General features: G+C 42.6%; 4 protein-coding genes across 5 annotated transcripts in view; 3 read left to right on the top strand and 1 right to left on the bottom strand.

Annotated features, from left to right (window-relative positions):
• The first annotated feature begins 17203 nt into the window (after positions 1–17203).
• LOC141784292 (FERM domain-containing protein 7) lies at positions 17204–25386 on the top strand. Its single transcript, XM_074662075.1, has 12 exons — positions 17204–17432; positions 19683–19787; positions 19861–19903; positions 20279–20357; positions 20481–20578; positions 20652–20766; positions 20853–21000; positions 21103–21198; positions 21302–21465; positions 22346–22414; positions 22893–22968; positions 23055–25386. The coding sequence occupies exons 1-12, from the start codon at positions 17304–17306 to the stop codon at positions 24267–24269; spliced, it is 2337 nt and encodes a 778-aa protein (XP_074518176.1). The 5' UTR covers positions 17204–17303; the 3' UTR covers positions 24270–25386.
• Positions 25387–28589: 3203 nt separating this feature from the next.
• On the bottom strand, positions 28590–50083 carry LOC141784290 (serine/threonine-protein kinase 26-like). Of its 2 annotated transcripts, none has more exons than XM_074662072.1 (12): positions 49661–50083; positions 36477–36545; positions 36210–36371; positions 36044–36100; positions 35540–35648; positions 34920–35077; positions 31987–32172; positions 31383–31525; positions 31149–31245; positions 29725–29787; positions 29459–29595; positions 28590–29339 (listed from the first exon to the last, which is right to left on the bottom strand). In XM_074662072.1, exons 1-12 carry the CDS (start codon positions 49679–49681, stop codon positions 29324–29326), a joined length of 1218 nt encoding a protein of 405 aa, XP_074518173.1. In that variant the 5' UTR covers positions 49682–50083; the 3' UTR covers positions 28590–29323. The 2 variants fall into 2 exon arrangements, with proteins under 2 accessions (XP_074518173.1, XP_074518174.1); XM_074662073.1 differs by having other exon boundaries at positions 29468–29595; positions 49661–50081.
• A 1623-nt stretch (positions 50084–51706) lies between these two features.
• Positions 51707–60823, top strand: LOC141784347 (palmitoyltransferase ZDHHC3). The gene is made up of 9 exons (XM_074662166.1): positions 51707–51847; positions 52764–52852; positions 52949–53022; positions 54778–54890; positions 54977–55038; positions 55156–55276; positions 55366–55438; positions 55583–55778; positions 55859–60823. Exons 1-9 carry the CDS (start codon positions 51723–51725, stop codon positions 55948–55950), a joined length of 945 nt encoding a protein of 314 aa, XP_074518267.1. The 5' UTR covers positions 51707–51722; the 3' UTR covers positions 55951–60823.
• A 9431-nt stretch (positions 60824–70254) lies between these two features.
• Positions 70255–71468, top strand: part of LOC141784349 (type I phosphatidylinositol 4,5-bisphosphate 4-phosphatase-B-like) — a 7851-nt gene continuing 6637 nt past the window's right edge. The window contains exon 1 of the mRNA XM_074662167.1: positions 70255–70552. Within this exon, the coding sequence (XP_074518268.1) occupies positions 70450–70552 (103 nt within the window). The 5' untranslated portion in view covers positions 70255–70449. The remainder of the gene's footprint in view (positions 70553–71468) is intronic.

Raw genomic sequence — 71468 nt, 5'->3', positions numbered from 1 at the left:
GGTGGTAAGGATTTTGTGGGTTTGCTTGGTTTGGTCTCCTAAGGTTGGGGTGGTTGGGGTTTGATTAGAATTGTAAGGCTTGGTCTACTTAGGTTGGGGTGGTAAGGGTTTAATTGAGGTTTGTTGGGTGGGCCCTCCTTAGGTTGGGTTGGTAAAGGTTTTTGTGAGGTTTGTTGCATTTGGTCTCCTTAGGTTAGGGTGGTTAGGGTTTTGTGGGTTTGTTGGGATTGGTCTTGTTAGGTTAGGGTGGTTAGGGTTTATTAAGGTTTGTTGGGTTTGGTCTCCTTAGGTGGGGGTGGTTAGGGTTATGTGAGTTTGTTGGGTTTGGTCTCTTTAGGTCAGGGTGGTTAGGGTTTGATTTGGATTGTTTGGTTTGGTCTCTTTAGGTTAGGGTGGTTAGGGTTTTGTGAGTTTGTTGGGTTTGGTCTCTTTAGGTCAGGGTGGTTAGGGTTTGATTTGGATTGTTGGGTTTGGTCTCTTCAGGTCAGGGTGGTTAGGGTTTGATTTGGATTGTTTGGTTTGGTCTCTTTAGGTTAGGGTGGTTAGAGATGGATTAGGATTGTTGGGTTGGGTCTCCTTAGGTTGGGGTGGTTAGGGTTTGATTAGGTTGTTGGGTTGGGTCTGTTTAGATAAGGGTGGTAGGGCTTTTTATGAGGTGTGTTGGGTTGGGTCTCCTTGGGTCAGGGTGATTAGGGTTTGAAAAGGTTTGTCTGGTTCGGTCTGTTTACCTTAGGTTTTTTAGGGTTTCAGCAGGTTTGTTGGGTTGAGTATCAGCAGGTTTGAGTTCTGCTCCTCTGGTGAGGGTTGGTTTGGTTGGATTTGTTGTTTCTTTATTGTCAGTTACAGAAGCGTATAAACTGTGACAGAGTGTTCAACCTGTTTTTAACACATGAAAGAGACGGCTTCAGGTAAGGAACAGAGTCACACCTGCTTCATTCTAACCTCCCACCTTCACTGACAGAGTAACAGTAGCATTTACATCACTTCAATCAGAGCAATAACTACAACACAGGCGCACTGTACCTGCCAGTCAGGTAAAAATAAACCCTTTCTGAACTCATCATTCAAGTGTTGCTGGTTCAAATCACAGCAGGAGGACGCTTCACAACCTGCAAAATGTCAAAAACGCAGCATCAGATTAAAAATGTGTTTGAAGAAGCCACAATTGAAACGCACTCGAGCGAGCACCCGAGCTCTGCAGTGCAGCGAAACAGAGAGTTGGGAAAAGAGTCAATCGCAGCGCGGTTGAGAAGTGAACATGAAACAGGAAATCAGAGCGAGAAACACCTTCAATGGACGACATCAAAACCGGCGCCGGCTGCAGGCTGACGAGGTGGGCCGCTCAGGGTTCCCAGGTGGGGCTGAGGCGTTCGTTTCCTAAAGAAATAAATAAAAACCAAATCAACAGGGACGGGGAAATGGCACAGGAAGAGTGGGAGCGTTTGGACGAGGGCTGGCGTTTTAAATTTGACTCTGAAAACTTTATTGATCCGAGTGCCAAACGGAATTATGGAAACGACGCCGGAGCTTTGAAGAGAAGTTTCACTGTCGTTATCGTAAGCTCCTATAATCCATCATATCTGGGAATCAAATTAACATATATTTACACACACACACACACACACACACACACACACACACACACACACACACACACGCACGCTTGCTAGCACTCACATAATTTCTCTGTCTCTTCCGCGCGCTCACACTCACACAGAGGCCAAATCATTAGTTGTAGGTTAATTAGTGTTATAATTAATAACCCAGCAGACGTGTGTGTTTATGTGTGTGTGTGAGTGTGTGTGTGTGTGTGTAACGAGGGGTCGGGAGTTAAATCATATTAATTTCAACATTGATTAAGCAATAAAAAAGACTTTTAACCAGCGGGGGTGTATATCACTTCACCACACAGGCATCGCAATTTAAATCTATGTATTAATTAAAATGCATGTGTGTGTGAGTGTGTGTGAGTGTGTGTGTGTGAGTGTGTGTGAGTGTGTGTGCGTGCTGCTGTGGCTTCCAGAGCGAGGAAGGGATCAACACTCTTTAGCGGAGATAAAGAGGGAGGGAGCGATTTGAAGGAGAGTGATAGCGAAACATGGATGTAATTCAGAGAAAGCGGCGCCCTGACGGAGGAGGAGAAGAGGAGGAGAAGAGGAGGGGAGCGGGATCGAGGGAGCGCGTGAGAGGTGAAGATAAAATTAAAACACAGAGGGAAGGAGCGGGAGGAAGGAAGGGGAGAGACTGACTGCTGTGTGATTGGATAAGCGCCAGTGCCTCTTTGAAATTGCGATCTCTTCAGATATGAACTCAACGTATAGCTTAACTTTCCTCATATAGATAACAGCTTCGTTAGCCCAAAAACTTCGCCCCGCGCTGACTTGAAAGCAGAGGCGTGAGGCGTTTCCGCGCTCGTTTCTCACTCAGGCTTCAGTGATTGATCTGCTTTGAAGGAGTTTTCAAGCTGAGACGTTTTTCTGAGGAGCGCCGTTTTTTATGGGCGCCAAACTTAGACGGGTCCACGTGGCAACGACTCTCCAGGCGCAGGGCGCGGGACGCAACAAAGGTGGGGAATAATTGAGTCCTAACTGTTTTGTTGAAGTGTTGGAGTGAGTTAGTGTCTGCGCGACGCTGCCAAGGCTTCCCCCAAGACCCTGCAAGGCCTCGGCGAAGGTAAGCGCCATAAACCACGGCGAGAGGAAGGTGAAACCTGCAGCAGGTGAGGCTCCAGCAGCTGGGATCACAAATAACGTCTGCAGGAGGAGGGGGCGGCCCGTCAGGCTCAGGAAGATGGCTTCCTTTCCTGTTGAGGGAGTGAAAATCATTTTTTCTGAATTCCTCCAGAAACATGTGGTGACACATGAACAAAAACATGAAATGACAGAAACGCCTCGTTCTTTATCACTCGCCACGTCTGCAGCCTCTCTGGAAAAATTAAAGACAGATTTTAACATTTATCAGTTTGTTTTTGAGTAAAATGATCTTTTCTGTTTTATTCTACAAACTACAGACGGCGTTTAACGAGCTGAGATTCATGCCTCTAGAAATTAATATGAATTATGTCACTGAGTTTAAAAGTTTTATCCGACATAAAACTCTTCTTTGCTCTTACTCATAAATGTTGGTGCTAAACTGTCAGTGAATTATGATTTTTATTTTTCAGTTTAAGGAAAATTGAGAGTTGAATTTCAGGTAATTTCAAGACAGCTAATAGAAAGTAAGTTCAATTCCTTATCCCTGACTTTAATTTCAGATCATGTTTCTAGTGGCTCAAATCTCAATGTGTAACATTTCTCCAACATTTCAGATGATTGACCGAAGTTTTAGAAACATCTCCTCATAGATGTCACAATCACAATTCCCTAAAAATCTGAATATTTTCATAATAAATTTTGTCAGGAATCCATCCATGTCATTTTAAAGCTGTAACACTTTTACTTTTTTGTCTAGAGGCCTATCTGCTCCAGCTCCTCTCCCATTCATTCTAATGGGGGGAGCTGAAAGGGCTTCTTTGGTGTTCACCGACTTTGAGGGCTCGTCATTCAAAAACCGTTTGAGAAACAACAAATTCATGCATACCTTTTGTAAAGCAGGGTTCACTCTGTCATCTGAGCAAATTTCAAGCTGATACCATTCATGGCCTAGGAGAAGGTCATTTTTGAAAAAAGGCCAACAGGCGCACTATCAAACATCACAACCGTTTGATTTAGCCTGCGTTTGTGCAACACAAAATTAAACTTTGCTGTTCTTCTAAACACGCCTCAATCAGGATTCCAGGAACTGTGATAAAAATATATAAATACTCATAAAGTGTAATAAAAAAATATAAATACTCATAAAGTGTAATAGATATATCTCAAGATTCAGACGCTTCGTAAAAATCTTGAACCTGGAGTGTGTTCGTCCAGCTGTGGGGGTCACTGAACGTGTCGATGTTAGTGCGCAAAAAATTCACCAACACACACAAACCTACTCAAGATTTAAGACAGAAACTCTCCTGGTTTACACACACACACACACACGCACACACACACTCCCTCTTTCTCTCACACACACACCGCAGGGTGTTGGAGGGAGAAATGATGAGAAGATCAATCATCAGCTGTCAACAGTGGCTAATAGAGTATGAGAACAACATATTAACTATACTGGTTAGATTAACACTCATTCACACACACACACACACACACACACACACACACACACACACACACACACACACACACACACACACACACACAGCAAAACATTGTAGACTGCACTGATTATTCGAAGCGTTTTACTGCAGAAACAGAAACCATTCACACACACACACACACACACACACACACATACACACACACACCTGCAGAGAAACACTGAAGGTTTTTCAGTCTTTGGTGATAAACAGGTCGATCTCCATGGCGATAAACTGGCACAGCGGGCGTGTTTCCCCCTGAAAGCTGCCAGAGAAGAGAAACTATTCGTTTTTTAACGGGGAATCTCTCTTTTCCTCCAACACACACTCACACACACTCACACACACACTCACACACACACTCACACACACTCACACACACACACACACCTCCGTATGCCAGCCTGGAGCTTGACCTGGGTGTAAAGGGAAGAATTCGAGCCCTGTTATGAAATGAAGGATGGCAGCAGAGAAGTAGGTTGAAGTTTTGATGGGGTTGGACTCTGGAGGGGGTCAGGACCATGGAAACCTGGAGGAGCCGAGGATGATGGGAAAACGTCTTCACAGCTCCTGCTAACTGAACCAAAGGTGGATTTCATTCTCCTCTGGAAGCTGCTCCGTCTCAAGGTGAAGCTCACAAAGCAAAGTGAAGTCACCCTGGCACAAAAGCACCCATAGAGCTCTGAGCTCTGCAGGAGGAGAAGAAGAAGAAGAAGAAGAAGAAGAAGATGAAGAAGAAGAAGAAGAGTAAACCTCAGACATCCAGCGCCTGATCCTCAAAATACCATCAAAGTAAAACAACCTGACTCTTTTTTTTTTTTTTTTTTTAATTTACCCTGAGGTTAAGGGAGCGTATAAAAATATGCTTTAATAAAGAAACATGTAAAATTTAAGTTGGTTTTTTTTCTAATATACCCTGAGGTTAAGGGAGGGTATAAAAATATGATTTGATAAAGAAAAATGTAAAATTTAAGTTTTTTCTTTTCTTTTCTTTTTTTTTTTTTTTAATTTATCCTAAGGATTAGGGAGGGTATAAAAATATGATTTGATAAAGAAAAATGTAAAATTCAAGTTTTTTTTTGTGGTACTTATAAAATATGTACTGGTCCTTTGAATGAATGGTTCGAATCATTTTTGACAGAAAAAAATGAGAAAAATAAAAGTTTGTGAAAAGTACTGATTGAATCAGGCAACTAAACAACATATCAAAAGGAATCAGGCCAAAAAAAAATGAATTTCAACTTTTCCTTTTCAAAAATATCCAATTGTACAGTGTTTATGTTCACGTTAGCTTATGAAACTTTAGCGTTAAAACAAAAACTCTCTGCATTGAAATGCACAGGCTCTGTGTGAATGAGCTTAAGCACAGCTTTCTGTGGAGCAGGGAAGCTAGTTTAGCATGCTAATGCTAGCTTTTTTTTCATGTATAAGCATTTGCTCCATAAAAATGATGCACTTTTTATTCTGTTAACTTAACCGAATGAAACTTTAGCATTCATAAACCTTAATCAGACACTTAAAGACAGAAAATGTCCACCAGCTTTCTGTGACTTCAGTCTGAGAAAAGCAAACACGCCACGAAGGAGAAGAGACACAGCTTGGTGTGTGATTAGCCAGGAAGCTAATTTAGCATTCTGGAGTTAGCTTCTTATCTATTGGTGAAATTCATTATCTCACTTGGAACATGTGAAGTGACGTGCATGTAAGAAAAGAGCTTGTTATTGGATCCTTCAGGGAGCAGCCTCTGGTGGAGGGAAGCGGTAATGCATCCTTGAGCGCATCGGTTCATTTTTACAGATCAAAAAGTTTTTACGCCTGAAAATAAATAAATAAATAAACAGAATAAATTCTAGACTTTTCAGGTTTGTTGTAAGATTTAGGAACAATTAACACACCTGGGTTTAAAGCGTGTGTGTGTGTGTGTGTGTGTGTGTGTGTGTGTGTGTATGTGTGTGCCTGTGTGTGTGAAGCTGGAAATTTACATCAAATGGAGAAAAAACACTTTGACTCTTAAACTCCAGCAGCACTCTTTCTCTGACCTCCTTAATGATGCATTACAGCAGTGTGTGTGTGTGTGTGTGTGTGTGTGTGTGTGTGTGTGTGTGTGTGTGTGTGTGTGTGTGTGTGTGTGTGTGTGTGTGTGCTGACCTTTCCCCAGTGTTAGCCGGTCGGAGCCATCACAGGAGGTATTAATGGACTAATCACATTAAACAGAGAATCATTAATCATCTCCGCTCAGCGCTGTCACTGCCACGCAACGCCTAATCAACTCTATTGTTTACACACACACACACACACACACACACACACACACAGAGTCTGTCTGAAACACACACACACACACACACACACGTGCAGCGTATGAAAAACCCACACAGGCAGAAAAGGTGAAATTTAGCTGCAAACACCTCAGGATGAAAACAAAGGATGGTTTTTTCACCGTCATCCCTCCGTCTCTTCCTCTCCTCCTCTGACGCTCCTCATCCCTCTTTCCTCTCTCTATCCTCCTCTCTGCGTCCGTCTCTCCATCCTCCTCACTCCGTGGGCCGTTCTGCCGACTCAGCAGCGGCGTCATTAAGATGCTGGGGAAAAGATGAACACACACTCTGCATCTTTAATGACACACGGAGAAGTGAAAGTGACACCGTGCTGAACCAAGCTAAACCCAGAAAAGTTCATGTAACGTCTGATTTTCATTACATTTTAAAGACAGCTGCTGCGCGCTGTCAGGGCGGAGCCGCTTCCTCCTGTTTGGACCAGAAACCAGCAGAGACGGTTCAGTCTGCACCTCATCTGGACCTGAAGGCCCGGGCTGAACGGGCTGAACGGGCTGAACGGGCTGAACGGGCCGGTCCAGGTGAGACCGTGATGGATGAGAAACAGACAGACGGAAAGTTCTGTTGAGCTGCCACGGCTCATACATCCACCTCCACCCGCTGACGGGTTCCCCCTGCCCATCCACCCCACCCACCCCCAGAGGAAGCGTGTGTGTGTGTGTGTGTGTGTGTGTGTGCGTGTGTGTGTGTGTGTGTGTGTGTGTGTGTGTGTGAGGGAGTGTGTGAATGATTAGACATGGACAGAGGGAGGAACTGAAGGAAACATTGAGGGAATTCCTCCCTGATGATCCAGCTGGGTGCAGCAACCGACACCACCACAGACAGGTGGAGTCAGACAGGCAGAGGTGGAGGTATATATATCTATTCATGGTTTATATATAAGTTTATATTTTTATCTATTTCAGGGTTGAGTCCAGAGTTGTTGGTCCAGACAGAGGGAGTCAGGAGGAGAAAAGAAAAGAGGAGAAGAGAGACGTCAGTGGTTCCCAACTTTCCAAACCTGCGCCCACTTTTTAGTCTCAAACTTTTTCTTCTTTGTCGAGAAATAAATCGCACAGAGAGAGGCTAACATATTTGATTTTCCCTGAAAATGATCCTGGCTTTTGCTCTTGGTCACTGTAAGTCCCTCATCCAAGTATCTGTGTGGTGGCGTCCCCCAGGGTTCAGTGCTGGGTCCTCTTCTGTTTGCTCTGACAGCTCTGAACCCTGATTGTCCTTGGAAGGGGACAAATCCAAAAATTCTTTTTTGTTTCTTCTTTTCTCTGCGCTCTAACTGGACTCTGGGACTCTTTTGTTTTGTCTCTTGTTTTGTTTTTCAGGCGCTCTTTATTTGAAAACCTGTTGGTGGCGTTCTCCAAGGCCAAATGCTGGGTCCTGTTTTGTTTACGCCATCAATGCTGAATGTTTGTCCTGGACAAATCTAAATCTACCTTTTTCATTTGTCCTCAAAATGATCCTTGTTTGTTTTTCACTGGAGTTACTCCAGCCAGTTGAATGTTTGGTGTTCCCCAAGGTTCAATGCTGGGTCCTCTTCTGTTTCCTTCTTCAACACTAAATCTTAGTTCAGTTTAGTTCAGTTTAGTTTAGTCTTTATTCCATCCATGTTTTCGTAAAAATATATGTACAATATAAGAATAAAAATCTGAAACAAATAAAAAGGAGCAGAAAGAAGAAAAATTCTATATCTGCCTCTTTTCACACAAAATGTTAAACACATGACCAGAAAAAAAGCAAAAATATCGTCTTTAACTTTCCATTAATCCTTTCTGACAGAACGACAACAAGCAAAACAATCCACAAACATAAATGCTAATTTCCATCAATCAAAAGAAAAACAGAAAAAACAATTTCTTATTGTAAATGGGACCAATCAGAGCGTTCATATTTTGTTTCCTTTGGTCTCCAATAACTCGTCCAGAGTTGTTGGTCCAGACAGATGGAGTCAGAAGGAGAAAGAAAAGAGGAGAAGAAAGGAGTGATGTTTTTAGATCAGTGGTTCCTGACTTTTCCAAACCTGTGCCCACTTTTTAGTCTCAAACTTTTCCTTCTTTGTAAAGAAATAAATCACACAGAGAGGTTAACACAGCATCAGTAACGTGTTCAAACAGCGTCAGTATTACAGCTTTAAAACCAAACACAAAAACACTAAAGGAGAAAAAATCAAAGTGGTTTGGAAACGATCCGACACACGGGTTGGAAATCACTTCAAACAATTAACCAAATATTAACACAGCAAACAAGTCAGCTGACACACTGAAAATTCAGTTGATTAGAGAGAAAAAACATCAGCAAAACAAGAAAAGAAAGAAAGAAATGAGAGGATGGTTATAAATACAGAAAAGACAGGAAAAAAAGTTTTGAGCCAGAACTGAAAACCAAGAGGAAAAAAAGAAGAGAAGAAACAGTGAGGATGAAGAGAAAGAAGGAAAACAGACAGAAAAGAGAAAGACAAAAGAGTGATCAAATAATAAAACATGAGAGTAGAAATACGGAGAGTAGAAAGGTTAAATAAAAAACAGAACTTGGAGAGGTGAGAGCAGAGTATTAATCCATGGTTTTAATTTAAAGAGGGACTAAAGAGGGAGGGAATGAAATGAAGGAGAAGAAGAGAAAAGGTGATGAACAGATGAGAGCAGACGAGTGCGTGAAGAGCCGCCGTGTCTTTCAGCCAACGCCTCGTTTGGAAGATGAGCGACGGCGAGCTAACCAAGTGTAAAAACACCATCTCCACCTCTGATTAAAGCCTTCCAGGGTAATAATGAGATCTACTGCAATCCTTTAACACACACACACACACACACACACACACACACACACACACACACACACACACACACACACACACACTTATTCTAATCCAGGATTTCTTCATATTAATTTAAGGTCAGACGTTTAATTCAGAGTCTGCGTTTCTGTGTTTTAATCACTTTATGGACTCATCCCTCACTTCCATCATCACTTCAGTTTATTACGCTCCTCTCTGCTTTATCGTTCCATCCTTTTTCCGTTCGTTTGCTGAAGTTTGAGCAGAGACGGGACGGATTAGGAGTCACTGACGAGCTCCATCCTGCAGGAGGTGAGCGGACTCCACCTGAGGTTTCTGGTTTACCTGAGTTTTTCCTGAGCCGTTGGTGTTTCTCAGGCTCCACCCACTCAGACCTGTACCTTTAAATCCCTGGACCAGTCAGAGTCTTTGACGGCGCTCCACGGCCTCCTCCGTGTCCCGGGTGTGAAATGGGCTCTTCAGTCGTCCTAACGGGCTTACAGACGTCCTCTTCTGTTCCAAAGACAAATCCTATTTTCAGCTCTCATCAGTCCAGAACAGACGCGAGGAAGTCTCTGTTTCAGTATCTCATTTAAGCACACACACACTCACACACACACACACACACACACACACACACACACACACACACACACACACACACACACACACACTCACACACACTCAGAGCCTGTTGCCACAGCTGCATTTGGAGACAAATCCCTTTTTCTGCTTTGCCCTCTCAGACAAAAAGCCGAGGTCTCATTTCCTGGCCCTGCCTGTTGCTCCAGATAAAAGAGGACTTAGTGTGAGTGTGTGTGTGTGTGTGTGTGTGTGTGAGTGTGTGTAATCAAGTGGCTTCATTTACACTCTCTATTCTCCCCTCCTCCTCCTTTTATCCACTCTCATCCCGTCTTTCTGCGCTCCCAGCTCCAAACCGCGCCGCCTGTGTGAGGGCGTAGAGCTGCTGCTCCCTGTGAGGTGAGGTGGAGGGGATCAGGTCTGGACGGGACCTGCTGGGTCTGGTCTCCTTATTTAAAGATCTGCTTGGTGGTGTTCCTCAGGGCTCCTTTCTGGGTCCTCCTCTGTTTGCAGTTATTCCTGGGAAATGGATAACTCTGAACATTTAACGCTCTGTTTGCCTTTGGAAGTGATCCTGGTGTTTTGACGGGCTTCGCCGTCGTCTCCTCATCCAGGTATTTGATGTGGCGTTCCCCAGGGTTTGGTTCTGAGACTTCTTTTGTTTACGATGCAAACTATACATGTTGGTCGTCCCAGAAAAAGACATGAATTTGTGTGTTCATATTTTATTTATTGTTAATGATCCTGGCTTTTGACAGATGTTGTTGTTCGGTGTATCTCTCTCATCCAGGGATCTGTTTGGTGGCATCCCCCAGGGCTCATTGCTGGGTCCTCTTCTGTTTGCTCCTACAACTCTGAACCCTGATTGTCCTTGGAAGGGGACAAATCCAGACATTCATATTTGTTTCTTTTTTAAAATGACCCTATACTCTAACTGGACTCTAGGACGGTTTGTTTTGTTTCTTATTTGGTTTTTGTGTTTTTTTTTAGGCGCTCTCCTTTTTGAAAACGTGTTGGTGGCGTTCCCCAAGGCCAAATGCTGGGTCCTGTTTTGTTTACGCCATCAATGCTGGATGTTTGTCCTGGACAAATCTAAATCTACCTTTTTTTGTTTGTCCTTAAAATGATCCTTGTTTATTTATCACTTGAGTTACCTCGACCAGTTGAATGTTTGGTGTTCCCCAAGGTTCAATGCTGGGTCCTCTTCTGTTTCCTTCTTCAACACTAAATCTTAATTCAGTTTAGTTTAGTTTGTCGTAAATATATAGGTACAATATAAAAATATAAAACCTCAAATGAATGAAAAGGAGCAGAAAGAAGAAAAGTTATATTAAATTTTCCCCAAAATGTTCAGAAAAAAAAGTACTGTCTTTAACTTTCCATTAATTCTTTCTAACAGAACGACAACAAGCAAAACAATCCACAAACATAAATGCTAATTTGCATAAATCAAAAGAAAACAGAAAAAGCAAAAACTGTTTCTTATTATAATGGGACCAATCAGAACGTTTGTATTTTGTTTCCTGTGGTCTCTAATAACTCACCCTGTTATCTGTGGATGGGGTTCCTCAGGGTTCAATGCTTGGTCCTCTTGTGTTTTTTGTTGATAGCGCCACACCCTGGTCGTCCCCGGATGAAACAAACCAAGAAAAGGTCCATTTGTTTTTTTCTTGTGTCTCTGGGCTGGAGTTGCCCTAAAAATGAGTCAGAGACTTTAACTGTGCTTCAGTTGCTGTAAAATAGAAAAAGAGGAAAATGAAGCAGCTGTTTTAGCAGGTTTCTGAATCTGAAACTTTTGTTAGCAGAGATATTTCCAGCTTCATTAACGCAGCTGCAGCAGTTCATAGAGCTTTTATTAGACAGCCCAGTGTCGTCTCTTTTTTCACTTTTGAACAACCTGTCCTCAAGATTTGACCTGAATCCATCACGATCTTTAAAAGGCAGAAAACCCCGGGTGATAACAACGTAGTTACTGAACAAAGTCTTTCCTTTACGAGCTGTTGAAATGAAATGATCCAGGAGCTGAAACGGTTTGGAAACACATCTGTTTGGCATCTTCAGGACGGGACGGAGCAGAGGTTTGTACACACTCCAGGAAAACCTGTCAGAGGAGTTTTTGTTTGACTGCAGCTGTGAGAGGACAGGAGACTGATCGGTTTGTGAATCCGTGTCAGGGTGAAGGAGAAACCTGATGTAAAGTGACGGCGAGGTGACGTCTGTGTGTTTTCACTCCCTGAGCAGGAGAGTGAAATGAAACTGTACGTGGACGTACCAACAGGAGCAGAGGGAGGAAATCAGGATAAAAAAGAAAAACCCTCAGAGAAAGAAAGAAAGAAAGAAAGAAGAGAACCTGAATGAAAACTGACGCTCAGAGCACAGCAGGCTGTTTTTCCCAGCAGATAGCATCTCCGTCATCAGCTTTCCCACATCCCATTATCCCAATCAGAGCTCCATTAGCTCCCGTTAGCTCGCCTGGAAACTCTGCACCTCTCCCTGACTCCTTAAAACATCCATTCCCCTTTCTCAGGCCCTAAATGTTCAGAGGACTGCTGCTGTGTGAGCGCGACGCAGCCAGAGAAACATCTGAGAAAGGTCTGAGAAACACCTGAAAAATATCTGAGAAACGTCTTAAAAACGTCTGAGAAACGTCTTAAAAAAATCTGAGAATCATCTAAAAAATGACTGAGAAAGGTCTGAAAAACACCTGAAAAACATCTGAGAACCGTCCAGAAGACGTCTGAGTGACGTCCGAGTGACGTCCAAGAGACATCTGAGAAACGTCTGAGAAACGTCCAAGAGATGTCTGAGAGAAGTCTAAGAAATGTCTGCAAAATGTCTGGGAAACATCTGATAGACGTCTAAGGAACGTCTGAGAAACGTTGGAAAGACATCCAAGAAACGTCTAAGAAACAGCTGAGAGACGTCTAAGAAACGTCTTATACACATCTGAGAGACATCCCAGAAATGTCTGAGAAAAGTCTGAGAAACGTCTGAGAAAAGTCTGAGAGAAGTCTGAGAAATGTCGGAGAAATGTCTGAGAAAAGTCTGAGAAACGTCTGAAAAATGTTTGTGAAATGTCTGAGAGAAGTCTGAGAGAAGTCTGAGGGAAGTCTGAGAAATGTCGGAGAAATGTCCGAGAGATGTCTGAGAGAAGTCCAATGAGGTCTGAGAAACACCTGAGAAAGGTCTAAGAAACGTCTGAGAGACGTCTAAGAAACGTCTGAGAAACATCTAAGAGACGCCTAAGAAACATGTGAGAGATGTCTAAGAAAAGTCAAAGAAAAGTTGGAGAAATGTCTGGGAAACGTCCGAGAGACGTCTGATTGATGTCTAAGACATGTCTGAGAAACATCTAAGAGACGCCTAAGAAACATGTGAGAGATGTCTAGGAAACGTCCGAGAGACGTCTGAGAGACGTCTGAGGATCAGTTTGAACTGGAAATTCCTTCAAACAGAACATGGTTTATCAGGGAGGGAAGATGCCAGAAACAGACCATAACCAGCAAACACACACTATAAGACACTATAACCAGCAAACACACACTATGAGACACTATAACCAGCAAACACACACTATAAGACACGATGACCAGCAAACACACACTATAAGACACTGTAACCAGCAAACACACACTACAAGACACTATAACCAGCAAACACACACTATAAGATACTATAACCAGCAAACACACACTATAAGATACTATAACCAGCAAACACACACTATAAGATACTATAACCAGCAAACACACACTACAAGACACTATAACCAGCAAACACACACTACAAGACACTATAACCAGCAAACACACACTACAAGACACTATAACCAGCAAACACACACACTATAAGACACTGTAACCAGCAAACACACACTACAAGATACTATAACCAGCAAACACACACTATAAGACTCTATAACCAGCAAACACACACTACAAGACACTATAACCAGCAAACACACACTACAAGACACTATAACCAGCAAACACACACTACAAGACACTATAACCAGCAAACACACACACTATAAGACACTGTAACCAGCAAACACACACTACAAGATACTATAACCAGCAAACACACACTACAAGATACTATAACCAGCAAACACACACTATAAGACTCTATAACCAGCAAACACACACTATAAGACACTATAACCAGCAAACACACACTACAAGACACTATAACCAGCAAACAGACACACTATAAGACACTGTAACCAGCAAACACACACTACAAGATACTATAACCAGCAAACACACACTACAAGATACTATAACCAGCAAACACACACTATAAGACTCTACAACCAGCAAACACACACTATAAGACACTATAACCAGCAAACACACACTATAAGACACTGTAACCAGCAAACACACACTATAAGACACTATAACCAGCAAACACACACTATAAGACACTGTAACCAGCAAACACACACTACAAGACACTATAACCAGCAAACACACACTACAAGACACTATAACCAGCAAACACACACTATAAGACACTATAACCAGCAAACACACACTATAAGACACTATAACCAGCAAACACACACTATAAGACACTATAACCAGCAAACACACACTATAAGACACTATAACCAGCAAACACACACTATAAGACACTGTAACCAGCAAACACACACTATAAGACACTATAACCAGCAAACACACACTATAAGACTCTATAACCAGCAAACACACACACTATAAGACTCTGAGTTTACATCAGAGGTGAGTCCCACACCTGCAGAGACAGGACGACACACTGCTACACACACACACACACACACAGGACAAAAACTACAGGAGAGTGTGTGTGTGTGTGTGTGTCCCAGGAGGGAGGCAGCAGCATAAAGATGCCAGATGCTACTGTGTCAGACAGGTTAGGGGTGTGTGTGTGTGTGTGTGTGTGTGTGTGTGTGTGTGTGTGTGTGTGTGTGTGTGTGTGTGTGTGTAAGACTGTAAGGGAAGGAGAAAGTGAGCTGGGTGAGGTAAGAGAGAAAGAGACGAGGGATGGAAAAACATAAGTCCTCTATGTGTGTTTGTGTGTGTGTGTGTGTGTGTGTGTGTGTGTCTGTGTGTGTCTGTGTGTGTGTATGTGTGTGTGTTTGAGAGAGAGACAGATGGTGAGTGGAGGCAGGTTCATGTTACGGTATCAAAATATCTACTGATGTTGGCTGAAGCAGTGTGTGTGTGCGCGCGCGTGTGTGTGTGTGTGTGTGTGTGTGTGTGTGTGTGTGTGTGTGTGTGTGAACTATCAGATACTGTACATTATCTTCAGGTCTTTATCTCCCTCTAGTGGTCAGACTGTGTAAACAAAGACAGGATCTGATCTGCAGTCAGAGAACACAGAGAAAGTTTCAGCAAACTTCCCCTCAGTCACACCACGCTGAACAATCAAACATCAAACACTGAGCCATACCATGACATCACTCTGAGGGGGCGGGGCTTTGAGCCTCCACGCTAACAGCTACAGGTAGCCTGCCTGTCAATCAGCTGAGCTGAGCCTCTGATTGGCTGAACTCCTCGCGTGCTGCCCAGCTGTTCAGACCACAGGCTTGCTCGGCTCAAAGTGAGGTCTCCACAAAAACTGCTCCCCCTGGTGGCTGGCTGCAGTATAGGTTAAAAAATCCATCTCCCCAGTCATTCCAGATGGGCTGTGGTCAAACTTTAACAAATGAATCCACCTGGTAGAAATGTTTCTCACGTCTGATTGTTGTGGTGATTTGAAGATATCATTTGGCTGTCTTGTATCCAAGTCCTCTTTTTCTGGAAAGTTTTGTTTTCATTAGTTATACGAGGTTAAAAACGAGGTTTTACGTCACGTTTAACGCTTAAAATCTGCCTGTTGACACTGTGGCAAAAACGCATGAGTTCAAAACCTGGAGGAGAGATTTATCCAATCGGAACTCAGTTCATTTGGCAAAACTGCCTGAGACATGAAAAGTTTAATTCCACAAAGACAAAAACTTTCAGACTTCTGCAGCAGGCAAACAACTGAATACGGTACTTTTATTAAGTACTAGGTACTTTTATTAAGTATTAGGTACTTTTATTAAGTATTAGGTACTTTTATTAAGTATTAGGTACTTTTATTGGTACCAACCACATTCTGTCTGTAGTACCAAATATGGACTCACGTAAAGTCAAACGGTCCCATGTTCAGGTCCCTGAACGCATCCCTGTGACTGTGAGGGAGAGGAAGAGTAGGGGATTTTCCTACTGGACATGAACACAGCAAGTTTATATATTGAAAAATAAAAATGTTAAACTCTGAGATTTTATTGTTGAGCAAATTAATATTTATTGCCACAGGGACACAAAAGACCTGAACATTGTTCCAGGATGATTTCTTTTTTTTCTGCTCTTTTCAAAACAATCTGACATGCCTGAGACATTACAGCTGCAAAACTAAATGAATCATAAGTATTATTTCTAATGAGGTTAGCTTCTTCGATAGAGTGTGTGCGTGTGTGTTCACGTGTGTGTTCACGTGTGTGTATGTGTGTCAGACTCACACACACAAAGGAAGCAGAAAATAAGAGACAGAGACTTGACCAACATCTCATATGTGTGTCATCTCAGCATTTGTGTCTGTCTTACACACACACACACACACACACACACACACACACACACACACACACACACACACACACAAGTGCTCAGTGTGTGCTGCAGGCGACAGGAAGCGTTGCACTACTAGCCTACTTTAGGACAGGTCAGTCCTCTTAGAGCGTCCATCCACCGTGAAATCCATATTATTCTCATCGAGGACACACACACACACACACACACACACACACACACACACACACACACACACACACACACACACACAATCACATCACATTTGAGAGTACTATTTATGACTGTTTTTTTTTAAACTATTAGTTGTTTTTTCTTCCTTTAAGGTTTAATTATCTCTGAACTTTGTCAAAAAGTTAAAAAATATATGTATTTTTATGGTTAAATGTTAAAAAGTGAAAGTTAAACAGCATTTTAGTATTTTCCACTCCTGCACCATAGTTTGAAAGATAAAACACACAGTGAATGAGTGAATGAATAAATGAATAAATGAGTGAATTAGTGAATGAATAAATGAATAAATGAATAAATGAGTGAATGAGTGAATGAGTGAACGAACAGAGGCCGTGTCTGTGGCGGACTCTCACACACCCTGATGACTCTCTTGGATCAGCTCGGCTCATTGTTCCGGACTCACTCGGGGCTCAGCGCTTGTTTCCGGCTCTCACAGCAACGACCGCGCATCTGGGGAGCGCGCGCTCCAGCTGATCTCCGGAGGAGCGCGTGAGGATGAGGATGAAGAGGAGCGCGTGAGGCTCGGCGCTGTGGTTTCCCGCTCAGGATGGAGGTGACCGTGGCTGTCCGCTGCTTCCTCTGGTCGTGAGGGGGGACAGGGGGACATGGAGGAGTCCAAGCGGAGGACCCGGACCCTGGACAGACTCACGGGGAAGTCCCGGGTCTCCAAGGAGACCAAGCTCCGGCTGCGCGTGATCTTCCTGGATGACAGCGAGCGCACGTTTGAGGTGGAGGTGAGTTTTTCTGAATTTAAAAAACTCGTTTTTCTTTAATGAAACAGTAAATCTGACGCTTCAGATCAGCTTTAAAAATGTTTTTAATTTGATTTTAGAGCTGCAGTGTTTCTCCCTTTCTGGGCATGATGAGCACGAGTGAAAATCACTTTTTAGTTTCACCACTAAACCATTACCTCTGATGTGTCTGTATTCAGTAAAACAAGAATCTCCAGTTTTTGGAGACATTTTCTGAATTTAGGTTCAGATTTTTGTCAAACGACAATCTACTTTTGACACTATCAATGATTTAACCCACACTGATACAAAAATTGTCTGAAACAGTATTTTCTGAGCTTTAATGGAGTCAAATAATGTTTTCTAAAGAGGAGCCTGTTGTGTTCTACTTCAGCGATTCTGTGGTGATTTTTCTGCTGTTAGAGTAATCAAACATTTTCTAAAACCAATGAATATTTGGAGAAAGTGTCTGAGGAGGCTTGGTTCATGTTTTAAAACTCCAGACGGATCATATCTGCTGTGTGTGGAGTCTCAGTTACCACCTGGATGTAAACAGTCTGCTGTCGATGAATCGTCATGTGCTCTGTCTGAGTGACAGGCGGCAACATGTCGGCCAACCAGGCTGTAACCTAACCTAAAAAGAGACCCTGTGTGTGTGTGTGTGTGTGTGTGTGTCCATTTTCCACACCCATGCGCTCTCTGTCAGTGCCGCCCCCGGGACATTCAGAGCATCTTTACAAGAGGAGGAGGAGGAGGAGGAGGAGGAAGGAGGAAGTGATGAAGGAGAAAGGACAGACTGAACGAGGATGAATGGATGAAGTCAAAAATAAAATCTAAGCAGAGATAAATATAGAGTAGGTGATAAAAATCAAAACTCTCTGTTTCTCACCTTCACGCCTCGACAGGAAGTAACCGCTCTGTGGTTCGTTCGTTCGTCCAGGAGGCGTCGACTCTTTCATCTAATCATCAGCTAGAATCTTCCTCTCCTTATAATCAGTTACAGCTGTGACGACCCTCCTCTTCCTCCTCCTCTCTTTCTGTCCTTCTCCTGACAGCTTAATGAGGGACTACCAGCGACTGCCAGCAGGGGGCTAAACACCACCTCGTAGACAGCCAACACCAAATAAAAACCCTGAGTTGCTGCTTAATGGAAGCACCATCGTTTTAATTAGGGTCCTCGCACTCAGGGAGAGGACTCCTTCAACCAGAGCTAGAAGGCCAAGAGCACTACGGTGTTTCATCCATTTCTTTCTTCTTCTTCCATCTGCACTTTGAGCTCTGAATCGACCCCTAAGTGTGCTTAAAAACTTATTAAAACCAGCACACATCTCATATTCAGCCAAAAAACTATTTTACACAAAAACTGATCTCCAACATACCAAAATGTGCTCTCTAGCGCCACCTAGGCACACTAAAACAGCTCTAAATAGCAGTAGGAATGTTGTAGAGAGATGAAACTAATGTCAAAATGTTTGTCTCACTGAGACACACAAATCACACACTGACATCCCTGATCTATCTCAAACAGGAAGCCAGCAATATCTAAAAATAAAGCAACATTTTTGGGCATTTTTCAAAAGTTATCTCCTTCTAGGCCATTAATGGTATCAGCTTGAAATTTGCTCAGATTACAGAGTGGACCCTGCTTTACAAAATCTATTCAGGAATTTTTTGTTTCCAAAATGGTTTTTGAATGACAAGCCCTCAAAGTCGGTGAACCCCAAAGAAGCCCTTTCAGCTCCCCCCTATTAGAATGAATGGGAGAGGAGGATCCAGCTCCACACAAGCTGCTGCAGTTAGGCCTCTACACAAAAAAGTAAAAGTGGTACAGCTTTAAAAATGACAGGGATGGATTCCTGATGAAATTTACTACAAAAATGTGTCATTTTAGAGAGATGTGGTCAACACTGTGGCAGATATGAAAAGATGTTTCAGACTTCAGTCAGTTTCACTCCTCAGAGGGCAGCAGTTGGTGATGATGTCACAATGACTGACAGTTCCGTGCAGCTGGTCATGTGACTCACTGAAGGCGGAAAAATGGGGTGTGTAACACACACACACACACACACATTATAAAGGGATAAAACCTTGACGGAGGAGGTGAAAGCGGCGTGAAGAATCAGTTCCTGTGACTTTGGACTCAGAGTTCACTCTGAGTTAGAGAGAACTGAGCCGTACTCCCCCGGGAGTCCTCAGTGCGCAGATTAAATAATCCCATCATCCCTCTGACTCTCAGCTTTAATTCTCTCTCAGCAAAAGGTTCTGGGTGGAGACTTCTTCAACAAAGTGTGCGGACATCTGAAGCTGCTGGAGAAAGAGTACTTTGGGCTGGAGTTCAGGCATCACGGCGGCAGCTACGTAAGAAAACCAGTGTCAGCAATGCCTGGGAGTGTCGAGGTGGTTCAGTAAGATTCATGTTCTCTGGTTGTAGGTCTGGTTGGAGCTGCTGAAACCGCTCGCCAAACAGATCAAATGTAAGTCAGACAGAAATCCAGTCTCTTCAAACTTTTGGGCATTTTTCCTCGGATCGATCACATGGGCTGAGGTTTCTGACTCTGGAAACTGAGGTTGAGGTTTTGATTTTGAAAAGCATGATCTGATTCAGTTTTATAGCTCAGTTTCAGAAACCCTGAAGAGGATTTCTGTGAATCTGTGCTCAGTTATTCCTCTGTATTTTTGAATCTAATAAATATAGAGTTGAATTTTTAAGTTGTTGAAAAAATTCTGTTTGAAAGAATTCAATTTCAGACCATGCTTTCCCAAACCGGTGTAATTATTCAGCTTTGGTTAATAGGGGCAGAAATCTCAGCTCATAATCCTAACTTTTCTTTTTTTTCCTCACTATCAAGACACCAACGATCTGTTCTTCAGGTTTATAGTCAAGTTCTTCCCCCCAGACCCCGGGCAGCTCAAGAGGAGCCTGACCAGGTAACGGTGTCTCTGAAAACGAATGAAGCGTAAAAGATCTCGACTGTTGAGCTCTCACTCATGATGCTTTGGATATTCCTGGTAGTAGTGTGAAGAAAAGAGTGATGTCTTGTGTGTTTGTAGGTATCTTTTTGCCTTACAGATAAAGCAGGACTTGTCAAACGGCAGCCTGACCTGTCATGACAACAGCGCCGCCCTGCTGGTCTCACACATACTGCAGTGTAAGCATTCAGACACAGCTTCGTACTTCCTTTACTGGATCCCAGAACTGACGTTCCTCTTGGTGTGTTGCAGCAGAAATAGGGGACTATGATGATGAACTGGACTGTCAGCACCTGGAGATGAAGCAGTACGTCCCCAACCAGGAGTACATTGACCACAAGATCATCAAGTTTCACAAGAAACACAGGTAGACGGGAACGGATCAGGCAGTTCTGACGGTTACGTTAGGGTACCTCCTTTGGGGTCTCATCCAGTCCCTCTCTTTGCGTTCAGAGGTGCATCCCCAGCAGATTCTGACATCCACCTACTGGAGGTGTCCAGGAAGTTAGACATGTACGGCATCCGGCCCCATCCAGCCCACGACGGGGAGGGGATGAGGATAAACCTGGCTGTCACGCACTCTGGAGTCCTGGTCTTTCAGGTATGGACTGAACTTTGGTAGACTCATGTGATCCCATGACCTGGTATCAGGTGTCACCAATACATTACATTTTGCATGATCTTGTCCCCCTGTGTTTTGTAGGGCAACACCAAAATCAACACTTTCAGTTGGGCCAACATTCGAAAGCTCAGCTTCAAGCGGAAACACTTCCTCATCAAGCTCCATGACAAAGTCGGGGTAAGGCCCCACCTGGCTGATGCTGATTGTGCTTTTTCCTTCACACACCTGTCAGACCCTGAATATCTGCGACTGACCCTGCTCGTGTTTGGTGTCCCCACAGCCGTCGGGTAAGGACATACTCGAGTTCTCGATGGCGAGTCGAGATGTGTGCAAGTCTTTCTGGAAGATGTGTGTTGAGTACCATGCCTTCTTCAGACTGGCTGAGGAGCCCAAGGCCATACACAAGACTCTGCTGTCCAGTAAGGGATCCAGCTTTAGATACAGGTAAAGAGATACAGCATCTCAACTACCAGACCAAGGGTGTTCAACATCCGGCTCTGGAGCCTCATGCGGCCCTTTGACTCCTTTGCAGTGGTTCCCCTTTAAAAAACATATTATCGAAATAAAGAATTGTTATTTTTTTTACAGAGGGTATTAATGATTAAACACACTGACACTTGAGAAAAACATGCGTTTTTGTGCCGGTTTAATATACGTTTGATATGTGGCACAACATTAGCAAACAACAAAAATTAGTTGAGCAACATTAAAAACGTGTTATCAAATTCGAGTTTTTTTTTTCAAAAAATTGAAATGTTTGCAAATTTGTGAGAGTTCAGTTTTTTTTAATTTTGGCAAATTTTCACATTTTCAAAACTGTTAGAAATGTTTGCAATTTTTTGAAATTCTAAAAATTTCAATCAATTTGGGCAATTTTCTTAATTTCAAAAAGTTTTGTAAAATGTTTTCAATTTTTTTTAATAACAAAAATTTGAAAAAAATGCTAAATTTCTAAATAATAAACATTTTTGGAAGTTTTTGCAAAAAATTTTGCAAATTTTTGCAAAATTTTTATGCATTTTTCTGAAATTCATTTTTTTTATATTTTTCTATTTTTTTTCTTTTTGCACATTTTTGAAACTTAAAAATATATTATTTTTGCTAGTTTTTTTAATTTGATTTTATTTTGTCTAACTTTTGGAACAATAAAAAAGAGACATCACATACAATTTTATACATTTAAAAAAAACCTTATTTAGATAATTATTCACTAGATTTTAATGTTGCATAGAGTTCCATGCACTATATCATCTTCACTGCAAAGTACATTTTGTGGCTCTGGAGTTATTTAAATTTTTTAATTTCTATGTGTTTTGTGTGGCAGCGGTCGGACCCAGAAACAGCTGCTGGAATGTATGGGGTCGAGAGAAAAGAAGACTTCACACTTTGAGAGGTGAGAGCTGATATTAGAGACACCGCTATGACGGGACAGAGGTGATACAGGAAGCACTTTGAGGGATGCTGAGACCCTCAGTATCTCAGTTAACCCAGGACCAAAACAGACCATGGTTGTTTTTGGTCATCCAGTCTTTAAATCTAGCTGTTAAACTTGTTTTTCTGAGTTCACCGCTCTGGTTTGTTAATCATTAAGTTTGCAGATAAGATATGAGAAGTTACTCTACCCTTTTGAAGTGACTTTGACCCTTAGGAATATCAGGGGGTTGAAGGCAACGGCCCTTGAAGAAAACTGGGAATGATAATAATAATAATAATAAATGTTATTTATAAAGCACTTTTAAGGAACTCATGGACACTTTACAACTGTTAAAATCAATACAAGCAAGTAAACAACAGGAAATAGTTGACAACATACCAAATGCACACCTTGAGAACAGATCCACCACGAGCTAACGATGTTGTCTTCCATCCAGGACCTACTGCCCGTCAGAGTTTGATCCCCGACAGTGTCGATCCTCTCCTGATCTCCTGACGGACGTCTCAAAGCAGGTAACGGATGAGTATCCATACGTTGACAGGCTCAGACCAGGTAAAGGTTTAAGACTCATCAGAGCTCCTCTGTCGTACTTCCTCAGGTATACGAGCTGGCCCAAGATTTCCCTCTGTCCGGTCACGCTTTCGGGGTCCGCAGCGAGGACGAGATGGATCCATATCACCAAGACGATACAGAAACAGATGGAGGTGCAGCCGGACGTCACCAGTCCCCCTTCGAGTTCCCCCACAGAACCCGTCCTTTCATCCGGGTCACCCCTCTCTCCCCAGCTCCTCGCCAGTTTGCCCCCTCCCCCAAGATGAGATGTGCTTCTACGTCCGTGATGGACGAGATGAGAGGGGGGCGGATAGGGGCCTACCGCCAAGCCCAGAGGCTGGCTGGGATCTACGGGAACCGGTCACGCCGTCGTCCCAACCCCCAGCCACATCCGGACGCCGCGCAGCAGTTGGTCCTGCTCTATCCAAACACTCCCGCCTACCATTACCACCCTGTGCTCCCGACGTTCCCGTTGGCAGGGCCCTCGCCACTCAACCGACACCCATACCTGTCGGACTACGTTGCCGTCTCCTCTCTGGAGCGTTTCCCACAGCCGAGGAGGCGAGATTATATACCCATGGATGGCTTATCTGGGCCGGCTTTCTACCCCCTGGGTCACGACTCGCCATCCTTGTCACCGATACGGAGGAACCTCCGCCCGTCTGGCTCAGGAGGGCTGGGCTTTTCCAGGTTTTACCATCCAGGTAGCAATGGAGCGCGGCTGATGGGGGCGGGGCACGAGGCGGGGCATTACAGCGACGACTCCAAATTCCTCCCAGGACTTCCTCGCCGTGTCGCCAGCCAACCAGACGTCAAGTTCCACCTCTCAAGGAGCTCCAACCCGGTGTTTAACCCTGCCTCCGAGTTCCGCCCTCTGGGTTACTACCCTCACCTGACACGCCCCTCCAGACCCACTTACCTGCCGTTAAACTCCTCCCCTTTACCTGAACGACCCGCCTCGCTTTGCATGCTGGGAGGCGCCACCGGGAGCTACAGCGATTCAGACCCTGAGGTTTTCTACCCCTACTACTGCCCACCACCCCCGCTGGGGAAGATGGTACGGTCTGCTGGACTGGCCAGGATGAGGTTCTCGTCTGGGAGCCTCCAACTGGATGAGGAGGAGGAGGAGGAGGAACAAGAGGATGGAGCAGCAAAGGAGAAGGAGCAAAAGGAGACAAAAGGTGAAGAGGAGAAGAAGGAGAAGGCAGGAGAAGGAGAGAAGATCAAAAGTCCTGTGAAGGTTACTGAAGTCACTCTGTAGACGAAAACATGTCCGAGACAAACTCAGATCGACCGCTGACTGTGTCTCAGACATTTGGGACGGACGTGTTAGCGTCACGTGTCTGAGACGTGACGTGCTCTGAGGCGTAAGAGTCGATGAAACGCTCTGCCATGCCTTCTTTCAGCAAAAACCTCAGCTCCACTTCACGGGTACAAGACGTTGGAGGGTGGATACGTCCTGGTTTCTAACAGCTGAAGGTCAAAGAAGAAGCGTTAGCCTTAGCCGCAGCAACAAACCTGCTGTTGCCTCTGAAGAGTTAAGATGATTGGACGTCTGAAGCAGCTGTTGGTAGGCATCAAGTGCTCGTTAGTCTTCATGTTGTGACACGCTGTAGTTTGGCCCTCAGAGATCAGGGAAGATCTCTCCATTCAGAAATGTGCGGTTTCCAGCAGATGTGTAGCCGTCTTAAATAAAAAGTTTTGATGGCCGTGAGGTTCAAACAGATAATTCACCATCCACTCTCTGATGATCACTTCCTGTTTCGCCCTGATTGGACACAGTGTTTCCTGTGCTGGAGCTGAATCTGTGTCAAGAGTCTTTCCTGAAGGGTTGATATTCCTTTAATGGCATGGAAAAAGAGTTTCCACCCTTTGTTTTTATTTTTTTTTCTTATATCTGAATTTTCAAAAAAGTTACAGACATTCATCAGAGGGTTAAAAGCTAATCAATACGTTTATCGATGAAATATATAGAGTTAAATGTGTGGAAAAAAAAAAGATAATCATGGAATAAACAAAAAACAATTCTTTTACCTCTCGTTTTGCTCTAAGAAAATTAAAACACTTCAGGAAAAACTCTTGACATGCACCAGAAAGTTAAATTCTGAAGTATTTTCTCTGAAACCAGCACTCCACAAGGTTTCCTTACTGAAAATGAACAGTTGAGCTAGCTAGTAGCTAGCAGCTAGTTTCAGCTAGCTTCACATGTTAATAGGATAAAACACCTCTACTCTACTCCCGCGCTGAACTGCTCGCACCGCCGTAAAGGAAATCCAACTTCAAGCAAACCTGAGTCTTAAGCACATGATGCGACAATCCTGGATTTGCAGATTCAGCATTTTATTGGAAATCGAAGAATCGTAGAAATCCGTAGAAATGAAGCTACTCACATCATGCGAACATTTTGCTCTCCTGATGAACAAGATTCAACTTTTGGTGTTTAAAAACCTGGGACCAAACCCCAGCAACATCTCTGCGTCTGTCCAGGTGAGATCGGGGAAACAGGATTATTTTATGAACTCATACTTACATGGTAGAGACCTGTTTCAACGACTTACAGCTCTCCTGGTGTGTCCTCTGTGGTGGTGCGTTTGGGAAACCACTGACGTGCTTTCCACCAGAAGCGGTGGCGTGGATCGCTGAGCCCTTCACGGCGATCACAGCCGCTCCTCTTGATTCACAAAGTGCGAGATCAGACGTTCTGGTTGAACTCTTTCCCCAGTGTTGTGTTGATCTGTGTGAGTATCTGTGTGTGTGGATCACTGGGCGTGTTTTTGTTATTTTCACTGACAGTTCCTTTGAATTTAGTGGGATTTCATGTGTTTACTTCTTTATGTTTGGTAAATTCAGCTGCCTGAATCAGATGACTGGAAGGAGGAAGCTGTGGTAGATTAAAAACAATAAACATGAAGATTTTAAAAAGGTGGTGTGTTGTTGTTTGGACTGAAATGACGTTAACGCTTCAAAACTTTGGAAACCAGTGTTCAAAGTTTAAGGAAACAGTTTTCCTTCCAAAAATCAAACAGTGGTTTGTACATGAACATATGTGTATACACTGGGAAACAGTATTAAACGCGTCAACTGTTTTTCTCATCATATTTATTTCCAAAGCTGCGATTCAAACTAAACTTCTCCCAGACATTGGTATTAACTGAAATAATCCACACATGAAAAGAAATCACAACGTTCAGGTCCATAAATAATGATTATGGTGAATTAAGTACGATAACACAGGAAAAAAGTATTGAACACACCATGGAAAGGCTGAATGCTTTGGACAGGAAATGCACCATACCACCTGAAATCTGTCAGTAATTACTACTTGAACTTCCAATTAGTGCAAACCAACATCAGCTGGGCTAGAGCAAATTGATGGTCCTATAAAAAAGGTGTTTTTTTCACCAAGCAGTTAAATAGCACACACCTCATGATGGGTAAAGGCAAAGAGCTCTCTGAAGACATTCACAACCTGATTGTTGCTCAGCATCAGAATGGAACTGGTTACAGACTTATATCAAAGCACCTGAATATTCCAGTCAGCACCGTTGGGGCCATTATTCACAAGTGGAAGAAGCACCACCTTACCATCAACAGGCCACGCACAGGAGCTCCTTGAAGATTTCTGACCAGGGAGTCAGAAAGATAGTCAGAAGAGGACTCAACCAGCCAAAGACCACCCTGAAAGGGCTCCAGAAAGACTTGGAGGCAGCAGGTACAATTGTTACAGAGAAAACAATAGGCAATGCACTCCACCGCCATGGCCTCTATGGACGCTCAGCCCGCAAGACTCCATTCCTGAAGAAAAGGCATGTTGAAGCTGGTTTAAAGTTTGCTGAACAGCATCTTGACAAGCCTGTAGAATACTGGGAGAATGTTGTCTGGTCAGATGAGACCAAAACTGAACTTTTGGGCTGTCATACTACAGACCATGTTTGGAGGAGAAATGGCTCTGCTCATCAGCCAAAAAACACTACACCAACAGTGAAGTTTGGAGGTGAAGCATCATGGCATGGGGTTGTTTCTCATCTCATGGTGTTGGCAAACTTCATATAACTGACGGAGCAATGAATGGAGCCATGTATGGGGAAATTCTTGATCTGAATCTGCTGCCATCCACCAGGATGATGAAGATGAGACGTGGCTGGACCTTCCAGCAGGACAACCATCCAAAGCACACGGCAAAGTTGGCTCTCAAATGGTTTCAGAAAAAGAAAATCAATCTGTTAGAACGGCCTAGTCAATCACCTGACTTCAATCCAACTGAACATTTGTGGAAAGAAGTAAAGAAAAGGGTTCACCAGAGGGCACCAAAGAATATTCCAGATTTAAAGACAATCAGACCATTAAACCAGATTTCTTTTCATGTGTGGATTATTTCAGTTTATACCAATGTCTGGGAGAAATTTGGTTTGAATTGCAGCTTTGGAAATAAATGTGATGAGAAAAAAGTTGATGCGTTCAATACTTTCTCCTTTTCTTTGCTTCATTAGTATTTGGGTTTTTCATTTGTATTTTAGTATGTTGTACAAACAAATATTTAGTTGAATTTGGGAAGTTATGTAATGTTGCATATTCAAAATAAATTAATAAATAAAAAAAATCAAATGAAAAAAGAGAAAAATAGGAAATCAAACTCAGATTTATTTCATCAATCAAACTTAAATATTTATTCATAAAACTCTAAGTCCCGCTACAAAAAGACTACATCTCTGACCTTACATTTCCCCCCTTAACAAGCTTTGTGGAATCCCTTATGATATATTTTTATATTTATAAAAAGGCAACAATATACATGGACCAGCTTTATAGTGTCTTTGGTACAAACGGTCAGTGACGCGTCGGGTCACAGCTCCGTACGCTGAGCAAATACTCCAACTACCCTCAGGGTTAACTCAGCATGGCTTCAATCTTAATCCACACGCTGTTTCTGTTTCCGTTTCCATCTGTTTCTGTCCGTTTCTGTTTCTGTCTGTTTCTGTCCGTTTGCCGTTTGTTTCCGTTTGTTTCCGTTTGTTTCTGTCTGTTTCTGTCTGCTTCTGTTTCTGTCCATTTCCGTCTGTTTCTGTCCGTTTCTGTCTGCTTCTGTTTCTGTCCATTTCCATCTGTTTCTGTCCGTTTCCGTCTGTTTCTGTTTCTGTCTGTTTCCGTCTGTTTGCCGTTTGTTTCTGTCTCCTTCTGCCTGTTTCCGTCTGTTTCTGTCTGTTTCTGTCTGTTTCTGTATCTGTCTGTTTCTGTCCGTTTCCGTTTCTGTCTGTTTCTGTTTCTGTCTGTTTCTGTCTGTTTCTGTTTCTGTCCGTTTCCGTTTCTGTCTGTTTCTGTCTGTTTCTGTACCAGTCTGTTTCTGTCTGTTTCCGTCTGTTTCTGTCGGTTTCCGTCAGTTTCTGTCTGTTTCTGTTTCTGTCTGTTTCTGTTTCCGTCTGTTTCTGTCTGTTTCTGTTTCTGTTTCTGTCTGTTTCTGTTTCTGTCTGTTTCTGTCTGTTTCTGTCTGTTTCTGTTTCTGTCCGTTTCCATTTCTGTCTGTTTCTGTCTGTTTCTGTACCTGTCTGTTTCTGTCTGTTTCCGTCTGTTTCTGTCGGTTTCCGTCAGTTTCTGTCTGTTTCTGTTTCTGTCTGTTTCTGTTTCCGTCTGTTTCTGTCTGTTTCTGTTTCTGTTTCTGTCTGTTTCTGTTTCTGTTTCTGTCTGTTTCTGTTTCTGTCTGTTTCTGTCTGTTTCTGTCTGTTCATGTCTGTTATTTTCACCTTGAGAAATCCCAGAGTAGAAAAGTTTCAGGCTGGTTTCTGAGATCAGGGAGCTGCGACTCAAAGCGTCACTGAAGACAACAACAAACAAACAAACAAACAACAACGTATCATTGGCATATAATCTGTCTCAAGTGCTACAAACAAACATATCAACATCTACAAAGTCAAGGCAAGTCATGACACAACACCACTGCTGACGGGCTGAACCCCTTCCTGTCTGATTCAAACACCACTTCCTGTGAGTCTGATTGGTCGTTAAGGCACTTCCTGGTTACAGCGATGACGGGCTCATGCTGGAGGAGCGTTTTTCAAAATAAAGCTCAAAAACACAAAAAGAGGTGAAAACACGGGCAGAGGCAGGGTTTCACCCAGCAGCAGGGAGGTTTTACAGAGGATAGTGTGTGTTTAACATGTGTAGTGTGTGTGTGTGTGTGTGTGTGTGTGTGTGTGTGTGTGTGTGTGTGTGTGTGTGCAGTGGGGAGACATCGCACAGCAAATCTCCTCTGAATGGTCCAGCAGCGTCACCGTACGGAGACACAGTCTCTCTCCACAGCCGTCTCCACCCGGCCGTCCTTCAGTTGCTGGAGAACCTGAGAGGAGGAGGAGGTGTTTGGTTTATCCACCAGGAGGCGCAGGAACCACACACACACACACACACACACACACACACACACACGTCAGGGGGGGGGGCTCACAGAGACAAACCTACTTGTGGTACCTGTCAATGATGTTGGTGACCATCCTGTCCGTGATCCCCGGGCACACCTCCTCAGCCCATCGGATGTTACGCTCCAGCTCCTCGATGGCCAGCCGCTGCTCCGAGTGCTCTTTGTGCTGCTGCTTCAGCTGCACCAGAGGAAACAGGGGGTGTTAGAGACGGGCGGGGTCTGCTCCACCCGGAGATACACGCAGGCATAGCTACAGCCGCTACAGCCGCTAGCTCTGAGAGAAACACCACAGGCCATGGAGACTCACCTCAGTGAAGACCGGAGAGATGACGGACGCAAGGCTGGCCGATCGACTCAGCTGATCCTGACCCTGCACAAAAGTCAAAAGTCAGTTTTGACTAGTCACAGTGACAGTTAGAGATATCAGTAACTGAGTTTCCACTGAGTCAAACTGAGTTACAGATATCTGCACTGACTCCCTGAAAGCTGCCCTTCACCTCGTCACCATCCTAAATGTCACTTGCAGATATCTCTGATTCAGTTTGGACTATCCAGAATCACAGTTAAAGATATCTGAAATGTGACTTTGACTGTCAGAAACATGTTCGTTCGCGAGGCTTCCCATTGGATACTGACCCAGATAAACTGGAGGAGAGAAGAGAAAAATCATTTTAACAGTTTTCCCAGCAAAAGAAACGGTGACTGTTGTCATCGACGAGATATTTAGAAAATGCCGTGAAATAAAACAAATTAATAATCAGGGACTTTGTGGGAAACAAAAGCTACGTTCACTAGAGAGTTGTGCAAGAAATCTACGACTTTTGTCATCATCACAGATATCTGCAACATCAATTCCCCTAGTCCAAACTCTGTTTCAAGATATCCGTGATTACAATTTGACTCGTCAAAATAAAAGTTTAAGATATCTCTAACCACAATAAATTTACAGATATCTGTAACTTGATTATAGATATCTGCAACTAAATTATGACTTTCCATAAATCTAGTTGCAGATATCTACAATTTCATTCTGACTAGGTGTGATTCCAGTTCAAGATACCTACATATGCTGTTATAGATATCTTTAATGGAAGGGGGTTGAAGATATCGGTTTCCATAGCAACAGATCATTTCCCATTCATTCCTATTGGCTGATTATTGTTTTTTTATTTTAATATATTTTAAAAAGTGTGAGACCTTTCTCTGCTCAGCCTGCAGGAGAGTTTCCTCCAGCTCGGGGGTTGAGCAGTGATCAACCTGAGCTCAAACTTTTTTAAGAGTTTTTCTTTGTTCAGTCCTCAAACGTCTGAACTCTCTCAGTCTGACTGATCAGTAAACACACAGGTACAGGACAGACTCAGAAGTCTGGACAGAAACCAAAACATCTTTGATGTGAAGGGAACAGGATGTTGGATATTTCTGCATCCTGTCCTGAGTTTCTGCTGGTGTAACATCAATCCAAGCATGGATGGAGCTCACACAGAGTTTTCTCTGAGTTTTAAACGTCTGATTCAGGCTTTTTCTCTGAACGTTGATTCTCCCCATCACAGATATTTACCATGAGGAGTCAGATCTGAACCTGACCTTCTGGAGGCCACATATTCACTTCCATCCAAACTATAAAGATTTGTTTATAACCATCTTAATTCACTGAGTCCAGACCCTGTCCACCTGTCCCCCCCATGACGACCAGCAGCGGCGCTGTTCAGCTCAGACTCAGGTGGTACGAACCGTTCCGTTGAGCACCTTCCTGCCATCCGGCTTCTTCTTACGGACGGTGGTGAAGCTCCACTCGGGCGACTCGCTGTTCTCTTTGTTACTGGACTCACTGCGCGCGCACACACACACACACACACACACACACACACACACACACTGAAGTTACTCACAGGATCGAACACAGTCTGAACGTCTCGTCTGAACAGGAGAAAAAGTGAGCTGGTCTCGGCACAGTAATCAGATTACCTGTCGGAGTCGTCGGAGCTGCTGTCGCTGTGTCCCTCCTCCTTCCACCTCCTGAAGCGGTCGATGAGCTCGCTGAGGTACGACGTCTTCTTGCAGTGTTTGACGATGAACTTGTGTTTGAGCAGCTCCTTGGCTGTGGGGCGCTGAGGAGCACACATCCAGGGTTAAACTTCTTTACATTTCTCAACTTTCAACTTTCAGACGGCAGACCTCTTGGTGTCGGTCTGCTCCGTCAGTGATTAATAACAGCTCATGCTTTTAAAGAGGAGGGGAAAGACAGGACAAAGCTGAGAGGCTGTTTGTCCACAAGGGGGCAGCAGACGCTACAACAACCACATCACAGACACAGCTTTACAAAGACTGGCATTAAAAACATTCAGTTTTTCCCTCTGAAGCGTTCAAAACGCAGCAGAAATAAAATCTGTGGATAAAGAAGAGTTCAAACACCTGAGAGAGGAAAAGCAAACGCCTCAAACACAGACTACACCTGTCTCTGTGTGTGTTTAACACATGTAACCCCCGCTGTAACGTGTATTTTACTGAGTGAATCAAAGGAAACAGAAAGCAGAGCGTGTGACGGAGCAGAGGAAAGCCTGTCTCTTACGAACGACGGCTGCTTGTTGAGGCAGGCCTCGCAGAACTCCTTGAAGCTCTTGGAGAAGTCCCCGGTCAGCGTGGGAGGTGGAGACTTGGGGATGTGGAACAGGACTCTCATGGGGTGCATGTCCGAGTTTGGGGGCTCTCCCTTGGCGAGCTCGATGGCCGTGATGCCCAGAGACCAGATATCAGCCTGGAGGGAGGGAGACAGGGTCAGACCTCAGACTGTGGGACACACCTGTGGTCATGTGACAGAGTCCAGACCTGAGTAAGAGACGTTTCCTACTTCTCCTTTAGCGACTAACTCTTCAGCACAGACAGACGCTGTTCAAACACAGATAAAAACACAGCTGGGAGCACATTTTTCATCAGGCCACAGCTTGATATCAACGTTTGAATTAATAAATACTTTTTCTAAAGATAAGCTCCAAAAAAAAACAAAGTGAAGTGGGAACTTAGAGCTGAAGTAAGGTTGGCTTCAAAGAGTTAAAACATATAAACCTGATCGATTCTAAATTCATGAACTGATCAAATACTTCAAACGTGAGCTGTGACACCAGGAAACTGACTGTGTGTGCTTTCATGTTTGTTTTGTTGGTTGTTTTTGAAAACAATAAAAAATTAAATGTAAATCAGCACGTTCAGCTCAAGGGTTGTCGACCTTCGGCTCTGGAGCCTCATGGTCCATAGCTTTAAAATAATATTATTGACATTAATTTTTATTTACATTTTTTTAAGATCTTTAAAAAAATTTTGTCAATTTTTTGTATTAACAAAAGAAATCAAAATTTTTGAAGCTTTTGCACATTTTGCACATTTTATTTTTTTCAAATATCTGCAATTTTTATAAAGTTTTCCTTTTTTGTGGAAAATGTCACAAAATTTTCAAATCACCTTTTTTTTAAGCAAATTTATGAAATTTTGACAAATTTTAGACGTTTCAAAACTTTTCCAAGTTTTGTACACAAAAAAAAATCAAAAAAATATTTGCAAATTTTTGAAAATTTAAAATTCTTAAAAATTTTTGCAACTTGTTAAAACTTCATAATTTTTGTAAATTTATGAAATATGTCTTTTTTATTTTTTAAGATTTTAAAACATTTGCATATTAATTCAAATTAAAAACTAAGATATCACAATTTAATAAACACAAAAAATGTAATTCAAATAATCTATTACTACATTGTATTTATTATTTTTAATTTATTTGTTTCACTTCGTGGTCTTTATTGTGAAGATAAAGTCGATCAGAGACTATGAGAGGCAGATTTTATCAGGTTCTTCTTCTCTCTGCTCCGTTTCTTTCACATTTAAGATTTTTATTAATGTTATTTAATGACAGGATGAATTAAGGTCTGACACACAAAACAAATTCAGTAAAAACATTTTTCTTCTGTGTTTTTTGTCGCTCAAACCGAACCAGCGTCAGAGCGCGGTGAACCTTTAAGATCATTTCTGCTCCGTCAACCGTCAGATCAACCGTCCATTCTCAGAAAACACCACGAGCTCCAGCTTCTGCTGCGCTAACGTTTGTTTGCCTCAGAAAAACGGATTAAACTGCAGAGACACACACTCTCACACACCATATGTCAACCTGGGCTCACACACACACACACACACACACACCGAGTCATGTAAACACAGACGTTACACACACAGGTTGAAAGTCACACCAGCCACAGCAGCCATGTGGCAGGTAAGGAGCAGACACACACACACACACACACACACACACACACACAGACACACACACACACACACACACACACACACTGAGTCATGTAAACACAGACGTTACACACACAGGTTGAAAGTCACACCAGCCCCAGCAGCCATGTGGCAGGTAAGGAGCAGACACACACAGACACAGACACACACACACACACAGACACACACAGACACACACAGACACACACACACACACACACACACACACACACACACACACACACACACACACACACACACGGCTGAGGGTCACATTACAACAGGATGCTCGGTCACTGTTTGACTGTTAACTCTGCGGCTCCATTACTGAGACACACTCAACATATGGCAGCCTGCACAGGACACACACACCTTAACACACACACACCTTAACACACACACACCTTAACACACACACACACACACACAGACGCTGACGTAAGAGTTAAACCAGTGATCCAGGATGAAAGAACTCTGACAAAAGTTACAAACACACCAATCTGTGCACACACACTCCCATGAATCAAACCACAGAGTGCACACACTCACACACACACACACACACACACACACACACACACCCTAATGGATCTGTTTCCAAAACATCCTCAGACGTCGAGCAGCAAACACAGACCCACGTCACCTCTTTCTCCTCTTTATCCCGACACATTTGTTGACTTTGTGCTCAGGTAGTACACACACACTCTCCCCTCTGTGTGTGTGTGTGTGTGTGTGAAAGCAGCAGGTGCACACAGGTGGAATCAACCTGTGTTTCCTCCTTAGAGCCCAAACACCAGGAGAACGCCGTGTTTTCTATCCGATGCAAATCAAAGCGGGACGACTGAGGAAACGATGCAAACGACCTGAAAGCAGAAACAAAACCAGATCCAAGAGGCCGGGTTGCTACGGCGATACGCAAACATGGAGCCGGGAGCAGGTGACCATAAGCCTTAAGGAGTACACCTGAGTCAGGTGACCAGACCCTCAAACAGCCCTGTGTGACGCCCACACTCTTTCCACACAGTCCTCCTGAACTGGCACCATCCTGGTACCACTGGTTCAGCTCATCCAGCCCGAGGCGTCCCCCAAGGCTCTGTGCTCGGTCCCCTTCTTTTCACCATCTACATCTACATCAGGGTTTTTCTTAAAGGTGCAGTAACATTTAAAGTTACTGTTATCATCAAAACCAACCAGAGCCCAGTCCCTCTGAGCGCGTCACGTTGGATGCCCTACCTTTGAGTCGTACGCTGACTGCTGGATCACCTCCGGAGCCATCCAGAACGGCGTCCCCACGAAGGTTTCCCTCTTGATCTGCGTGTCCGTCAGCTGACCAGCCACGCCGAAGTCAGCCAGCTTCACCTGGCCGTGCTCGGACAGCAGGACGTTGGCGGCTGTGGACGACGGACAGAGTTAACGAGAAACAGGGTTAACGAGGGACAGGGTTAACGAGGTTTCTGTTAATTGATCTGTTAATAGTTTAAAGCCTCTGTGTTTGGTTTAGCTTCAGACATTCAAAGCATCTCGTTAGCCACAGCTCGTTAAAGTGTGTCAGTCACCAACAGATGCAATCTGGACTTTCAGTTCAGGCAGTGTTTTAACTCAACCACTAGGGGGCGAATGCAAAGTCTGGATTGAAATGTGGAGTTTTCTGAACATCACTGAAGGGAAAACATCAGCACAGTGAGGGAAAACTGAGGAGGAGCATCATCTTTAAGCAGCCAATCAGGGAGCAGGACGGTGTTCCTGTCTTTAACCAGCCAATCAGGGAGCAGGACTGTGTTCCTGTCTTTAACCAGCCAATCAGGGAGCAGGACTGTGTTCCTGTCTTTAACCAGCCAATCAGGGAGCAGTACCTTTGATGTCTCTGTGGATCTTCTTCTCTGAGTGCAGGTAGTCCAGTCCCTTCAGGATCTCCTTCAACATGGTGGCAATCTGAGTCTCATCAAAAGGCCCCGCCCGCAGCTGCACACACACACACACACACACACACACACACACACACACACACACACACACACACACACACACACACACACACACACACAGTGAGTGATGACACAGGTAGAAAACACTCGTCGACATGCCGGAGGCTGAACCTGGAGCTCCAACACGCCCTGTTCAGTTTCATTCAAGGCGAGACTCAGCACACACACACACACACACACACACACACACACACACACACACACACACACACACACACACACACACACACACACACACACACACACACACACACACTCAGATCAGACTAAAGGAAAACAGTGGCTCTCACAGATTGAACTACTCTACAGATAACTTCACACTCGTTCCCTGGTTGATCAGTTTTTAATCCATGACCTCAGCTGATCTCTCACCAAGTCGAGCGCCGAGCCTCCACCCAGGTACTCCATGATGATCCACAGCTTACTGCCCTGAAAGATGGAGGATGGTTTCTTATTCCAACACTGCTCATCCTCCAAATCACTCATGGAAAGTTTGTGGAGGGAAACACAGGTCAAAGACAAACAGAGAGGGCTGTACCTTCAGGTAGGAGCCGTAGTATTTGGTGATGTACGGGCTGTCGCACTGACTCAGCACCGTGATCTCCTGCTGGATGTCCTCGATCTCATCTTCGGCCTCCTCCAAGTCGATCGTCTTGATGGCGACCACGCTCTGGGTGCGATTATCGATGCCTTTGAACACCTGCAGGGGGAGGAGAACCATGGCTGCAGATGAAACGGCTCTACAGAGAAACGTCTGGACTGAAAAGTCACAAAGAGAAGACGATCAAACACAAACGACTCGTACCTCTCCAAACGATCCCTTTCCAATCCGGTCCAGTTTGGTGAACAGCTCCTCTGGGTCGATCTGAGAGCTCTGAGGGGGGAAACACCAAAAACTGATGAGTCCAGGCTCAACACAGTTACTCTCTCCTTCTGGAAGTTTCTACAAACTGAGTCCATCTCTGAGTGTTTGGGTGAAAAACCTGCAAAACCTGAGGACGACTTTTTCAAACACCAGAGCTGTTTCCATCTCTGTCCCTACAGCAAACACTCACATTTCCTCACACACTTTACCCTGCAACACACACACACACACACATACACACACACACACACACACACACACACACACACACACACACACACACACACACACACACACACACACACACTAAACACCATAAAAACACAGAAGGAAGCCAGCATGACGGTTGAAGATAACAGGAACTGCACACACAGCTGCCTCACCACACACACACACACACACACACACACACACACACACACACACACACACACACACACACACACACACACATACACACTATCTCTGAAGCCCGACGGCTGACTTAAATTGGTTTCCTAAACTCTGCCGTGACCACAGCGGCTGAAAACTCAAACGCTTGTTACTTCATGTGAATCGACGTCAAAGCAAACCGTCTTCATCTCATTTTTATCACCACCATTTCACGTTTTTAACGTCATGAAAAAGAAAAAAAAGTTTTTAAAAGTTTTGAATGAAGCCTAGCAAGAGGAGGGAATGTGGAGTCTAGTTTTTCTTTTCTGTATTTTCTATATTTGATATTTTTTTAGCTTGAAGTTTGACTGAAGAGCTGAACACACAAAGAAATGAACTTTACTCTTTGACAAAACAATATAAACAACATACCGCTAGCTTGATGCTAATGTAAAAGGAAATTGCACTGATATGCTAGCAGTTAGCATAAATCGATACAACTTCGGTTTCATCTTTCATCACAGAAGCATCTCACAGTTAGTCTCTGTAAAAAACTCCAAAAGTTAAAAAACTCTCAGGGAAACTTAAGAAAAGTGCGCAACAGGCTCATGGCTGGCTTACAGCAAGGTTCCAAACAGCTTAAACAACTGCTGTAACCACCTCAGGACACTAGATCCCCTACTTCAGCCAATAATACATAACTAAACAGTTCATCAGAGATAAACAGATCCAGCCTGAATGCTAACAGCTTCTGTAACACAGTGTCAGTGAAGACCTGTTAGCCTGAATGCTAACAGCTTCTGTAACACAGTGTCAGTGAAGACCTGTTAGCCTGAATGCTAACAGCTTCTGTAACACAGTGTCAGTGAAGACCTGTTAGCCTGAATGCTAACAGCTTCTGTAACACAGTGTCAGTGAAGACCTGTTAGCCTGAATGCTAACAGCTTCTGTAACACAGTGTCAGTGAAGACCTGTTAGCCTGAATGCTAACAGCTTTCTGTAACACAGTGCCAGTGAAGACCCATTAGCCTGAATGCTAACAGCTTTCTGTAACACAGTGTCAGTGAAGACCTGTTAGCTTGAATGCTAACAGCTTTCTGTAACACAGTGTCAGTGAAGACCTGTTAGCCTGGATGCTAACAGCCTTCTGTAACACAGTGTCAGTGAAGACCTGTTAGCCTGAATGCTAACACAGAAACAAAGTTAGCTACAGGAACTAAACGCACTAAATACAGTTACAGAGCTTCAAGTGTGGTCACCATGGCCTCAACAAGCACTCGTTACGCAAGTCAGTGCACCACACACACACACACACACACACACACACACACACACACACACACACACACACACACACACACTCTTCCATTTCAATCCTTAAATCTAAAACATGTCTAAAGAAACATTTCATCAACACACCCAGAGCAGCGCATGATTTGATGCTGGTTTAGCTTCCTCCCTGACCTAAAAAAAGAACAGTCACCACACACTCATAAAACACACACACACACACACACACACTGTGCCCACAGTGTTGCCACACCCTGTCAGCAAATACAGTGGTTAGTGTCTAATGATACTTTGAGCCTGGCACACAGAGACGCAGGAAACAGAGAGAGGATGAGAGTGAAAACAGAGGACAGCAGACAGAAACAGAGGAATCCCTTTAACACACACACACACTGCACAGACCAGTTTCACAGATTAAAGGGACAACACGTCATTTTATTCATAGGATTTATAGAAAAATGAGCTCTGACAGTGACACTCCTCAGGGACGTCTTAGATCGATCCGAAGCCTTGGACACAGCGGATCACTCTAATCCTGCAGACTCACCACTGCTGGGCTCTCTCTGAACCGGTTCAGTGGTTTAAAGCTACCTGAGCAGGAGGACACTTATCTCATACCTGTCTCAGGATAAAACATGGGGTTCCACAAGGGTCTGTATTCAGCCCTTTCCCCTTCGTCTCTGTGACGTTTTTACATGACTTATTAACACAAATCACAAAGTTTCATTTTTATGCAGATGACAGCATCCTTCACACCTCAGGGTCTTTCCTAACGAGTGCAGCCAATCAGCTGCAGGCTGCTGAGCGCTGTCCAGAAAGGTCTACATAAACTGACAAACAGATTTTTACTCCGTCAAACGAGGGGATTGAAGGGCTCCACTCTTTAAAATACCTGAGAAAATCTTTTTTTAGCCATCACACCTTGAACTGAACAAAAACCTGAGCATGAAGCTTTTTTAAACAGAAACTAAGGATGTTTTTCATTTGTTGCTCAGAAAAAAACTAATTCAGGTAACTTTTCATCTGTCCTTGACTGTGACATCCTCCATGCCTCATCTGCCTCTCTACAAACACTGGACTCAGTTTCCCATGCTGCACTGCGCAGCACATGGACCATCATGTATAGGCAAAGACTCCATTGTTTTTTTTTTTGGTTTTGTTTTTTGGCCATGACTCTCTTTTCTTTATCTATTTTTGGTTTGTTCGTTGTTTCTTTTAGTCAAGACTCCCTTGTTATTTATGGTTTGTTTGTTTTTTTTTTGTTTTGTTTTGTTTTTTTTCTCTATTTGTGTGCCAAAACTTCCTTGGTTTTTTTGTTTGTTTAGTAGTTTTTGTTTTGTTTTTTCTTTCTTTTTGGGCCAAAGTTCCCTTGTTCTTTTTTTGCTTGTTTTTATTTTGTTTTTGTTTGTTTTTTTTGAGCCAAGACTCCTTTTTTTAAGTTTGTTTTGTTTTATTCTTTCTTTTTAGGGACCAATACTCCCTCTGTTTTGATTTTGTTATGTTTGTTCTTTTCTTTCTTTTTGGGCCAACTTTCCCTTGTTCTTTTTTTAGTTTGTTTGTTTGTTTTTGTTTTGTTTTTCTTTCTTTTTTAGAGCCAAGACTCCCTTTTTAGTTTGTTTTATTCTGTCTTTTTTGGGGGCCAAGACTCTCTTTGTTTTGTTTTGTTTTTTTTTCTTTATTTTGGGCCAAGACTTCCTTGTTTTTGTTTTTTGTTTGTCTGTGTTTTCTTTGTCTGTTTTGTTTTTTTCCTTCCCTTTTTGGGCCATGACTCCCTTGATATATATATATATATTTTGTATATTTGTTTTTGGTTAAGAGTCCCTTGTAAACTAGATTTTCTGATAATCTCAGTGGGATTATTCCTGTTGAAAAAAGGTTAAATTAAATAAATAAATAGAAAAATAGAAAGTAACAGTCAGACTGATAAAGTTACCTTGGTACAGATGCAGCGTGATGTAACACTGAGTGTGTGGCTGTGATTACACACAGCACAAACTCTGACAACCTGAGATGCTAGGCTACATCAGTCTGTTTGAAACCACAGAAAGCAGATGATTTAATGACTCTTTAAAACACATCAGGGCACAGGAACCTGTCCTGTCATCTCGTCTCTCATTCACAGAAAGTCTGGAGCTGAACAAACACTTGAAGAAAAACCTGAACACAGCACGAGACGCTGAACTAATGAGTCGACATGAAGAGCAACCAGGCAGGAACACAACGCCTCTGACCGACACGTCATGAGCATTCAGAGCACACCAGGGAGAGAAACACACACACACACACACACACACACACACACACACACACACACACACACACACACACACAGGTATGTGACTCCTGGAGTTATTTTTAGCAGCAGTCGGCTAAAGGAGGGAGGACGCCGTCAGGCCGTCAAACTATCACTTTGGTTCAGACAAAAACATCACAAACTTTTGACGTGATCCAGAAACTTCTTCTGTTTTTCCTCGAGCGTCATGTGTTTATATTTTTTTTACTGAGAGATCATTTTAAACACAAAGTTTTGGCTCCGTGTTAGCATGTTGATAGAAACAGCTGATACTTTCAGTTTAGCTAGCTTGGTGAGGCTAAAACCCTCCAGGCTTCCTATGAGTTCCTGATCCACCTGGGGCGTAGAGTCCAGGTCTTTATCAAGTCTCTGGTCAGGATCCACCTCAGTCTGTTGACCGTGTTTTTACGACCACTGATTACTCTGACTCACCCTGGAGTTATCTACCGTCCCCGTAAGCATCGGTTTGGTGACGCAGGATCACAAACGGGATCCTGACTCTGAACGTTTTGTTCTGGTGGTTCTGGTGGTTCTGGTGGTTCTGGTCCCTGTGCAGGAGAAGCTCTACCATGAAACCGTTTAACATAAAGATTGTTTCTGCTCTACTCCTGTGTGTTTTTATGGTTAATACGGTGATAAAGATGTTTTCAGGAAGTGGCCGTAAAGATATCAGACGTGATGTCACAGCACGCTGACCAGTGAGGGGTTTCCCCGTCTCTGGCCCTGACAGGTGCATCGTATCCTGAGCGCCGTCTCTGAAAACATCAGCGTCAGTTTGAACAGCCCTGAGGTGAAACCATGCTACAGCTCAGAGTGCAGATCCTGGTCCTTATCAGGGGCGTGTGTTTCAGGCTAAAGCTCTGCTCAGTCGTCACAGCTGACTTAAACACACACTGAAAAAACGCCGTGCTCTGTGTGTCTCACAAACCAGGAGCATGGACCACCTGAGTCACCTGTGTGAGATTAAAACCTCTGCGTCTTTAAAGAGGATCTGATTTCCTCTGCTGGTCGGAGCAGGAGGAAGTTTGGGGTTTGGAGGATGAGCTCTAAAACACAAAGAGGACACAGAGATGATCTAAACCTCAGAGGACACGCTGGGACCTTTCAGTCTCTGCTGAGGGACAAAACAAAAACATGGAGAGGACGTTAAATATTCAACAGGTTGGTCCAGAAACTGTGAACCAACCTTTCCAGTCAAAATGATCCGTTAATGTTTGACTGCAGAGGACACGGCCTGGGAAGGTTTTAACCAAACGCTGGTAGAAGTCGTTTCCTGCTAACGTTTAACCAAAGCAGGCAGAAAAACCTAAAGCTGGTCTGTTTCCCCTGAGCGTCTGTTGATCTGCCTCCCCCACGTTGTTCACAGGCAGACATGAGTCAACCTGAAAACCAGAGCTCACCTTAACCTCTCTCAAACACAGCTTCTCATCAGAGCAGCAGCGCCACCTACAGTCAGGTAGAGGGACTGTTTCGATTGGTTATAAGCTGTTAACAAACACGACTAGTTACCATCGTAGAGGAACACAAAAACAAGTCTACTTCCTACAACGATAAGTTTCCACCAAGTGATCCGGTTTGGATCAGTCCAGTTTGGTCAGGTTTGGATCAGTCCGGTTTGTTCAGGTTTGGATCAGTCCAGTTTGGTCAGGTTTGGATCAGTCCAGTTTGATCTTGTTTGGATCAGTCCAGTTTGGTCTTGTTTGGATCAGTCCAGTTTGGTCCTGTAGGATCAGTCCAGTTTGGTACAGTTTGAATCAGTCTAGTTTGGCTGGGTTGGATCAGTCCAGGTTGGTCCGGTTTGGAACAGTCCAGTCTGGTCTTGGTTGGATCAGTTCAGTTTGGTTTAGCATTAGCATTTAGCTCATAACAAAGACAACACCTCAACAGTGGTTTATGTGTCAGTGACAGCTCCAGGCCAAAGTGGTAAATGCAATTCTGAGTCTGAACACTGTGAGGTACTCTGTGGAAACACTAGAGGGCAGTATGGCCTGTTCCTGCTACGTTTCCTGATTGTTTTTAAAATTTTAGTCCTTTATTTTAGTCTTTGTTTATGAGCAGGGTTGGAAAAAAGCTAACACGTTGAATCACACACAGAGAGGCGTCCAGAGGTCTCCTCAGGTTGGAGCAGGATCAGTACCGAGCTCCAACACCGTCCCCCGTCCTGAAGTCTGTGTGAAACGTTCACTGGTAGAGTTTCAGATTAAAACATGCTGCTAACAAGCTAGATCTTCAGCTCTGCGTTAGCTTCACGCTCATATTTTCCTGACTTCTGTCACAACATGTCCTGACTCTGGAGGAGCTGGGTCAGTGTTTCCACCGTGTTCAGGAGCCACGCCGCTCCAACAGTCTCTCAGAGGTCTCCGCTCGCGCTCAGGGAGCTGTGGGAAAGAGACGGCACACCTGAGCCTCACAGCCTGGCCGTGGATGAGGACCGCGCTGCAGATAAGCAGAGTATTCAGGTCAGAGCAGGAGGGGGTCTGAGGGGTCAGAGGAGCCGCCGGGAAAACCTGGACCAGGCTTTGGAAAGAGCGAGAGCCAGGATCCATGTTTTCACTAACAAGAGGGCTCCAAGTGTCCAAACACAGAGCGCTGTGTGTGTGTGTGTGTGTGTGTGTGTGTGTGTGTGTGTGTGTGTGTGTGTGTGTGTGTGTGTGTGTGTGCCCTGGGGTCAAAGGTCACAGCTGCAGAAGGAGGAAGCACAAACACAGTGCTCTGACAGAAATGACCTTTGCAGAGCGGCATCATGTGAGAATCTCTGCTCTCCAGCACTTCCTGTTTGGTTAAGCTCAGAGGAGAAACATGACATGACACGCCGACTCATCCAGCACGGGAAACTTTCCCACGCCCTGTCACAGAGGCTCCAAACCTCGCCACGGGTCTGAGGAGGGGGGTAAATGTTGGGAACAGGATGGAAAAACAACTCCAATCGACTCCTGGGTTAAAATCCTAAAGAAGCACACGTCGTCAGAAGAAACCAGTTCCCTCTCCGTGTTTCGCTCAGGGAAACTGCTCCTTGGTCTCTGCAGGCCCAGCTGGTGGATCCGGCTCCAGAGAGCAGAATGAAGAGCAGATTATCTTTAAATACGCTGCTGGTGTTGGTGTTTCACTTCAAACTCCATCAGACAAACTCCATCAGACAAACTCCATCAGACAAACTTCCTGACGTCACGGCACCATGACTAGAACCTGACCTGATACCGTCCCCGATCTGAAGTGTGACATGTTATGAAACCACAGCACAGGTCTGTGAGGCAGCGCGGCGTCTGAGTGAAAGCCCTGACCTGAGGAACACCATGGTGGTAAACAAACCCAGGAGGAAAGGAAACGGGTGAAGCTGAGCTTCAGGCGGCTCTCCTCTGGTTTCTCACCCACTGACACACAAACAGAGAGGACTGACGTCGGCCCAACCTTCCACGCCGTCACCGAGCCGTGACGGGATCCCGGACTGTGGGAACGGGAGCTCTGAAAAGGTGCAGGAGTTACAGAGAGAAGAAGAGGAGGAGGTGGAGGAGGAGGAGGAGGAGGAGGACACTCCCTGGTGTTTGATCTGCAGACACACCTGCAGAAGGCTTCCCTGCAATCTGCCATTTAGGAGCAACCTGCTGGAACGGACTGCACCTGAACGCAGCAAAGACGGGACCAGAGGATGGGTTCCTCCAAAGGGGGCAGAGAGACCAGCAGACCAGACCACACCACACCAGACCAGACCATCTCATTCTACCAAACGTTTCCAGTCTCACTCCGACTCTCAGAGACCTACATCTTCAACTACTACAAACCAAACAGCTGTCATCAACTCTTCTAACATGACTCCACATCCTGCCACTTCCTGAGACGAATCGGTGCAATGCAGCTCCTTGTTTTGCACATCATTTTGCACAGATGTGCTTATAAAAGTCACAATCGTGCAGGTTTGAAAAAGTAACCTGGGATTTGCTCGAGAGAGGTCATAAAAGTCTGATCCAGTCATTTAGTTTAGACTCAGAAACCTCGGAAAGACGTTAAATGTGTTCAGGATGACGTCTGTAATCATCGTCTTATCAGGTCTGTGGAGAAATGAAACTGAAACTTCATGTTCATGTTCCGGTAAAACCAAAAAACAACATTTACAGAGGAAATAAATCGTGAAAATCTCAGGAAACAGAAAGCATTTGATTACGTTTCATTTAAATAAATAAATGAATAATTTTAAACTCTGGATTAACCAAGTCTTCTGGTAGTTCGGCCAAATCTGCCGACTCATCAGCGACCAGTTCCCCTGGATAAACAACAACACACTGAACGTTTGGCTCCTCCTTTTCAAACCCTCGGCGTCGCTCTGAGAAAGGAAACCTTCACCCCATGAAGCCCAGGAACCGACCACTTCCTGTTCCTTCTTCACCATTTTCAGGACGCCGAGTCCAGTCCGTCATGATTCTTTGATTCTTCTGATACGTCAGTTTGCTTTTCTCACTCCTGACCAAAGGCTGAATGAGGAGCCATAACACCCCCCCAAAAAATGATATCATGTTATGAGACAGTGGAAGAAAAACATATCGCCCCCTGCTGGAGAACAGCAGAACAGTAGTCTTTAAGACTACTTAAAGACAAAGACTAAAACAAAGGATTTCAATTTGAAAGAAAAAAACAATTTAACAAAGAATCCTGATTTAAAAATTGCAAAAACAAAAAGTGTTTATACTTTTGTGAATCATTTTTTCTCCCACCACTAGGGGGTTGGTGCAAAACTGTCCACTAGGGGTAGTGAAAAAACAATTTTATTGATTAATCCTAATTATATATGGAAAAGTTTAGATCAATTATCATTTTTTTTTACAAAATTTCAGTCTCTGAACTAGACACGAGACGAGCTAACAAAAATTAGCGTCAAAGATTGTCTATAGCAGTGAGAGCACTGACTCTGATGCTACATCTGAAAACCAAACAAAAACAAACACAGAGCGCTCACTCTGTCACTGTTTCTGGAACTTGAATTGCTTTTTTATTTTTTAATTAATCTACTGTGAAGATGGTGTGCAGTGTGTCCTGACACTCAGATATTTGGTTTCCCATCATGCCTCACTGGAGCTGTACAGCACAAACTACATGTGTGAATATTTATTTTAATTAAAAAGAAAAAAAATGAAGTAACGAGTGTACGGCACTGGAAGTGCTTTGAGTTTGTCAACAAAAGATGTTATCCAGCAACCGACTGTTTTTTTAATGTGCAATAATTTTTGTTTACTGTCCAATGGAAAATCAATAACCAATAATCCACAATCGAAGAAGCTAATTCTGTCTTTGATTGACACTGCAGAAAGTAAAAGAAAAGAAACAGCCACACAGTCCTGACACATCTTGACATTTTTTGTGACGCACAAGCATGTTAGCAAAAAAGCTGCTTTAGATAGTTACATTAGCATTAACACTGGATAATATTTCTATGAATTAACATAATGTAAAGTTAATATTTAAAGAGTTCATTTGCAAAAACAGATAGACGCCATTTTGGAAAAAAATGAGATGATGCTTGTGATTTACTTTTTGTATTGAATTTTTTAGTTACTTCTATGTTGTTATGTCATATCTCCTTTGTCAAAGACACTGGACCTTGGTTTGACTGAGATCATCTACAATAAACAATAAAAAAACAGATTTTTTTGAAAAAAATTATTAAAACTGAGTTATCTGCTTTTGCAAATGAACTCTTCATTTGTTCTTCATTTAGAAATGTTTTTATTTATCAGGACAACCATTTGTATACTTAGCTGGTTATGCCAATATCAAGACACATATGTGCCGAGTGACACCCCCCAAATAATGTAGCGTCAGGATGCTAAGCTAGGTAGCTTCTTGGAACACTACATCTACATCAGCGTTCCCCTCAGTCTCTCCGTTTAACAGGTTTATATCTCTTACAGATAATATATTTGGCTCCTGAGCTGCTAAAAACTTGGCTCTGCTAGCTAGCTGGATGCTAACGTGGTAGAATTTATTATTGATTTGAGCTGATAGGGAAATACAAATGTCCTAGTCGGTGGTGCTATGACTAAAACAAAAGGCTAAAAGAGGCTAAAATGGCGCTTTATATGAGGAACACAGCTAGCTTTAAACTGAGTGTAACCAAAGATTATTCAAGTTGTTGGTTTATTCATAATCGATTCCTTTGTAGCTTGTAAATAAAGTCATCAATGAAAGCTGAAAACAACAATCAGTGTTGTGTTTTCCAAAGACTAAGATGAGCTTTTCCTCCGTCTCGTTTGTCCACAACAAAATGTTATCGGTCTACAAATACAAGAACCAGGAGCTGTTCACAATTACAAGCTGGAATCCAAACATTTACACCGCTTCTTTTTTTGTTTAGAGAAAAACATTCAAAAAGCCGTACGGACAGAGCTACAGTCCCACCAATGACTGTTTCTGCTAAGACAGCAGAAATCATGAACAGTCCGTGGTCATACATGTCGGCCATGACGGTGAAACACACGTCAAACATCACATCCAGGCTGCTGCAGCTGCTGCCTGCTGCCTGCTGCTGCCTGCTGCCGGCTGACAGGTGTGTTTCCTGAGTGTTGATTCAAGCCGACTGTGACACTCTTTGTCTCCACCCACCTGGGACGCACAGAGCAGGCAGAGCGAGTGAGCTGACAGCCACAGAGACAGGCCCACAGGTAGACACACCTGAGAGAGACGGCCGAGCGACAGAGACAGAGCCAGGGACAGAGACAGGATAATGACCTGTCTTACACACCTTTGGAGCCACACGCGCTCAGTGTGTCCGCTGAGTTCACAACCCAACACACCAGCTTGTTTGATCACCAAATCCCCAACACTCTCTCACTCTGAGGGCGTCACCAGTCCCCACACGGGAAAACAGGTCAGTGAGGCCGTGTCACAGAGATACCTGAGGTGGACACACCTTACTGCCTGTAATTGCAGTCCCATTATAACGAATGAAGCAGATTGTGTGCTATAAATACGCTGAAACAAGCCCTCAGACACAGTGAGTCACTGTGGGGAGAGCACATGAACTGAAGTTATGTAACCACACAGAGAGGCTCTTCATGGACATATAACACCGACTCTAAAGTCACAATAAACTCACACACAGTCAGAGTGGAGGGCCAGCTCTTAAATATGTCCCTGTGTGAAGACTTTCAGAGGCAAAAACACCAAAAAACTCTTTTTCTAACATCACTGTGGAACTAAAGAGAGTAATTAGAGCGATTAAGTCACCATAATTACAGCTTAGATTACTAACAATACGTTACAAATCCCTGAAGTGACACTATTGTACAGAGACCAGAAGACAACTACAAACTTCCTACAGAGTTTCAGTCATTGTAAAACTCATCAAATTAAAATGCAACAGGTAAAACACTGCAGAGGCAATTTAAAGCCCCCAACAGTTATTTCAGGCTGACCGATAGCGCCAAAATTTAACATCGAGTGATTCATAAGTAACATAAACATCATTAAATCACTATTTAGATTGTACAGAATAAGGCTCTGCAGCATGCAGCTCTTTGACTCCTTTGCAGTGGCTCCTTTTAGCTTTAAAAAAATTATCATTTAAATAAAGAATTTTTCTTTTTCTTACAGAGGCTGTTGATGATTAAAGACATTGACACTAAATAAAAACATACATCAACATTTTGTTGAACTAAATATACAACACATCTTGTAATCAAGCCTTTATTTTTTTTTTGACATTTTTTCATTCATACAAATAAATCAAAAGTTTTGAAGATTTTGAAAATTTGTGAAATGTTTGCGATTTTTAATTTTTTTTTAATTTCAGCAAATTTTAACAATAAACTAAATTCTGTTTCCTTAAAATTAACAGATTTTTATTTGTTTATTTTTTATTTTTGCAAATTCATGAAATTTTGGCATATATCTAAATTTTTTTTGTTTTTTTACTTTTTTTTTGCAGGATTTTTATCATTATTAATATTATTATTAATTTTACTTTATCACTTGGAAAAAGTTGGCAAATTTTTACATGTTTTTTTTTTACAAATAATTGTTTATTTATTACTATTATAACTATTATTATTATTATTAATATTATTATTATTATTATTATTATTATTATTATTATTATTATTATTATTATTAATATTATTATTAATATAATTACTTGATTTTTAAAATTTCCTTTTTTGCAATTTTATGAAATTTTGGCAAACATCTGACATTTCAAAATGTTTGTATTTTTGCAGGGTTTTAATCCTTATTAATATTATTTTTAATTTATTAATTTATTTATTATTTCTTGAAAAAAGTTCGCAAATGTTTTTTTTTTTTAATATTTTTATTTATTATTTTATTGATTATCATTATTATTACATTGCTTGATTTTTTATGTAACTTACTGAATTTTTTTTTTTTTTTTTTTTTAAAAGCAAACTTATGACATATGACTTTTTAATTTTTTCTTGTTTTTTAAAACATATTTTCAAAATTTTTTAAAATAAAAAACTAAGATATCACATGTACAGTTTAATGAACAAAAAGCTTCTTCTTTGGATAATTATTCACTTGTTTTTTAATGTTTATAATTTTCTGGACCTTTTTTTGTCTTTGTTATGAAGATAAAGTAGACTTTGTGGCTCCTGGATGACTTGATTTGAGGTGAGTTGAGGCTAAATGGCTCTCATGGCAGCAGAGGTTGCAGAGTATGAAACTCACATTGTTGTTCAGTCTGTGATAACTTCAGGGATATGGACAGATTATTTCACAGCTTTAACAGAAACACACACACCACGGTGAAAATGACTCCAATCTCTGAACAGTGTATTCAGTGGATGTTTAACAACACTCCATGACAACTGTTGCGAGTCACTGCGTTTTAAAAAAATGTAGAAATATAAGTGAAGACTGTGGGAACAGAATGGTGATCTGAAATGACTGATGCGCTGTTTCCTGGAGCTTGTTGGGAGAAGAACACACGGTGTGTTTGGAGTTATGTCCCACACAATGAGCAGGTTACCTCTCTAAAACATGTAGGAAACATGTAGGAAACATGTAGGAAACATGTAGGAAACATGTAGGAAACATGTAGGAAACATGTAGGAAAGCTGCTCCACGGTCTCCCATGTGTTGATGAACTTGTTGAGTTGACTTTAAAGCACAAACGCAGACCGAGCAGCCTCAGACGAAGCGCGGCGTCCACCTTTCCACTCACCTGCATACCAGGAACTTCCATGGTTACTTCGAAGTATGAACGCCCTTCTTCTCCACCTCCAGCTCTGTCTCTTCCGTCTCCTCGGCTTGCTTCTCTCCGTCTCCTCGGGGACTCCTCCAGGAATGAATAAACTCCCAGAAAAGCAGCTCAAAGTGAGGAAGAGGAGTTATACCCGACGGAAGAGTCGCTTTGTGCGCAGAGAGCGGCGGCAGCAGCGGCAGAAAAAGAAGTGGACGAGCTAGAAAACACACACACACAGTCTGACACACTCACACACTCTCTCACACACACACTAGTTGTAAATGTGCAGCAACAGAAAAAAAAAAAGTGTTGAGCAAACGAGCAGGATGACGAGCTGGTTACTGCCTTCTTCAGGGGAGGAGCGAAGAGTGCGTGAAAATCAGCACCGGAGGAGGACGACTGCCCCCTGCTGGTCAGACCGTCACTGTCCTAACAGGCCTTTTCTGACTTATAACAAATAATTATGTTAGCTATAATTATATTAAGTAGTACAATGATAACAGATTAGACTAGTCTGAGTTAAGAGTTTTTCCCTTTTTTCCTCAGTTTGGCCGAATTTACAACAAACAGGCTTCTATATCAATTTAAATGTAGTGTTATCACGTGACTTTATGTTTTGTTTTTAATGTTTGTTATTTTTTCACTTATGTTTCATAACTGTTTGTTTCGCAAAACATTTAAAAAAACCACAAAGATTTTTTTTAATTTTGTAAAGGAAAGCTTCCATGCTGCCTTCAGGTGCAAATCGTAAAGTTTGACACTCAAGTTTCTCTTCACTTCTGCATTCACTAACAACATATGTTATTTTTTACTCGTAAACCATGTCTGATGATAAGAAACCTTGTTACCAGATTTTTTTAAATAGAGCTTTTTTGTGGTTTAAAAAAACATTATTTATTAAAGTTTTATGTATATTTAAAGTCGAAATATGTTACATTTCTACCACACTTTATTGAAGGGACTGTGGAGATCTTGAAAATCTCTCCCTTGTAGATAGAAATATCTTTTATCTGCCTGATCATAATCCACACTTTTAAATATGATTATTAGCAACAATATAGAGCATAGCTTTCTCTAACTGTTGATAAATATACCCTACCTCCGCACTCATATCCAGTAAAATGTTGTTTTGAACACAGAACGTTGAATCTGATAAGATCTCGATTCTTATTTTTATTTTTTAACAGTTCTTTACTGCGAGGAATAACCCCTTGAGATAAGTTATCTCGTTTTCGAGGGAATCCTCAGATTCATAACAACATAAAGAGCAGAGTAGCGTAATACAAGATAGCAAAATTATATATACATATGAAAAAGTATATATATACATAAACAATAATAAAATAAAATAAAAAAATAAAAAAATAAAATGATAAATAAATAAACACAATAAGCAAGAACATAACAGCACACACACACACATACACATAAAGCAGCTCTGTATGTTCACCTCTCCAACACAACACTGTCATTACAGTCACATTACATTCCCTGAAAAACATTACAGTAATGATGTTATTACAGTTCCTTTATGGTCGTTCAAAGCAAAGTAATTACAACAAAAGTGAAAATTCACATGACCAAGTTTGTTTAAAGTCATACAAAGCAAAGTAATTTCAGCAAAAACGAAATATAAAATCGCATGGACAAGTTTGTTAATGGTCGTACAAAGCAAAATAATTACAACAACAGTTAAGATCAATAAAAGTCATTTAAGGCCATTCAAGCAAACTAGAAAAAATGGCAGGTATTTTGGAGATATGTAAATAGAGCCAGATTTAGTTTCAAAACAAACCCATGAAATTATAAAGTGACGTCCTCATGGTCTCTTTAGCAGTAAAAAAAAAAAAAGAAGATTTATTTATTTGCTTATTTATTATATTTTATTATTATTATTATTATTATTATTATTATTATTTATTTTATTTTATTTTTTTTTTTTTTAATTTATTTATGAATTCCAATGGTCCCTGAAGGTTGCATCGTGTTTGGGTGTGACGTCATGAGGAAGCTGGGGACGGGGGGCGGAGCCCGGCAGAAGATGGCGTCTCTTCGCTGTAGGAGAGACCCCTGCGGTGTTATCTGTCTCATTCTGACGTATTTCAGCGTGTTTTACGCGGACTACGTGGTCATTGAGTATGTCCTCATCCCAGCCTACTCTGACAGGTCGGTACCCTCTGTTTCTACCCGGTCTGAAGCCCGAACACACCGACACGACGCCCTCCGCTCTGCGCGCTCTCCATTCATTGGCAGGTCCGGAGCATCCTCAGCCCGTCTCTGCGCCGGACTCTCACTGAACCGGTTCCTCTGACAGGAACAGGCGCCGGGTCGTAGGGAAAGGCGTGTGTGAGGCGGTTTAGAGTTTAAAGTAATCCGGTTTTATGGTTTGTGTGTGTGTGTGTGTGTGTGTGTGTGTGTGTGTGTGTGTGTGTGTGTGTGTGTGTGTGTGTGTGTGTGTGTGTGTGTGTGTGTGTGTGTGTGTGTTTACGAGCTGAGGCGTCAGTCAGCTGTTTGCTGCTGGAGGAGGATCCCGCTGTTTACAAATAAACAAACACAGGACAGATGATTTATCTGAATAATTTACACTACATTTACACATGACACATTTTTCAGTATTTGTTTTACTGATTACTCAAACTGTTTATCTTTAATAATTATCTAAGCAGCGTATTTATTTATTGTGACGCATTCCCAGTGATAGGAGTTATTATATTAACAAAGGTTAGTTTGACAGTTTTCCCACTGAAGTCAAAGGCTAATATGGCTGATATTCGCTTAAGACGTGCTTTGTCCATCTCTGACAAGTTAAAAGCTACTTTTTCAATAAATAATTAATAAACTATCAAATTCACAGACTGATTGGGAACACATTAAACCCTGTAACTTTCAGCTGTCGTTCTTGTCCGGTGTTTGTTGTAATGTTTGGACTCTATCACAGACATAATGTGAGTTTATTTAAGCCAGGTTTCCTGATTTTTCTGATACTGTACAGATGAAATGAGCTTTAATGACTGTGGACAGTCTCAAATGATGATGTGTCTGGTGTAAGAGACTTTAATTTTTGTGTTTTTCTCTGTAACAGTGTGTGGTGTACTCTCCATGGATCAGTTTTTAACCTGATCCTGCTGCTGCTGCTGGCCTGCCACTCCAAAGCCGTCTTCTCAGACCCGGGTCGGTAACTGTGAGGCGTCACTGCTCTCAGAGAACATAAAACATACGCTTGGTTCATGTTTGCACTGAGTCTGCATCCATGTGTTTGTCCTGCAGGTATGGTGCCTCTCCCTGACACAGCCATAGACTTCTCTGACCTCCGCTCGCAGTCGTCCCGCATGAACGAGCGGGTGAGTCCGTCTGTCAGTGGAAATCCTGCAGCAGCTACTTCTGCTTTTCTCAGCGTGTGACCGTTTCTGGAAGTGAAACTGCTGAAATTAGCATTGTTCGTTAGGGTTGTCAGTGCTTGTTGTTATTTTAACACCAAGAGAATGACTCGTTTGAGACTTTCTTTCATCGTGACCAAGGGTCTGCAACCTGCGGCTCTTTGACTCTTTTGCTGTGTAAAGCAAGACATTGAAAAACAAACAGAGAAAAAAGACGATTTAAGCAAAAAAAATCAATGTATGTTATTGAATTGAAGTATTATTACTCTTTTTAATGAATTTTTTACAATTTTTTAAAATCCAAACGTTTTTTGATTTCCAAATTGTCTGAAATGTTGGAATTTTTAAACTTCAGTTGGTGAAAAAAAAATCTTATTTTTTGCAATTTTCTGGCATTTCAAAACTTTCATCAATTTTTGCTAATTATGAAAATCTAAATTTTTGTAAATACTATCAATGTTTTTTGAGAATATTTTGCAAATTTTTAAAACTATAATTTTTGTAAATATATTTTTTTTCTTTTGGGAAATTTTTGCAAATTTTAAAAACTTCAATTGGTGAATTTTTATTTTTTATTTTTTGCAATTTTTTGACATTTCAAAACTTTCATCATTTTTTGCTAATTATAAAGAAACTAAATGTTTGCAAATATATATATATATATATATATATATATATATATATATATATATATATATATATTAATTTAATTTTTGTTAATTTTTGTTTTTTATTTTTTGTAATTTTTTTTTTGCATTTTTTTGTTATTTCAAAATTTTCATCATTTTTTGCTCATTTTGAAAATCTATCAGATTAATTTTTTGGATTTTTTTGCAAATTTTTAAAACTTCAATTTTTGTGAATTCAATTTTTTCTTTTTGGAAATTTTTACAAATTTAAAAAAAAAAACATTTTTTGTGAATATTAAATTTATTTAATTCCATTTTTTTAAACTTTTGCAAATTTTCTGAATATCAGAAAAAAAATGTAGAAATTTTAGCAAATTTATAAAATTTTGTGTTTTTTTATTCTTATACAAATAATTTTAAATTTTGAAAATGTATTCCAAGTTTTTGAATATCAAAATTTTCAAATATATTGCAAATTTTTCCCCATATACAAATCTTTTAATGTAATTATTTTTTCAAATATTTAAAAATTCATTAAAAATAAAAACTTAAACATCACAGGAACAATTTTTTAAATATAAATCAACTCTAATTTTTAACATTTATTCCCTAGAGTTGAACTTTGTTTATAATTTTTTACACTTTATGGTCTTTATAGTAAAGATAAAGTCGATTTTGTGGCTTGAATGACTCTAATCCAGGTGAGCTCAGGCAGAAACGCTCCTTTAGAGGTAAAGGTTTCAGATCCCTGCTCATGAGTTTCAGAAAGCCGTCAGAGAAAGAGATAAAGAAGAAAATGACAGAGAGGATTTCAGGGGGATTGTGGTTTCTTTCTGATTATAACTCTATTATCAACACACATATTTACCTCCTGCTGACTCTGTGTTTACATGTCTGCAGCTGTTCTTACGTCTGCTCTGGGTGTATAATTATCTCACTATGAGCCTAACGACAGGCGTCTGTGGAGTATTATCTGTGCTGTGTTGCATTCAGTGACAGGACTGACGTATCACCTGTTGGATTCAGAAGTTTAGATTGAATATTTCAGCGTCTGAATGCACCTTAGAGCCTCTCCCTGCTCTTTTTTCAGGGCTGTGAAGGTTGGACGGTGTGCAGTCGATGTGAAACCTACAGACCTCCAAGAGCGCATCACTGCAGGGTCTGTCAGCGGTGTATACGCCGCATGGACCATCACTGTCCCTGGTTAGACCGCTGAACCCATCCTTAGCTCCACCGCTCTTTTCCTGCTCCCTCCTCTTTACCGCCGTCTCTTTCTGGATCTGTTTCAGGATCAACAACTGTGTGGGAGAGTTAAATCAGAAGTATTTCATCCAGTTCCTCTTCTACACGGGTGAGCGCTGACGGCGAACAAAATGTGTTAAAGTGATGTTCCCTTTGCTCCTCTGATCTGTTTATACTTTAATAAATGTATTTATATATGTGTCTTTATATGTGTTTATATGTGCAGGCATGGCCAGCCTGTATTCCTTGGTGTTGGTGGTGTCGGCCTGGGTGTGGAGGATCAGGAGTGAGAGGGAGGGAGACTCAGAGAAAGACGGAGAAGAGACGCCCAGCAAACACTTGATAGTGTGAGTTTCACTAACGTCATAAAAACTCTGCTCGTCTTTATCAAACGCTGTGATTTAATCAATAATTCTGAGGTTTCTCTTTGTCCAAGCGCTCACTACATCATCCTGCTGGTGGAGTCCGTGTTGTTTGGCGTGTTTGTCATGGTCATCTTCTACGATCAGGTACTCTCACACACACAACCATGTTTCTGTGACTCACAGGGACATTGAATTTAAAGAGACTCATAAAATTCACTGAAAACAGAGTCTTAGGAAGGTTTGACCCAAGTCCCCACAGTGTAACTGTGTTGTTTTGTCTGCCTGTAGCTGGTGTCCATCATCACAGACGAGACCCCCATCGAGCAGATGAGGAACCGGCTGATGATAAAGGACAGAGCATCTTCATCCTCCACCTTGACCTCTACCTCCTCCTCCTCCTCCTCGTCCACCCCTCAGCTGCCTCATCACCCTCCACACACCCGCAAGCCGAAGCTGGCTCTGCTGCGGGAGGTTTTTGGAAGAGGTGGGTCAGAGTTAGTCCTCCTGGACTTCACGGATTCACAGTTTGAGGATAAGAAGCTGTTTGAATCGTCTCTTTTTCAGGCTCAGTCTTCTGTTGGCTCCTCCCTCTCCACTCCAGCCCGCCGTCTGTCGGCGGCATCAGCTACTCCGCTCTGCCTGACTATGATGTCTGACCTTTCACCTGTGGAGCCGGTGGAGGAGGACGGGGCAGGTTTTTCTGTGTGTGAGACTGTGTGAGACGGAGCAGGTACGCTGCCTAACATCTCATCTTTTGACCTGAGAGGTGACGAGGACGAAGGATGAAGAGAGTGTGTTTGTGTGTGACATGAACGACTGATTATCTGTGTGTGAAACTAAAAACCCCAGGGTCCAAAATGTTCAGCCTCAGCTCCTCAGCTCCCTGAGACTCATGAGAGTCCGTCTCTTTCCTGTCACCAAGGAAAAGCTCAGATGATTCAGTTCATTTCCCTGCACTTTTACACATTTTTACTCCTGTGGAAGAGTTGGCGTTGCGTGGACTCTGAGGTTTGACTCGTGTGGGTGTACTTGATATTTTTACTCAGAAGCTGCTGATATCTGATGTATTAACCTCATTCAAACGTGACACTCGTGCACAACATCCAGACGCAGGTTGGACAAAGAAAATGGGGAAATCTGCATGTACTCCACGTGCGTTTTGAGGGTTTAATCACAGAATTCAACAATGCATAATTCATGCAAATGTTGATATTTGAGTTTTTGGATGAAAAAGGTCAAAGTGTAAATGGGATTATTTTAGCTTCTTTTCTGCATCTGTGTCACCCTCTTTGTTACTGAGTCAAGAGAAGGTGACACGCCTTCATACAAACACTTAAACACTTTAAACTGTTACTACACTGTGTTAAACTTAGTCACTTTTAGGGACATTGCTTAATTCTTACATTAATTCACAGACATAACACTTCAAAAACCTGCTTTTCACCAATGGAGCCACTAACTCTGGATGACGTCCCCAGTTGGACGAGTGTCTGCCCCTTTAGAATAAAGTCAGGTTTGTGTCCCCATTAGGTAGCTAAACCAGATCCACACACACACACATTCATATAAAGTCTAATCCTGGCCTGAAATCCAAAAACATAACATAAGAAAAAACATAACATAACCTAACTTAAGAGAGGCCTGAGTTTTTCTCTGCTGAAAATGATTTCTGTGGTTAATTTTGTAGTGATGGTGGACACTGGAGCCTAACTGTCGGACAGAAAAAGGACAGAAGAGCAGAAGAAAGAGAAACATAAGAGAGACAGAGCACGAGCTAAAGGCTAACACAGGAGCTAAAACACAAGCTTAAGGCTTGAAACAATCTAAAACATGCTAATGGCTCAAAGAAGCTAAAGGCTAAAACACAGGTTGAACACGAGCTGAATGATAAGACACAAGTTAAAGGCTGAAACATGGTTTGAACACGAGCTAAAGGCAAAAACACAGAGTAAAAGCTAAAACACAAGTAAAGGCTAAAAAACAAGCTAAAAGCTAAAAGACAGACTAAAGGCTACAACTAGAGCTAAAGGCTAAAGGACGGGTTTAACACAAGAGACACAGGTTAAAGGTGCAAACACTCACTCTGGGCTAAAACACAGGTAAGATTTGAGCTAAAGAATAGAATATGAGCGACAGGCTAAACACAAGCGGATGAATAAGACAAGTTAAAGGCTAGAACATGTGCTAAAGGCTAAAATACAGGTTGGACATGTGCTATAGGCAAAAACACAAGCCAAAACACACAAGTTAAAGGCCAAAAGGCAGGCTAAAGGCTAAAACATGAGCTACAGGCTAAAACAGGAGCTAAAGGCCAAATCACTGGTTGAACACAAATTTAAGGATTAGACAAAAGTTAAAGGCTGAAACAAACACTAAAGGCTAAGATATGAGCTAAAGGTACAAACACATACCTAAAGCCAAAACACAAGCTAAAAGCTCAAAGATAGGCTAAAGGCTACAACTTCAGCTACAGGCTATAACAGGAGCTAAATTAAAACATGGGTTAAACACAAGTTAAAGGCTGGAACACGTTCTCAAGGCTAAAACACAGGCCAAAACACGCAAGTTAAAGGCTAAAACACAAGCTAAAAGCTCAAAGACAGGCCTCAAGGCTACAACTCCAGCTACAGGCTACAACATGAGTCAAAGGCTAAAACACAGGTTAAACACAAGCTAAAGGCTAAAACAGGAGCTAAAGGCTAACACATGGGCTAATGTGTTTGTGCTAATGTTGTCTCCAACCCACAGTCAGCAGTTATTCTGCAGTGGTCTGTTCAAACTTGAGAGTCTATCAATAAAATGAAGAGCCAGGTTACGTTAGCTCTGCTTGGTGAGGTTGGAGTTGGTAGATGAGCTCTGGTAGGACAGAACCAGGATTCACTAACGTTAAACGTTAAGACACGTCTCACAGCACCGGGCTGTGAGTAGAGAGAAATATAGCAGCTGCTAAGCTACGCTACAAACTGACAAAGTTAGCTTGTTGTCAGGTTTCAAAGTGTAGCTCAAACTGTTGATGAATACCTTACCTCGTGGATCTGGTAAAAAGTTGACTTGAACAAACTCACCTCAACTACCTACCCAGTGAAGTCCTTCTACATGCAGACACATCTAATGTCCTCTGTTGGACAAGATGCCCCCTTAAGAATGAAGTTATCATGTGTCCCCATAAGGGTGGTAAACCAGAATTAAACACAAACACAAACTGAAACTCTGAACACAACACTACTTGCTTTCCACCACACTGTCAACTCATCAACTTCTTCCAGCAAGGCGAAGCCGACATCCCTTGTTGGTCCGGTTGTCCCCTTTCGACTGAAGTTAGTACGTGTCCCCATAAGGTGGCTGAACCAGTATGAACACACATTGAAACACAGTCTGACCCTGACCCTCATCAACTTGCCTTACATGTACCTCAGCTAGTCACCCAGTAAACTGTCCCTCCTCACAGGGACGTTAGTGCTGTCTCTATCAGAGTAAGACGTCCCCCGTAAAACTCAAGTCAGCCACGTGTCCCCAAAAGGAGGCTTAACCAGATACCGTATACACACTAGATAAAGACCTAAGTTTTCTGCGCTGTCACATTTTTTATTTTCTTGTTTTATAGTTTGAGAATGAAGGAACACAAAAGACAAGCGTTCTTAGAAAGGGAGTTCATCTCTTAGTTTCTGATTCACTCTTAATGTTATTTATTGTTTTCTAGTTGACTCTACCAAAAACGTTTTTTTTGTTTTTATGTGAGGGGTGAAGCTGCCTTTCTGTTCGTTTGATGAAGGAATGAAATCAAAGTTTTCAGTTAAAGTTTTGTGTGTTTTAGAGTCATCCAAAGACAGCTTAACGTGTATTACCTCAAACTTACAGTCAGGCATTGTAGCAGTGGAGGCTAGTTTCAGTTAGCATTTTTTTAAGGGAGCTCGATGGTTCTCAACAAAGTATTTACAGACCTTCATTTACTGAAACGTTAGACCCAGTGTTACCACTTTCAACCGTTGGCAGCTAAAAGTTGCTTCAACGATCAGGGAGAAAAGAGAGGAAAGAAAACACAGATATCACGGCAGCTTGACCCCTCTCTGTGTTTTCATGTATGTACATAGAGTTACCATGAATACTGATTTACCTGGGCTGCACCTGACTTTTCATTCAGAGAAGGCAACATGTAATGAACTCAGAGTATTAACAGTCACCCTCACAGGTTTTAAAAATGACTGCCACTTGAAAGATGATGTCAAGCCCGATTTCTTGAATTAAGTGACTTAAATCACATGGAGTGATATGCCTTTGTAACCCCACCTTAAAAAAAAACAATCTAGTTACTGATATTTCTGATGCATTTTTAATGTCACGTTTTTTAAATCATGCTTAGCTGCAAAATGAGAAAACAAAGTGGTCTTAGAGTAAAGTCAGTGGATCACAGGATCGAAGGCAGTGGCTTGAGGAGACGTTCAGGAAGTGGAAAAGATGAAAACATCCTGGTCATGGAGCAACCATCTTCCAAAGTGAAGCTGCCTTATTTCTGTTGTGATGTTTGACATGGACTAAGAGTGGAGGATGGAAGCCTGGAAGGATAAAACTGATGTTTCCCCGTAACCACGCTGCTCCAGGAGCTCCCAACGTCTCAACACATCCTCTCCATGCTCTGATTTCCAGCTGTGCGTATCAGAGTTCATATTTTATAACTATGACGTGCAATTCTCATGAAGGGAAAGTTTCTGACTGTTTTTTTTTGTGTGTGTGTGTGTGTGTGTGTGTGTGTAATCTGAATAATATCTGGATGTGATATAACATGGCTTTAAATGTTTTCAGAACCACGAGGTGCACACGGTTTGTTTCATCCTGAATTTGGTGAAAATCAGACTCTTTTTCTAAAAGCCGAATCCCTCCCTTCGTCTCTGAATGTTTCCATTCAAATCCAGCGCACCTCCACTTTGATAGAAAACTGAAAAAAAAACATTTGAAAGTGTAAATATTTTCCAGATTTGTTCTAACTTTCAGGGTTCGGGCTTGCTTGGTTAACTCTGTTGAAAATGCAGTTGATCTGTTTTGAAGTTTCTTTTTTTTTCGCTTGTTTTATTTGTATTAATGTTGAACAGGGAGCGCTTGTTTCGTTCACCTGTAAAGTTTGGGAATTCATCAAAACGACTGAAACAAAACGAGGATACTTGTTTTGCTGTTATACTTGACAGCAGGACAGAATGTATGTGTAAATACAAGGAGCTGAATTAACGCGTTAACGGTTCAGGTCTACCTGCTTTTGTTTTGAAAATTGAGATAAAGTACCAAATGTGTTCCCGTCAGATCAAAGTTTTCAGCCTTCTGCACTTTGGCTGTTGAGGGATTTTTTCAGCTGGAATTATTTTGGCTGTTTGGCCCAAAAAAAGAAGGTTCACGCCCTCTGAACAAAACCAAGGAAGAGTTAACGTCATGATGGTTCATGATGGAGGAGTTTACAACAGATGGATGTTTTATTTATTGTTACTCTGTACAAACCGTGACCTGTGTATTGTTCCTAATGACATGCTGCTCTGCTTGTTCAACTGGAAATAAAAACAGAAGTCTTTTAACTTCCTTCTTTCTTTTTTAAGTTTGTCTGAGTGTGCATGGAGCAGAAGTAAAAATTTAAAAACATCTTAAACAACATGTTAAATTGTTAGGATTTTTAAATTTTCATTTTTTTCCCCAAACTTTGTCCGAGACCAAGACTAAACACTTTCACTTTTCAAGATTATTGAATAGAGGCCAAAACTCTGGACTTGTACTGACTGCATCCAGCTCCCCTCTGTGGTCTACATCTAACACTACAACGCTATACCTGTCCTAACTCTGACCTTAACTAAACTCTGACCCTAACTTAACTCTGACCTTAACTTAACTCTGACCCTAACTAAACTCTGACCTTTACAAAACTCTGACCCGAACTTATCTCTGACCTTGACTAAACTGTGACCCTAACTTACATCTGACCCTAACTTAACTCTGACCTAAACTTAACTCTGACCCTGACAAAACTCTGACCTAAACTTAACTCTGACCTAAACTTAACTCTGACCCTAACTAAACTCTGACCTAAACTTAACTCTGACCTAAACTTAACTCTGACCTTGACAAAACTCTGACCTTAACTTAACTCTGACCTTTACAAAACTCTGACCCGAACTTATCTCTGACCTTGACTAAACTGTGACCATAACTTATCTCTGACCCTCACTTAATCATGACCCTAACTTATCTCTGACCTTAACTTAACTCTGACCCTAATTTACATCTGACCCTAACTTAACTCTGACCTTGACAAAATTCTGACCCTGACTAAACTGTGACCATAACTTAACTCTGACCCTGACTAAACTGTGACCCTAACTTATCTCTGACCTTAACTTATCTCTGACCTTAACTTAACTCTGACCTTAACTTAACTCTGACCCTAACTTAACTTTTACCCCAATGTAACCCTGATCCTTACTTCACTCTGACCCTTTCTGTGCTCTGACCCTTATTTCACTCTGACCCCGACAAAACTCTGACCTTAACTAAACTTTGCCCCTATCTTTAACTGTGACCCTAGGCTTCTGTTCCTTTCCTGTTCAATGAACCTTTGACCTAACTTTACACAGATGTAATTCTTTTATACCTGGCTCTATATTTAACTGTTCACTTCTTTTTTTTAAAGAGGACTTTAAGTTTGGTTGAATACCCAGAACCACAAGTGCTCGTCCCAACGTTTTGACCGTAGTTCAACCTCTGAATGACATCTAATGAAGTCAAAGCTTCACAGGTCACAGTTTGAAAACTTCAGTTAGTTCAGGGTGTTACAGCAGGATGTTATAACGTTAGTGTGTAAGATTTAAAGGGACAGGATTTGATAAGTTGAAACTTCTTCCTGCTTCTTTTGGCTCGTCGTCTTGTTCTGTTTTCATTCTCATATTCAGCTCCACACGGCTGTGTCTAATCTCAGTGTTTATTGAGTTTTGTGTTAAAAAAAAGAATTTGATTTTTAAAGGTAGAGAGCAAATCTTCAGATGACAGAAAAACCATAAATCTACAGATGGCAATGAATTTTCATTAAATGTAACTTTAGAGAAAAAAGTAAAGCAGTGAAAGTGGAGACGTGACAGGAAGTGAAATAAAGAAATGAGAGCATAAGAAACCCTGTCTGTTAATGAAGGTCACAACATTTGATCAGATCAAAACTTCCTGAGCAGCACTGAATCGATCTTAGAGCTGGGATTTTTAACAAGTTAGTGTTGACATAAAGAGCAAAGCTTTTAAAAAGTGCAAATTAAATTCATCAAGTGAACAAAATATTTTATGATCTTTGTCAAAAACATGAGCCTGCATGTTTCACATTCAAACACTGACGCCGTCAATCAGGAAAACACACAGTCTCTGATTATCAGAGTCAAGCTCTGTGTTCACAGTGACCCAGCTCCTGAAACGAGGAAACGTTGTCCTCACCAGGAGGAGAAACTCTGCCCTGGTTATCCAGCAGGGGGTGCTGTGGTTGCTGCTTCCAGCCTGGCACTGCTCACAAGGCGCAGAGCGCTGCTCCCTGGCAGCCCCCGATTCACCAGTTCAACTTTAATCTGGAGGAGAGAGAACGGATCAGTGCCAGCCTGAGGTTCACGCTGATGAAAAGACATTAAAACTGGCTTTTCTAGACTTGTCGGCTCTGGAATGTTCTGGTGTGTTTGCCAGCTGCTTTCTATCAGGAGATTATTAATCATTTTCTCATTCCAGCTTCCTCGTGTGACGGTTTTTCCTCTGAATTCACCGCTCTGACGCACAGATAAGCTGGGCTGAGGTTAGCTGGTACGGGTCTCTGAGCAGGACGTGACTCCACAATGTTTGTTTTACAATGAGAAGAGACTGACCTGTGGTAAGACTGTGTTCCTGATGTATTCATCGGTCAGTGGAGACACGGAGGACAGTCCGATCCTCAGATAGGCAACGCCTGAAAGCAGAGTGACCCAACGTTACAAATCAACAGATCAGCGTGATGGAGGAAAGCTTCAGCATCAGTCACACTCACTTTGAGTCCAGACGTTGAATGTTGAGTTCAGGGGTGTCGTGGTGTCTTTACTGGCTGTTGTTCTCATTGAAGAGGGAACAGGTGAACTCTGGGTAACTGTAAGTGTTTGCGTTGTCAGAGGAGCATAAGTTGTCCTTTGTGTTGAACTTGTAGAAGTGGTAGAAGTCCGTGATGTTGTCTTCTGTTTTGTTGTACGTTGGGTCGTGAATGACATGATCGTATTGGTCGGTAAAGTGCCTGTAGTTGTTGATGGACTGGTGGTTGAACCTGGAGTTGCACTTTTAAATTGCGTAGACGAAGTAAAAGTCAACGGGGGTGTAACCTGAGTCGTTGCTGACTGAGTGCTACTTGTTGCTAGCTTGACTGTGGTGCGTGGTTTGCCAGTTGCTGAAAAACCTGAAGTTGTGATAAAACTGGTTGTGATAGATGTTGAAGGAATGGTGGTTGTTGTTGTCATGGGAACAGAGAAACTTTGTGGGGATGTGTTTTGTGTTGTTGTGAGTTTTGTTGTTGGAGTTGTAGGAATGGTGGTTGTATGAAGTGTTGTTGTTTGTGTCGTTGCTGGTTGAGTGCTGGTTAAAGTTGGCTGTGTTGTTGTTGGTAGTGTTGGTGATTTGCTAGCCATCGTTAAAAGACTGTTGGTTGAACTTGTTATGGTTGGTGATGTAGCGTCGGAGCTCCGTGGGGACGTATCTTGTGTCGTTTCTGTTGTTGGAGTTGTAGGAATGGTGGTTGTACCAAGTGTTGTTGTTTGCGTCGTTGCTGGTTGAGTGCTGGTTAAAGTTGGCTGTGTTGTTGTTGGTGGTGTTGGTGATTTGCTAGTCATCGTTGATGTGCTAGTTGTTGAAGGACTGTTGTTTGAACTTGTTATTGTTGGTGATGTAGCGTCGGAGCTCCGTAGGGACGCATCTTGTGTCGTTTCTGTTGTTGGAGTTGTGCTGGTTGTAGTTGGGGCAGTTGTCCTCGTGGAAACAGTGGTTGCACCAGGTGTTGTAGTTGCGGTTGTTGGCACAGGAGGGGTAGAGCTTTGTGGGGGTGTGTTCAGTGTTGGTCTGGGTTGTGCTGTAGCTGGCGCTGTCATGGTGGTGGGCACTGTGGTAGACGTTGAAGGACTGGTTGTTGGGATAAGTGTTGACGTTGTAGTTGTTGAAGTAGTTAGCTGGAGGCTACTTGTGTCTGTAACAGGAGGGAACAAAGACGTTGATCACACGTGAATCATATCAGAAGAGGAAATCTAAAATTCCCAACACAGGAGAACAATGAGGGTTTCTACTCACAGTCTCCAACGCTCACAATGACACATCGAAGCTCGGAGTGTAACTTGAACGAACTGTGGAAATACGTAAATGTCTTAATTTTGATCCAGTGAAGTGGTGTTTTTAGCTTTCCTAGTTTCCTCACAGGGTTTCTAAACAAACTGTGCTGATTGGCTCAAATGCAGAGGCGGAAAAACACCAAAACAAACCCAAGCTCACAACAGCGAAGAGAAATGAAAGAATATACATTTCTCTGTCTGTAAATGTCAAAATGAAAGTCGACTCACTTGAAATCGGCCTCGACAACAAAGCAGACGGAGTGGCTCTGCCCGTCCTCGCTGTCTGATGGCGTCCAGCTCAGGCGAAACTGTCCAACAGCTGTGGAGGTATCGGTTACAGCGTGCGGCCCGCTGAACAGGAGCTCAGAGATCCTTAAAACAAGCAGAAAGACGGATCAGAGAAGAGTCTCAAGCTGTGGCATCTGATTCAGCTACATCTTTATGACGCTTCCTTCACGGCGTTTGGTTTGTAACAGCTGAGTTTTGCCTCAGGATCTCCGAACTTCTGACACGAATATCGTTGCGACTATGGATGAAGAAACTTTCAGTCTGATTAATGCCTCACTGTTTGGTATTAGAGACGTTAAACTGTTTTTTCTGTACACGTTTGTGGAAAACACGTCTGTTATCTCAAGCATCTGCCTGTTTCTGTCAACAGCACCAATCATCAGTGGTTACACTCTGTCATCACATGTTGCTGTCAGCCTCTGGAGGCTGTCTGGGCACATCTCAAAGCGTACAGAGCATTTCCTGAGGAACCAGAAGAGTCGAGCCGTTTCTCTGATTTCTGAGTCTTTGTGCAGCACGTACGTGGAGTTGTTTGCCTCTGCGCTGATGTTGATCTCCAGGCTCTGATTGGCAGCAGCGAACAGTTGAGCCCTGTTTTCTGGAGTTGGAGGCAGGAACTTTGGGAGGTAGAGTCCCTCGGTGCAGGATGGGACCTCATCCTCCACTGAAAGAAAAGGGAAAGACTGAATTTAAGCCTTATTCAGTTTATCCGCGCATAAAAACAAACAAACCTGTAACCTCACCTCTTAACACGAACTGGAGCGGTATTTTACTGATGGCGTCACTGGTCGTTTTCACCTCCTGACTGCCGTCACTTTGCGTCAAGGATATGTCCTGTCTGGGGAAGTCCTCCATCACGATCTGGACGGCATAAGGACCTTCGGTGCTGGCTTTGGTGGAATCGAACGCCAAAGTGCAGGACTGAAAAAGTCAGTAATAAAAGTCATTTCTCATCCTCTCTCCTACCTTTGTGTCGGTGGGTTAACGTGACTCCGAGCTGCTGCTGCTGCTTACTGATGAGAGGCTGAGCACAGACGGCAGGGAGCAGCTAACACACTCTGACAACGCTGCGTTTCCCTCTCTGCATTTCACCTCGTCTCCATCAGCGTCAAACGCCAGCAGGTTGAAATCCCTCGGACAGTTTGAAGGAACTCTGAAAAGGAGGAGGACAACACCCTGCGTCGGTTTCCAGGTCAACCCTTAATGATGAATCTGTCTCTCTGAGCCATGGCCCGTCAGATTAACCTATCGACTGATTCTGCTTCTACCGCCGTCCCAAGTTTGAGCTTTTGGTGGTTTCAAAGTGACCTTTTTACCTCAGAGCCGGCAGGATGGTGGTCTGAGGAGACCTGTTGGCCCGGCTGGTGTCTGAGCGCTGCCTTAGCTCCACCAGAGTCACAGCGCTCCATGAAACGACCTTGTTCAGGAGGTTATCAATCCAGTTACCTCCTGATAACCTGTGGCAGACGTTGAACAGAAAGATGATGCTTTATACGTTTTTACTTTTCAAAGTACAACTCCTGACAGGAAGTCCCTCCTTCGTTATTGCTTTTTTTTTAATTTCCCCTTTATCCATTTAAAGGTGCTGTAGGCAGGATTCAGCTCGTCAATGCTAATTTTTTGTGTTTTCTCTGGATTAAATGTTAGCGTATCCGTTGATAACCCTTTATGAGTGGAGTATAACTGCACTACCGCGAGGTCACAGCATTTCCATCTGTCTCTGTTATGAGCTGACAAGGATTCTCAACCGCTCCAGGTATCTTTGACCAATCAGAAGAGCCCCTGAGGCTCTATCCTGATTGGTCAAGGGGCAGCGCTTCGTCCTTCATCGCGATCTTCGCTCTTTGTTCTCATGGAAGCGCATGAGGAGTCCTGGCTCACATATTTACCTGACTTGTCATATTTCCAACCCCCTTTTGGGAGGGGCTAAACTTGCGTAAGGGCGTGATGTCGGCGAGCACAGGACGGGAGGGGCTGTGCTGGTTTTCAAATCGCCATCTTACCTGGGTAATCCTGCGTACGGCACCTTTAACACTGATCATTTCCGCACTTTAGCTGCGTTTCCACCAAGCAGTCCGGGTCGGTTCAGTACGGTTTGGGACGGTTTGGGACAGTAAAGTCTGATCCCTTTTGCGTTTCCACAGCAAACTGTGCCCTCTCGTGGTGGGCGGCGTGTAAGCCGGATGCTGGAAGCCGCAGCTGGTTAACAATAGCGTGACGCCGTAGCAGCTTACCCCGTGCCGCCAGGAGAAATGCAGCCGCTGTCGGGGTAAGTGACTATTCTTTTGACCAATCAACAGTCTGCAGTGTGTTGCTCTACCTCCCGAGAGCGGATCGGTTCAGTCTGGCACCCATACGAAAGGGTCCCAAAAAAAGTGGGACAGCTCGTCTCGGTTTTTAGGGATCCGTCCCGGGATGAGTCGGTGAAAACGCTGCTAAAAGCGCACCGTACCGAGACAAACCGACCCGGACTGCTTGGTAGAAACGCAGCTTTTGTCTCCTTGTTTACGAACTGTATTTGTTCGCCTCGTGGGCGTAAACTATGGTTGATTGCTGAAAGGGGTGAGACTCTTGTACGAGCCGACTGGGCTTCGTTTCCACTATTTCTTTTTGTTAACGTGTGCTAGCTAAATTAATTAATGCTAGCTAATTAATGAACTACACTAACTGTGTAGAAAAACCTTTATTTGGAATGAACGACTCTGAGTTTTCTCTTCTCCTTTTTTCTGATAATGATTTTTAAAATGACGTTTCAACACCTTCCATCTCACGAAGCCGTCACCTGACCGGCGTGCACTGACCTCAGCTTAAAAGGAGCGTTGCTGGTGACCTCTCGGGTCATGACCCCCTCCGTCTGACACCACTCCGCATCACTCTCCTCCTCCACAACATGCAGCACTGGGCTCCCAGTCCCACAGGCCCCTTCGAAACACTCCCACGTGTCAGAATCGTCGCAGGATTTAAAATTCAGCTTGTAGCGGAGGACCACCTGTGGGGACAAGGCACAGCAGGAAAACTTCTGTTGAAACAAAGTGAGGCTTGTTGCCGTGCTGGCTGTGGTGCAGACGACACCTCTCAGGCACTAAAGGCAGTTTTATGTAACTAATATCCCAGAAGATTTATCCAAAGTGAGGTTACATTGGCAAAAATACTCAAAAAGTGAATAAACTGGAGTAAAAACAAAACTGTTCATACCTGTGTGCGTCCACTGGTGTCAGTGCTTTTTGGGTAATAAGTCATCACCGTTCCATAAAAGTGAGAGGCTCGCGTGCTGCAGACCAGCAGGAACAGCAGACAGAGCATCATGGTGGAGGTTTCTCCTCGCACAGACGAGTGAACTGACATCAACTCTTTGGAAACCTGCCTCTCTTAAACTGCCTGCCCCCCTCCCTGAAAGGGTTTGGGTTGAGACCAAACAAGAACGAGGAAACAGGCTGGTATGAGGACGTGTGTTACGAGACAATGTTGAGGATAAAAGCAGACGTCAACGTCGGTTTTCAGAGGGAGATCAGAGATAAGGAACATTTCCAAACATCATCTGTTTTACTTACTTTCCCTCTTTAAACACATTCCTCTCTGCCATTCTCAGGTAGCTCAGACTTAATGTAATGTGATGTAACACGTTTCAGCAAAGGAAAAATGTGACCCGTGGACACAGAGAAGCTTCAAGTGAGCCTAGGATGCCTGTAAAGCATTTCTGCCCTCAGTACAGGTCATTTAGTTCCTTCATTGCCCCACAATAGCGTTCTCAATATCCTCATTTTAGGCCATTCTGAAGATCTGGTTGAAACGCTCCGTTTGGAGAATGACCTCCAGTAACCTCGCAACGTCACAGCCCTTTGTGCTCTGATTGGTCAGTTCTATCAGAGGGGCGGAGGGGGTAGAGCCAGGGGAAGGTTTTTGCAGCATGGCAGTATTTACTGAATCGCCATATTGGATGGAGCAGACCGAGCGAGTTTGCTGTTTGCCAAAACTTCACCGTAAGGCATTGATAGCACTAATAAAATGTCAGAGTGTAGGATACGTCCTTTTGTATTGGACCCCGAGTCAGACCCAGGCGGTTCTGCAGCTCAGGAGGAAGAAAATCCACCTGGACACAGATCATCTCAGGACACTTCAGTGTGGTGAGTCAAAGCGGTACTGAAACATGTATAGTTTAAACGTGTAAATATAGGCAGACTTCACCAATAAACTATTTCTATAACAGGGCTCCATCCTGCTCCTTCACTTTTCTCTGTCTGTTTTATCCATCATGCTGAAAGTGTCGTCTAAAGATCGCCTCTACCGTCACTTCCTCACTATGTTATTACCGCAGCATTATCGTGGTCCAGGTTCACAGTGCATGTCAGAACAAGCATGCAAATATCCCAGTCTCACAAGTATTACCACGTCTGCTAAAACTACAGTGTTTTAACTGCTAATTCACCATGTAAAGCCGAGCTGCTCAGCAGAGCAGAGTCCCTGCATCCAGCACTCAGTCAGTCGGCTCTTGGTGGGTGTATCCCTCGGTGGCGGTTGTGTGACTAACTGACATCACAGAGGAGGAGCTGCTTTATCAGATTACTCCAATAAAAAGAAAGGATCCTTGTGTCGTCACGAAGGTCGAAATCTTGCGGCCAAATGTCAATGACCTATTTTCAGAGGCATCAAATCTCGTTCTAGCATATCAGAAAAAATACAATATCTCTTTTTTTGAAAACTCAGGGGATGAAAGGTCTTGTTTTCAAATTTGTTATTTTATGTATAAGTATTAAATCAGGGATCAGCATGATATGTCCCCTTTAACTGTGAGTTTTCTATCACCTCTTTTAAAATTAGAAATTACACAGAAATAAAAAAAAAGTGTTGAGGCTTCAATAAAAAAAAAAGCCTGCCTGCCTGTCAGAACACATAAAATGGTATAATTAGCCTCAATCTGCTTATGACTCATATAAAAAGGATCTTCATACATCCTGCTTCTTTCAATTTCAAGAGTAAGCTGTTTTGACAAAGAAAATGTGCATGAGATAAGATAATAATATTTGTTAAAAAAAAAAAAATCAGATGAGAATTCGCAGTTTGTCTCTTTAGGGCCTCAGACTTGGTAACTCTTGCCATAATGCGGATTTTGCTCTTCTTCATAAACTTCATTGTGAATCCCCAGCACATCAGAAGGCCCTGTTAGTGTTGTAGGCGGTTTGGAACGCAGCCATGGTAAATCACGCCTGGTTTTAGTATTCGAACGCAGCCCCGCCTGTCAAACAGTCGAACAGCTCATTCAACGTCATCAAACCCACCCATCCAGTCTAAGCTCCCTCATTGGTCGAGCGCGCTGTCAATCACAGCCGTGAGTCAGCCGTGTCTCCGTCATGTGACTCAGATGTTTTTGTTTTTTTCCACTTCCGCCTCCTGTGTTTCTCGCAGAGTCATGTGTAACTAAAACCGTCAGCTTCAGGATTAAAATCTGCTCCGGGACCCTACCAGAGGTTTCTCCAGCCGCAGCAGACACTTCTCCTGGGGGCAGTTTCAGGAGAGGAGCCGGTGGGAGCGATGGCGGACGGGGAACGGTCGCCGCTGCTGTCGGAGCAGCACGACGGGACCAACGGCTTCTCTCCGGGGGGCAGCTCACACGGATATCTGTCCAAACCTCAGAGTATGTCAACACACAGCTACATGTCCGCATTCATGTGCTTTAAATGTGTAGTTTATCGCCTGATGAGGCCGGCTCATGGCCTTAGAAACGTTAACTAGCGTTAGCTTCAGTGTGCTGGCTAACCAGCTAGCATTTAGCCGACGCTGCTGCAAACAGAGAAAGATTAAACGGGATAAATGTATTTAAGACACTTTAAGTTATGAAATGTTTGTATTTATCCGAGCAAAATGTGGTTTCTGTAATGTGAGTAAAGCTAAATATCACCAAAATGACTCAAAGGATGCGATGGGCTGGTTGTTATTGCTAAAGGTCAAAGTTCACCAGGTGCTCTATTTTCCACTGGACAGGTTAAAATCTGCTCAGTTTGTTTTGATCTTAGCTGTGATATTAATTTTGAGCACTGATCACTGTATTTCCTTTTACCCGTCTGCCTATTTCTGCTTTATGTTCAGACTTTTAACTCTTTTACCATCTTTTAATGTCTTTTTTCTCTATCTTATTTTGTTTTACTGTTTGTTTTTCTTTACCTTCTTTTACTTCTTTTCCTTAATTAATTAATACTATTATGTGCTATTAATTATGATTTTAACTTTTGAATGGTTCACCTTTTTAAAGTCTTTTATAGATCATTTTTAGACCTTTTTAATTGCCTTAACTCTTGCTCATGTATATTACTGTATTTTATCATAGCCACTTATTTTTTATTATTTTTTTTATTATTTTGTTATTTTATCATCATTGTTCATTTTATCTTTTTATATTTTCTGACCTGATTTCTGCTTTCATCCCTTTTTTTATTGTGTTTCCTATTCTTGCTGATTTGATGTTTTATGTCTGGTCCTCATGGTCTCTTTTTAGGCTGCATGGTTCTTGTATTGTCTGGGTTCCTATAAAGTACTATAAATTATGGAAAGGA

This window comes from Halichoeres trimaculatus, unplaced genomic scaffold, assembly GCF_033239565.1.
Source record: "Halichoeres trimaculatus isolate MK-OKI-2021-1 unplaced genomic scaffold, fHalTri1.1 fHalTri1_scaffold_22, whole genome shotgun sequence".
NCBI classification, from domain to species: Eukaryota; Metazoa; Chordata; class Actinopteri; order Labriformes; family Labridae; genus Halichoeres; species Halichoeres trimaculatus.
The sequence above is the reverse complement of the archived record's forward strand: the minus strand, read 5'-3'. Positions and strand labels throughout refer to the sequence as shown.

Coding starts and splice junctions, on each gene's coding strand:
- LOC141784292 (XM_074662075.1), top strand. CDS start 17,304: ATGGAGGAGTCCAAGCGGAGGACCCGGACCCTGGACAGACTCACGGGG. Junction 20,358..20,480: donor CTCAAGAGGAGCCTGACCAG/GTAACGGTGTCT, acceptor GTGTGTTTGTAG/GTATCTTTTTGCCTTACAGA. Junction 20,579..20,651: donor GGTCTCACACATACTGCAGT/GTAAGCATTCAG, acceptor GGTGTGTTGCAG/CAGAAATAGGGGACTATGAT.
- LOC141784290 (XM_074662072.1), bottom strand. CDS start 49,681: ATGGAAGTTCCTGGTATGCAG. Junction 36,546..49,660: donor TGGAAGTTCCTGGTATGCAG/GTGAGTGGAAAG, acceptor TTCCCCCCTCAG/AGCTCTCAGATCGACCCAGA. Junction 31,526..31,986: donor TCAACAAGCAGCCGTCGTTC/GTAAGAGACAGG, acceptor TGTGCTCCTCAG/CGCCCCACAGCCAAGGAGCT.
- LOC141784347 (XM_074662166.1), top strand. CDS start 51,723: ATGGCGTCTCTTCGCTGTAGGAGAGACCCCTGCGGTGTTATCTGTCTC. Junction 51,848..52,763: donor ATCCCAGCCTACTCTGACAG/GTCGGTACCCTC, acceptor TCTCTGTAACAG/TGTGTGGTGTACTCTCCATG. Junction 52,853..52,948: donor AGCCGTCTTCTCAGACCCGG/GTCGGTAACTGT, acceptor TTTGTCCTGCAG/GTATGGTGCCTCTCCCTGAC.